Here is a 71,874-nt window from a genome sequence, read left to right as displayed (position 1 = left end):
CCGGTGTCTGTTCCACAGGATGGGTCCCTAGGTGTCTCTGGCCTGTTCGCTGATCCTCTTCCCCATCCACCTGCGCTCAAACCTGGTCTCAACCTGCTGCTCCTCTCTCTGTCCTCTCCACCTCACTGAGGGTCAATTAGAAACAATAATAGTCCAGGTGGAGTCCCCAGGTCAGTTTCCTGAATTCCAGGTCCAGGATGGTTCCACCCAGTCTATCTCAAGGTTAATCTCAGTGAGTATCCCTGGTGTGTCCAAGGGTAAAGCCTACCAACATTGCTTTCACCTGTGACAAAGCTTACAATCCTTCCCACACATTTTAAGTGCAAACCCCACAAAAATCATAGCTTCTATAAAAGCTAGGTGAGAGTCAGACTAACCTTGAAACATTCATTTCTGGCACAGCATAGTTATTTCAGGCATAATATAACAATTATTTTTTTACTTATGCCTTCTTCAGTTAGTTTAGTTTATGCTAATTTGTGTAAACTTAATACATCTGGACCACAGTCAGGGTCATGGACGTCTTTATGTGTTGCCAAGGTTAATATGGCCCCCTGTGAGTCAGTCACACACAGAGTTAGAGGGCTGAGAGCTATCTAAGAAAACACAATGGAGTCAGGACAAGATGGCGTTACCTTGGCCACTTCAACATCAAAGTAGGGCTGTCCCTGAGCATCCTTGTGTGTTGAGGATATATGTCCATTTGTAGCTACCCAGCCACTTAATCACAAGGACACGAGTAGGCAAAATGGCTTAAAGAACGATGAGCACATGCAAGGTGCCTTCTTGCTCTGAGCATAGAATGTGTACCATCTAATGTGACTTACTCTATGAAGAGGACAATGTAGACACAGATCTCTAAGTGGGAAGTTGAATTTTTGTATTTACATATATAATGAATTTAAAAGTCTAGTCTCTTAAGAAGTTTCATTGAAATTTTGTTAGGAGACTTTTGTCTCATCCCCACCCTACCCCCATGTGTGTGTGTGTGTGTGTGTGTGTGTGTGTGTGCGCACGCGCATCATGACTGGATGAATCACTTGGAGAAAGCTTGTTTGAAACTCCAACATGGGCAACGAAAGCCAAGAAAGAGGAAGCAACTGTTGCCTTGTGCAGAAGACCAAAACGGGCTTTGAGGGGAAGCAGAGGGACCCGTGAGGCTGCAGGAAGTGCTTTGGTGACTGCCAAACTTGCTGCTCTATTACTCAGTAGACTAGACTCAAACAAACAAGTGAACAACCAAGAATAAGAGGAACCAGTGAGGGCTTAGAGTATCAGGCCACTAAGATGCCCTCCGTGATTCTAAGACCAGCGTTGACTCCTACAGTGGTTCTGTACTCCAAAGTGAATACTTTCTTTTTTTAAAGCCCTCTCCTTCTCTCTCTAAAGCTTTTGAAGATTGAGTTGTTGGGCTAGGGATATGATTTGTAGGCACAGGTGACCTATGTCTGTCTGATGGCCATGCAGGAGTGGAGCCCTGTGATGCAGCTATGACCATACGTGAACCCCCTTCACTGTATCTGTCACAGGGACCCACTGCCACAGGAACATGAGATCAATGAAGTCTGGGACTTAGTGTTTCAGTGTGCTGTGATGGTTGCACATACATAAGAAAGCTGGATGTGTGGGCTCACTACAGAATGTAAGAGCAACATTCTAGCATGAACTTGGACACTTTAGCAGTGGCTTTTTAGCAGCTAAGTATTGGGGCCAGTAGCCTTGGCCTTCCACAGGTCTGTCTATTCCTCTAGCTTAAAGACTGAGGGCTGTTTGAGTCAGTGGCTGCAGCTCAGGCCAGGAGAAGTTCTGTCTCCTGCGAGGGTGATTAGTCCAGAGGATCAGTAGCTGCCATCAATTCCAGTTCTGAAGACTTCCACAGAAACACTCCTACCTTAGGTACAAGGCTGTCCTCCGCCAACAGATGAGTCAGACACCCTTCTTCTAGGACAGGTGTCTATGCTGCCACTAACCTGCCTAGTCAGAGCTTATGCCCTCATTCAGCCCTCTTCCCCTACCACCTGTTCAAAGAGCTAGTCCAACATGGTGGAGTGCTGGCTGGTATGCACTCGGTCCCTATCATAGCCTCTAAAAAGATGGAAATAAAGGAAGGAAAAGGAAGAGGGCAGAAAAGAAAGAGGGGAAAACTTAGGAGCTTGGCAGTCTAACACTAGTGAAACAACCAGCAAAGTAACAGTGATAGAATCATTCCCATCAGTCCACCAATCAGTTTCTTACTTTGGGAGGATCTGTGGGCAGTTGCCTGCTATACGCTATGCTCTCTCACACAGCATATGTATGTATGTGCCCGCTATATGCTATGCTCTCTCACACAGCCAGCTGTATGTGGGATGTCACACTCATGTAAAAGCAATATGACATAAAAAAATCTCAAGCTCAGCTCTTCTTATTTTGATCAAGTCAAGCTGCAGCTCTCTGGGGTCTAAGGTAGGCATGGGAAGAAAGGCATGAGTGCTCCTCTGTAGGGCAACTCAGCATCAGTCCCAGAGGCCTCTGGCAAGGCCTGAGTCTTGGGTAGCATTTCTGGACTCTGAGGGAGAACAGGACAGGTGAGCTCTATAACACAAGACCTATTAGAACTTCTGCTTCCTCTAACTTTCTATCTGCCCCATCGAGGCAATGCCTACAAATGGGGACCAACTCTGGGGACAGGATGCTGGTCCAGGGCCTGGCATGACAGGTGGATATGCAACAGGATTTCTGACAGACAGGCAGCCTAACAGGACGAAAACCAAGTAAAACTGTCTAAGAGACTTAGATGTGTCCCCTGCCCTAGACATGGTCATTTGTAGGCAATCCTGACAGCTTTCTTAAGTCAGATTTTGAGGGGGATGTGTGAGTCTTCAGGCCACAGAGCTTAATAGCTATTTTAAAAAGCAATACTGGCTCACATCTATAATCCCAGCACATGGGAGGCAGAGGCAGGAGGATTTCCTTGAGCTTACCTAGGCTACAGAGTGAATTACAAACTTGCCTGGACTACAGGGTAAAAACCTTATCAGAGATGGCCCAATGCGTGAGAGCATTTTCTGCTCTTCTTGGGGACCCCAGTTCAGTTTCCAGCACCTATGTTGCTCATAATCACCCGTAACTCTAGCTCCAGGGGATCTGATGACCTCTCTTGCCTCTGTGGCCACCTGCACACATATGGTATAAACTTATTAAGAGACACATACATGGTAAAAATGAATAATAGTAGCAAACAATGTAAAGTCATAGGATGCATAGTTTTATGTAAAAATTAGGTGAGTACAGTGACATATCCCACCTACTCTCTGAACAAACACAGGACACAAAGCTCAACTGCCATGACAAAGTTGACAAAAACCCCAACACCGTGGTCACAGCTTCGGTTTTGTTCAACCCAAAGACTCTTTCTCCTCTTCTGGTGCCACTAGTCACATCTCTCCTCATGTTGTCTCATCAGATGGGCAGCATGGAGCCTGTGGAGAGGAAAGAAGGGACACACCTCTTGGCAATCAGAATACGGCAGATATTACTGTAACAGCAGGCACTTCTGCACTGTGTGACGCCAGAGTATCTGCAGTGCCAGTGTGTCCGTTCCCGGGGCAGATGGGACATATGTGGTGTCTGAGGAGCCCACGCTACCCTCAGACCTGGGCTACAGAAGGAAAGAGCTCGGGTTAGGGCGCTGAGCTTCTTTATGCCTACTATAAAATCCTTGAGCCTCCTCAGGCCTCTACTTTCCTTTCCTGTCAAGTGGTCATAATAGTCTTTGCCTGGTGAAAACTGATGAGTCCCTTGGGGATGTGAAGCTCCAGTTACAAGGGGTCAGGACACTTGGCCTTTGTACTTGCCAGTTTTCCTGTGGCGTCACTGGTCTGAGAACCAGCCGTAAGTTCATCTTCTGGCTTGAGGGATTTCCCTCCCATCACTGTGGGCTAGTGGGTAGTGTCTCCAGTCCCAGGTTTGCCGACGATTCAGCTGAGTCCCTTGCAGGCCTGAGCCTTAGCCTTCTGCTTGCAGGCCACGTGGACTCAAGCTGCTGGCCGCTTGAGTCTATTTCCAGGTCTGGCAATCGACCCAAGTGACCTAGCCTGATCTCGCTGTTTTTCACCAGAGCTTCTGTTTCCCTCAGAGTTCCTAGAATCTGAGGTGGGGGACAGGTTCATGTGAAAACTGTGGGGCTTCAACCTTCACTCTGCAGGCAGGCTCTGGGGAAACTGCTAAGCTCCGTACAGAATTCCCGGAAGCTGGGGGCATTGCTGGGTAATAGTTGTCTGCCTAGCGTGCGTGATTCTGTCTTCACTTCTGAGTTCCCCCGTGGCAGTTGTACTGAATTTCCCTGTGGCAACTGGGCCCCGCCCTAGAATGACCTGTCTTAAGAGACCATGGTGGGAATCTTGTTGTGTTTGTTTGTTTTAGAAATCTGTCTTCTTGGAAGATCTCACTGAGGGACGAAAGTCAAACAGGCACCAAACACCAATTGCAGCTGGCAACCTGAGTTTAATCCTTGGAACCTCTGTTAAAACAAACAGTGACGCACTACACACACCTGTAACCCCAGAATTCCTATGGAGGCATGGAAGGTGGAGACAGGAGGCTTGCCTAAAGCTTCTGGGCCAGCTTCCAGGAGTACACAGCACAGCAATGGAAGCAAGACAGACTCTCCCTGACAGGGTGGAAGGAGAGAGCTAATTCTTGAAAGCTGTGTTCTGGCACTCAGAGGAAGGATAGCAGGCTACCAAAAAGAGACTTGATACCCTATGAGCATATACAGGGGGAGGAAGTCCCCCTTAGTCACAGTCATAGGGGAGGGGAGTAAGGGGAAAATGGGAGGGAGGGAGGTATGGGAGGATACAAGGGATGGAATAACAATTGAGATGTAATATGAATAAATTAATAAAATACATATTAATAAAAATAAAAATAATAAATAAAAGAAAGCTGTGTTCTGAGCTCCACAGGCATGGCATGGCGCCTTTGCACCAGCACACACACACACACACAAATAAAAGTAAATAAACAAATATTTTAAAATCACAGATAGTGGCACGTGCTGTGAAATGAAATCATACCACATGAACTGTAGAGACAGTGCACTCCTCATGGAATTCATGAAAAATAAAGGCCTTTGAAGCCACAACCACCAAAGATTAGTTTAAAATCAAATGTGTGCTGAGTCCCCAGTGTTTCTGGCGTAGGTCAATTGTGGTTACAGGGAAATTCTTCTTTCTTCTTTGTTTTGAACTTCCTGTTAAGGACTGAACCCATCACTCTATCCCTGGGCTATAACTCCAGCCTTGGTTCTGAACACAGGACAGACACATTTTCACCGAGCATGCTGCCGTACCATAAATGCCAGCAGAGACTGGCTGCCTGCACCTCGGCTGCAGGCCCGGGCTGTTACACGTTAGTGTTTGAATACGAATGGCCCCCATAAGCTCACATATTTAAATCCCAGTCATCAGGGAGTGGCACTACTTGAAAAGGGTTAGGAGATGAGACTTGTTGAGGTATTGTGGCCTTGGTGGAGGAAGTGTGTCACTGGGTTTCAAAAGCCCATGCTAGGCCCAGTGTCACCCTTTTTCTGCCGCCTGTGGATCCAGATGTGGAACTCTCAGCTGCTTCTCCAGCACCATGTCTGCCTGCGTGCTGCTGTACTCCCCACCATGATGATAATGGATTAATGGTGAAACTGTAAGCCACCCCCAAATCAAATGCTTTCTTTTATAAGAGTTGCCTTGGTTATGGTGTCTTGGTGTTTTTTCAAATCAGTTGACACTGGTGAAGACCAGTATAAACATAGCATTTTTATTGTGCACTCTAAGATTTCTGTTCTTGTAGAAACAACAGTTTAATTACAGAAATCAAGGACAGTATTTTCCTAGTGCCCTTCTTTAGCATGTAACATATCTTTTGGTTATATTGTGTTTGGATGTTTGATTTTTTTTTAATTCCCATTTTCATTCCTGACCTGAGTTTCATTAAAATATATCTATTAAGCCAGGCATGGTGGAGCACACCTGTAATCCCAGAACTCAGGAAACAGAGGCAGGTGCATCTTTGTGAGTTTGAGGCCAGCTTGGTCTGCAAAGAGAGTCCAGGACAGCCAGGGTTCTGTGTAACAGAGAAATCTTGTCTTGAAAAACCAATAAAGAAAGAAAGAAAGAAAGAAACAAATAAACAAATAAATAATATCAGTTACTGAATTTTGGGTTTGATGGAATTTCCAGCTTGTCAAATGGCCCTAAATGTACTCCCCACCCCATTTTGTGTGATTGTATTTATGTGATGTGGTATTTTCAGCATTGGTCATTCTAAAATCAGAATTCTGATCAACCCTGAAACATGTTACAGTGCTTCGTACCCCACAGGGCCAAATATTCAGTCAAGGTTTGTTTATGTAGAGATAAAAAAGAACATCCGTCTTTTTAGCATGCAAATTTGCTTTTATTTTTAATAAATGGTAAAGTTATATGTATACCAGAGAATTATTTTAGAGAAATTTCTTTAAACATTTTTACTTTATTTATTGTTTGGTGTATGTGAGTGTATGCATGTGTGTGTGTGTGTGAGAGAGAGAGAGAGAGACAGACAGACAGACAGACAGACAGACAGACAGACATGAGTGTAGGTATGATGAATGCAGGTTCCCACACGCCACAGCGAGTATGTTGATATTAGGGGACAACTTGAGGAGCTGATGCTATTTTCCTACTGCAGGTTCTGGGGCTTGAACTCAGATCACTAGGCTTGTGTGGTAACTATGCCTCTACTTGCTGAGCCACCCCAACCACCCCAAAGTAAATGTCTTTCTTTTAAAAATGCTTTTATCATAATTTTATTTTGTGTGTGTGGGTATTTTGTCTGCATGTATGTCTTGGTGTACTATGTGCATGTCTGATGCCCATGGAAGCCAGAAGAGGGCAACAGATCACTGGAACTAGGGTTACAGATAGTTGTGAGCCTCCAGGTCGGTGCTGGGAATTGAACGCTGGTCCTCTGGAAGACTGCTGGGGCTTTTGATTGGCAAGCCATCTTGCTAGTCTTCTCTCTCTCTCTCTCTCTCTCTCTCTCTCTCTCTCTCTCTCTCTCTCTCTCATTCTCTCTCTCTCTCTCTCTCTCTCTCTCGCTTTATTTATTTAATTATTTGTATGTGTGTGTGTTTGTGTTTATGTGTGTGTGTGTGCAGTATGAAAATGAGGGTGGTGTACATGCCACTGTGATCATGTGGCGGTCAGATGACAACGTTGTGGATCCTGTTCTCTCCTTCCATCTTTTATGGGTTCTGGGGATCACGCTCAGGTTACCAGACTTGCAAGCACCTTTGCTCACTAAACACCTTATAAAACACACACACACACACACACACACACACACACACACAGAGAGAGAGAGAGAGAGAGAGAGAGAGAGAGAGAGAGAGAGAGAGAGATGCATTCAACGGACAACCTTTTCTCTATGCAGTGACTTCTTAGAACTGTCCAACTGTCCTTGTCTAAAAATTGCTTTATGGTCCTCAATGACTTCCTGACACTGTGGAATGGAGAAGCTGGGGGTGATGTGGGAAGTGGTTCAGAGAATGTGCAGACTGTTCTAACTAAAGAACATACACTATATCACTAGCCTGGCAGGTAGGGCCCCGATTTTGACTGCAAAAGCAAATACTGTTTGACCTCTGGTGTCTCTCTGCCCCTTGCCCTCTGAGGGTGGAGAGCTAGCCTAGTTGGCTTCCAAGTTTGCATGGCCCTTCAAATCAATGACTTTCCAACTTAGCACACCTAACCTTCACCCTGAATTCTGGCTGCTGAGCTCTGGACAGATAGATGTGCAGCCTTCCCGAGCTTTGGTGGCCACACGCAGGCATCCATCAGGCATCCCTTTCTAGAAGGGCCTTCTAAGGTCTCTGTGCACAGTATCAACTTGTGTTTATATCTCAGTTTCTATTGTGTTCATAAAGATAAGAAGATGAAGATGATGAGTTGACTGGACACTTAGTGCTTTCATTGAATTCTCAAAACAATACTATAAGGTAAGCATTATTTCCTCATTTTTTTTTCTCAGATGAATAAACTATGTCCCTATTACTCATTGAATAAAAATACTCAGACCTACTATGTGGACATTGTTCTGTGATTTCATTTTGTTTGTTTGTTTGGTTGGTTGGTTTTTGAAGCAGGACAGCTCTGGCTGTCCTGGAACTCACTTTGTAATCCAGGCTGGCCTTGAACTCATGGCGATCCATCTGCCTCTGCCTCCCAAATGCTGGGATTAAAGGCGTGCGCCACTAGTGCCCGGCTCATTTTGAATCTACAAAGAAACTCACCGCGTTTCTTTTAGTTCCTTAACTACTAAGGAAGTTAAAGCTACCTTTTAGATCTAATGGAGCTGGAGTAAAATTTCAAAACGTAGGGATTGTTTGAATTAAAAGTAAGAAGAGGGGCTGGAGAAATGTCTCAGTGGTTAAGAGGGCTGCCTGCTCTTCCAAAGGTCCTGAGTTCAATTCCCAGCAACCGCTCACAACCATCTATAATGTGATCTGATACCCTCCTCTGTAGATAAAGCACTGATATACAATAAATACATTAAAAAAAAAAAGTAAGAAGAAATTTTCTGGGTGGGGAGGGAGTCAGGACATATTCATGAATAGATGACAAAACATTTGGAAATGTAAAAATGCTACTACAGAAGGTGTGTGTGACTGCTAGAAAGGTGCACAGGAGGCTGTAGGAGCCAGACTGATGTAACTGGGGTGGGAGCTGGAGATGGGACCTCAGCATATGGGGGAGGAGGGTGGATTCCCCCAGTATAGCACAGACTCGGAGAGATAGGCAGGCATTTTTAGTCATGTTAATTTTGAATCTGATTTAATGTATGATAGAAAATATATAACAACCCTTTCTTTTATTTTGTTTTGTGGTTTTCTTTTTGGAGACAGGGTTTCTCTGTGTAGCCCTGGATGTCCTGGAACTCACTCTGGAGACCAGGGTTGCTTCAAACTCAGAGATCTGCCTGACTCTGCCTCTTGAGTGTTGGGATGTGTGTCACCACCACTAGGCACAAATAATTGTCTTATAAATATCATTATTTAAGGTAAAGTCAAGTGTTTTGTTTGTTTTAGGTAGTAGACATTGAGGCAGGGGCCCCATACTTGCTAGGCAAGCAAATCTACCACTGAGCTTTATCCCACACTCCCCTTTTTGTGGTGCTGGGACTTGAACCTATGACCTTGTACATGCTAGGCAAACACTCTATCTCTGAGCTTTTTCCTTATCCCAAATTTAAAGAGCATCTTAGAAAAAGCTTGAATTTCTTTTTTTCTTCTACTAGAAGTTTCCAGCATAGGTTCATGACATAGATTAGGAATGTAACAATTGATTCTGGTATAGAAAACACATACTAACTAGAAATGGCAAAAGAGCAGATATCACTAAAGTATTTAAAGACCAAAAAGGGGAAGTGGTTTGGTTATTTTAATGCCTGGGATGGAACTCGGGTCTGCCCTGCTTCTATAGGCTTGGAGGTGGCTGGTGCCTGTAGGTGTGGATGCAATCAAATGGTGCCACATTGATTAGGACTTGAGGCATAAAAAGAGAAGTAAAGACAAGGGGCTGAGAGAAACAGGCAAGAACCAGCACAGGGCATGTAAATATAAGACTGAGTCTGGTAACAGGAGATTAGAGCTTGGGAGTGGGTGGGCAGGAGACTTAGGCTGGAGAGTTTCTGCCGTCTTAACAGACCTCTTGGAGATTCATGATAGCATAAGGGGATGGCAGGAGTTGGGTACAACCTCAGCTGCTTCATTTGGTCACCATGGTGGTGTTCATGCCATCTGTTGAGGGGCACAATGGAAAGAAAAGCAGGCAGCCTTCGCTTTCCCTACCTCCCTGGAGCACCTTCCTCTCACTTTGATTCTCTCTATAGATCCGTTTTCTGGCTTGCCCTCTTCTTCAACAATGCTCAGGTTCACATCTTCTCATTCTGGCTGCCCAGGTCATGGGTAAAAGAAAGGTACAAAGATTCTGGTCTCCAACCAGGGGTTTCTATGGTTTATGGTACAAGGACAGGCTCAGTGAATATTTGAGGAAACAGCAACTGTAATGACGTAACGACAACCGTTCCTCACCTTCCTTTAGCCTCTGGGAGATGATTTGTCCACTCTCAGATGTCTTCAAATCCTGAGGGCAAGAGTCAAAGAGTGGCTCACACCTGCCCATAACTCCAGCTCCAGGGGAACTGACACCCTTTCCTGGCTTCTGAGGACACCATCATGTACCTGTAAACATGCACACATAATTGAAAAGAAAGAAAATTCTAGCAGGGTAGTGGTGGCACATGTCTCAGCACTCAGGAGGCAGAGGCAGGAGAATCTCTGAATTCGAGGCCAGCCTGGTCTACAGAGCAAGTTCTAGGATATCCAGGGCTACACAGAAAAGCCCTGTCTTGAAAAAGCAAAAAAAAAAAAAATCTTTAAACAACAAAAATCTGAGAATATCAACCCTAGCATCTATACCAATGGTCCAACAGAAACAGTCAAACAGAGATGAAAATTAGCATTTTTACTTCCCTTCCTTGCTTCACTTCTGTTTTAGGGTTTCTATTGCTGCAATAAAACACCACGACTAAAAAGCAGTGTGAGGAGGAAAGAGTTTATTTGGCTTACACTTTCACATCACTGTTTATCACTGCAGGAAGTCAGGACAGGAACTCAAACACATCAGAGACCTGGACACAGGAGCTGATGCAGAGACCACGCAGGGGTGCTGCTCTCTGACTTGCTCCTCATGGATCGCTCAGTCTGCTTTATTGTAGAAGCCAGGGACACACAAGAGTCACCTAAGACCATCAGAGAACACAGATATTTATATTACAATTCATAAAAGTAGCAACATTGTGTTATGAAGTAGCAATGAAAATAATTTTATGGTTGGGGGTCATCACAACACAAGGAACATAAGTAAAGGGTCACAACACTAGGAAGGTTGAAAACCACTGCACTACAGGCTTACCTACAGCCTGATATTATGGAGGCATTTTCTTAACTGAGGTTCCGTCCCCTCATATGACTTTAGCTTGTGTGAAGGTGTCATAAAACCAGCCAGCATAGCATCCCTCAGCCAGTGAGATTCTGTGGGATCTGAAACGTTTAAATAACAAGGAGGCTTGGAACTGTTCTTTTAAAACCAAGAGGATATAGCTGCTATTCTTTGCTTTTAGCTTATCAATCTTTGATCGGGGAGATTTTAACTTTTGGGAAGTAAACAAAGAATAAGTCACAGGTCCAGCGTGAAACTCGGCAGGGTGGTTTGAGGGTTTGTAATTACATATTTTTAAAATTTCTCTTTGCCTGTGATATCTAAGTTTCTGAGGGGGTTGTGTGCATCTTTCTCTGTGTCTCTAGGGCTTACTGATGCTGTTGAGGAAAGTACTCAGGTCACATATGCACATTGATGCTGACTGGATAGGTTAGAACAAACCAAATACCACATCTTTTCCTTTCAGGAGCCTGCTAGCAGAGTCTTCGATTGCCTATGGGAACAAAAACCTTACAAAGAGTGAAGATGAAAAAGTATTAAGAGATCTATGAGAAGAGGCCTACCGTCTATTCAATGGCATCTTCATAAACGTTTACAGAAGGGCTGGGAATACAGATCACTTGGTAGAGTACTTGCCTGTCATGCAGGAAGACCTAGTTGGTGACCCCAGCACAGCGTGGAACCAGATATGATGGCGCATGTCTATACTTCCAACACCATGGAGGTGGAGGCAAAAGCTTCTGGAATATAAGGTGTCACTCTCTGCTATGCAGTGGGTTCAAGGCTGGGATAGAGACGCTGGGATAGAAACATTTCATGGAAACTTTAACACCCATGACTTTGGTGTGACATGCCCTCAAGAAATAGCTGGGGCAGCACAAGATTCTATGGCATACACAGCACTTACGAAATGTACATTGCCCATTGAGAGTGGTCAGACAGATCACCCCACTCTGGTAGGTGTGTGTATGGAGGATCGTTTTTAATCATGTGGACGGCTCTGGCCCGAATTCCTCAGTTCACTGAAGCTTCTGACAATTCAGTTAAAGTTCAACTACATCTTATTTGACTGAACTATTCCCTGATAACTTGGAGTACGGGGGCTGTCAGCCCTCCCTGGCTTTGCTGATAATAGCACGGAAGGGAGTTAGTTTTCCAAACCAGGCCAAAGGGAAACCTCTATGTCTTGGGCAAGAACAGCAACGCTGATACAAAGAGGATTGCAGACCTTTACTTATGGAGATGTATAGCTCAGGCGGGAACAGCCAGAATGCAATGGTGAACTTTATCCTACAAGGCGTAGCTCACCTGTTTTCACTCAAGCCCACAGGAGCAGCCAGGAAGTGATTAGTCTGATATGCCCAAACTAACCTAGACCCACTCATGTGTAAGCTCATTGCTAAGCACCTGTTGGCAGCAGGGGAGACAGGGCTTCTGAGAGCCATCCCCAGATGCCAATGTCCCCTAACATGCCTTCATTTTGTGGGTTCATCCTAAATGCAGGGCTACATTTGTATGTGCATGAAGAACACTTACCCAGGGTTTGGAGATTTACCTTGGACTTACTATTGCTGCGATGAAACATCATGTGCATAAGATACTTGGGGAGGAAAGGGTTTCTTTGGCTTATACTTCCATACTGTAGTCCATTGCTAAAGGAAATCACGACAGGAACAGTCAGGGTTGGACCTCGGAGGCAGAAACTGATGCAGGAGCCATGGAGGGGGCCTGCTTACTAACTTGCTGCCCATGCCTTGCTCAATCTGCTTTCTCATAGAACCTAGGACCACCAGTACAGGAATGACCCCCTCCCCCATCAACCACTAATGAAGAAAATTCCCTACAGGCTTACCTTCAGCTCAATTTTGTAAAGACATCTTAATGGAGAGCCCCTCCTGTCACATGACACTAACTTGTATCACGTTGACATAAAACTATCTAGCACACTCTTGCTGCATCACTGGGTGTATCTGAGCTATTGCACCATGGCTTTTCCTTCTAGGCATAACATGACTATTCCATAACCATCGTAGAGCAGAGGCTACTGAGACCTGCTAGTCATGCCAATGAAACAAGAACCAGACAGAAATAGTTATATCTATGATAATGGTAATGTGACCATGGCACTCTATGTGAGAGTGTGGGACCCTTACCTGGGACTCCAATAATCACACCCTTCTGCTTCTTACAGGCTGCAAGTGATCTGGGAGACACTGGAATGCACATACAGGAAGTAGAAGGTAACTAAAGGTGAGACTCCAAGATGGGACTATGGAGTGATACAATTGTTTGGGGGTACCCATAAGTAATCCCAATAAATTCACTGGTTCACCAAGCTGGACTTTCCTGGAATTTTTACTCTGGTCTGTTGTTGCTACCCTATCTGGGGGGAAGACGCATTTGTTCACATCTTCCCAAGGAAAAGTAAATTCAGTAAGAACATTGTTGAGTTGTGAATGTTATACCCAGAGGCTTTGAAGCTTTTCCTGTTAGGCCCAGTGAAGTTATGAAGGGGTGGGCTTCATGTGGGTTCTAGGGACTGAACTCAGGTTGTGGGGCTTGCCCAACCAACGCCTTACCTTCCGAGCCATCTAATCAGCCCATCTTTGATATTTTTAAAGAATGCTACAATTAATTGTAAAACAATTAATGTAAAATGTAATTTTGCCTCACTGTTCAAAAAGATCAATCTTAAGTACAATTAAGTGTTATTTGTAGAAAATAAAATTGCAACCTATTAAAAAAAAGAATGCTACAATTAAGACAACATTTTCTTATCAGAACAGTTGCCCAGCCCAGCTACAGCGTTTCTACCAAAGAGCTGATACCAATTTCTGCTGGATTTCTAAGAACAGTAAACCTTATATCCAAATAGCTTACATAAACCTCTATATCTAAACATCTTGCATAAATTTCTCCCTTTTCTTCTTCAAGCTTTCTGCTTCCCAGACTGGCAAGCTAGGTCAACAGGTAAAACCACTGACTGTGGAAGCCTGGTGACCTGAGTTTAATTTCCAAGACTCATGTAAAAAGTAAAACTACATGCAGTGGTGCACATCTGCAATCCCAGAACTCCTTCTGTGAGATGGGGAGCAGGACAAGGAAATGTCTGGCGCTTCCGGGTCAGCTAGCCTGGAGAATGCAGTGCAGCAAGAGGAGCAACTCTGCCTCAGGAGCAAGGTGGAAGGAAAAACCAACTCCTAAAAATTGTCTTCTGATCTCTACACAGGCACGTGGTGCATGTGTGCCTACACACACACACACACACACACACACACACACACACCACACACATCACACATATACACTAATAATAAATACACACTTAAAATGTAAAATGAAATCTTGTCTTGCCTCTTTCTCAAATATGTACACCATTTACTGTGGCATAGTAGTCTGTATTCCCAAGTAGCTGTTTTAGAGCCTTTCTTGGATTACTTAGGTTGACATACATATTTACTGAAGAATAGACGAATGGATGGAAGGGAGCGTGAGACAGTTTCTGTATTTCCTTGGAATCCCCTGTGCTGCACAAGCATCTTTCCCCAGATTTCTTGTTGCGGGTCCTGTCTGAGCAAAGGAAGCTCAGGGAGAGAGGACTCCTAGTCCCCAGGGCCTGGGTCTAACCCGGCCACTAAAATGGAGTCCCAGCCACTAAGATGCCATCCCAGGTCTCACTGGGCTGGTACTCTGAAGTACTGTACCGAGTACTGGGCCCCTGCTCGGCTTCCAGCACTAGCTTCTAAGGCAGAAAGTGCCTTTTGACACTGGTACCGCCTTCATACAGAAGTGACACAAACCTCCCTGCCGTTTCCCGCACACATCACCCTTTCCTCTGTGACCTTCGTGAACAAGTCAGTGGTGTTGTGTAGTCATAGAAAGTGACTTAAATCCACCTTAGAAGGGAACAGGCACAGATCGGCAAGCTTCTTCTGCACTTCCTCAGAACGCATGACCCAAGCCATCCTGGGGATTGCTCTGTGGAAGAGGTTGGAGCTTTGCCGTGAGCATCCTGGGATCTCTCCGGGCAGCTTTTCCCTTTTCCGCAGCCCGTATACTCTGGAGGTTGATCGTTGTCTTTTCCATCCGAGTCTTCATCACCATTCTGTCTTAGGAGACTCCCCTACTCAAGTGAGCATCGCAGGGCTGCCTCTTGTTGCGCCTTCTATTCCCAGACCCAAGCAGCTACATCTTCAGGGACTGTTGAGGGGGATCCCCATTCTCTGCCTCACCTGTACTTCCGTTCTCCTTAACAGACATGTGGGTAGGCCCAGTGAAAAAGTGTAAGGTGAAGGATCGCAGCTCCATTTGCTTATACATCATGGATTCCCGAATGCACAATCCTGGGGGTGCATTGGTCTCCTTCAGGGCCATTTTCCAATTTAGAGAATAAGAAAGCTGCTTTTCCAATAATAGAACAAACATTTACCAAGCATTTAACAAGCAGGTGTGGGATGGGCAGCAATCTTCCCAAAGATTAACTCTTGCTGTTGTCTGAGGCTGTTGGGAGCCTGGATGGGAATCAACAACCGGTATTGTTGTAAAGGACTAAGACCAGGGATCCTAAAGGCTAAAAGCAGCTTCTTTCTCTCAGGGTTTCTGTGCAGAAGTTGAAGATGTTAGAACAGGGAGCTTGAAGAGTGGATAACTCACTCAGCTTTTCCTAAGTCTGGGACCTTAATGCTGAAATGTGCAGCTAAACATATAGAAATCAAGTAGCCTGAGCTTGTATTCATGGATAAGAGACCAAAGACCTTAAAATCACAGTCTCAAAGTTCCGGCAAACTTGTGTGTTGAAACTGATATTTGAACTCTGGGCTCTTTGTCTCCCACTCCAAGCCCGTTTTCCTACACAGGCTTACCAATGCCTCACATGCATGGAGTCACTCTGTAACACATCTGTGCTGAGACAATCCCTGTCTTGTTCCTCAAGCAGCAGAGAAAGAGGTTTCAGTTTTTCTGCATCATGCATGCCAACAGTTGTAGCCGTCCCATCTTTTAAGCGGGTGCTTAGTCCTGCTGTGACTTGAGATGCCAGGGTGGGTTGGTACCCTACGGGGTTTCTTCTTTTCTGAGAAGAAAGAGAAGAGGGAAGAATAGGAGGATGAGGGCCCCGTGAGAGTGGGACTGGGAGGAGAGGAGGGAGGGGGCTAGGATCAGGCTGTAAAGTGATTAAATAAATGAATAAATAAATAAATGGAAAAAATATGGCATCAAGAGGGTGCCATGCTGCCCTGAGATTTTGGTTCATATTTCTACAAAGAAAACTGTCATGGTACATGGAAAACACAGTGGATATACCAGCCGACTTCACATAGGAACGGTACACGCAAGGACACAAGAGCATGTCTTTAAAGAGATGAGAGAAAAACAGCACTGACAACTTAGAATTCTGCAAGAGTGAAAAGATCTCCCAGAAATGAAGGCAAAATACAGATTCTATCAGGCAAACAAATGCTGGAGGAACTCATATATAACAGTTTCATGCTATAGGAAGTAAGAGGTTCCTCTGTGTATTTTTGTTCTGAATATGCTCCTTTAAAAATGTATTTACATTAAATAATAATTTAAAAAATGTATGCACATGTGGGTGCCTGCTTTTCTGTGTGTGTGTTGTGTGCGATGCAGCTACTTTCAGAGGCCAGGAGAGTTTCAGGTAGGTGTACACCTCTAGACACAGGTGCGGGAAACTGAACGAAGTCCTCTGCAAGAGTAGCCCCTGCTCTTAACTGTTGAGGCACCTCTCCACCCCCGTACACACACACACACACACACACACACACACACACACACACACACACACACACACACGGGCGCGGGGGGGGGGGGGAAGGAGCATGCTTTGTTCATATTCATCTCCCAGTCTCCTCTCTTGTTTTCCCATCTTGCCTGTTTCTTCTTCTCAAATTGCTCCTCTTACTCTCCCTTTAAAAAAAACTGTGGGCTGGAGAGATGGGTCAGAGGTTAAGAGCACTGCCTGCTCGTCCAGAGGTCCTGAGTTCAATTCCTGGCAAACACATGGTGGCTCACAAGCATCTATAATGTGATCTGATAGTCTCTTCTGGCCTGCAGGCATACATGCAGGCAGAGCACTGTATAATCAATCAATCAATCAATCAATCAATCAATAAATAAACCTTTAAAAATCTGTACATGCCTGTAATCCCAGCACTCTGGGAGGCATAAGCAGGCAGATCTCTGTTAGTTCAAGGCCAGCCTGGTCTATACATTGAGTCCAGGACAGCCAAGGCTACAAGAAAAACCCTATCTCAGAAAAACTAAAATAAATAAATAAATACATAAATAAATAATCTGTATTCCAGCTGGGAGTGGTTTGGCACACACTTTTAATTCCAGCACTTGGAAGGCAGGCTACAAAGTGAGTCAGGACAGCCAAGACTACACAGAGAAACCTTGTATTGGAAAACAAAACAAAACAAAACAAACAAACAAACAAACAAATCTGTATTCTACACATGAAAGAAAACATGTGGTGTTTATCTTCCTTTCTCTAGCTTACCGCTAGCGTAGCGCCACTGTGCACATGTGTACCTTGTTATCTTTTTCCTTTCCTTTTTTTTTTTTGTTGTTGTTGTTTGAGATGGGGTCTTGTATAGGCCAAGTTCAGCCTTAGACAGCTGACATCCAGTAGCCCTGGATGATACTGAGCTCTGATCCTCCTGCTTCTACCTCCCAGGTTCTGGACCATTTTCTTTATTCATATGCTTTAAATAAAATTGTGTGTGTGTGTGTGTGTGTGTGTGTGTGTGTGTGTGTGTGTGTGTGTAGATATGAGAGTAGTGTTTGTAGAGGCCAGAAGAGGGTGTTGCTGACAGTTGTGAACCACCGGACATGGGTGCTAGGAATTAAATTAAGGTCCTCTGGAAGACCCGGAAGTGCTCTAACAGCTGAGCCATGTCTCCAGCACCAAGTATGTACCCATAGTGATTTCCATAGTGGCTTTAATCATTTCCATTCCCAGTAGCAGGGCACTATGGTCTCTCTTCTCCTGAACCCTGACTAACTTTGCTTATTTTTCTTTGCCCTATTCTTACTGGGTCAAGATCTCAGCATAGTTTGAGTTTGTATTTTTTCAGGTGTTGAACCTCTTTTCATGAATTTTCACTATTAATATGTTTTAAAACTCCTTTATTAGTTGTTTGTGCCTTCATTAAAAACAAAAACAAAAAACTGTCGGGGATGGAGAGATGGCCCAGCGGTTAAGAGCACTGGCTGCTCTTCCAGAGGTCCTGAGTTCAATTCCCAGCAACCACATGGTGGCTCACAACCATCTATAATGAGATTGGGTGCCCTCTTCTGGTGTGCAAGTGTACATGCAGGCAGAACACTGTGTACATACATACACACACACACATACATACACACACACACACATACATACACACACATACATACATACATCTTTTTTTTTTAATGATCTAAATAAGTTGACCACGTGTTGACGAAATTATTTGTTCTTTTGGGGTTTTATTGTTTCAGTTCTTTCAAATCAGAATTTTCCGTCAGATTTTCCCTGTTCTGTGGGCTGCATCTTCACTGGGGCAGGAGCTTCTTTTGCTGTCCTGTAGATTTCAGACCCATTTGCCAATTCTCACTTTTGCTTCCTGAACCATCAGAGCAATGCCCAGGAAGTTACTGAAGTGTTTCCTCTCTGTTTACCTCTAGCTGCTAGAACCTGCTAGGACCTAGCAGTTTCAAAGTTTCAGGCCATGCATTAAGATCTCTTATCTGGGGCTGGAGAGATGGCTCAGCGGTTAAGAGCACTGTCTCCTTTTTCAGAAGGCCCTGAGTTCAATTCCCAGCAACCACATGATGGCTCACAACTATCTATACTGAGATCTGATGTCCTCTTCTGCCATGCAAGTTCACAATACAGGCAGAGCACTGCATAAATAATAAATAAATAAATCTTTTTAAAAATACCTCATCCATTTTGAAAGGAGTGCTGGTTTCCCAGCATCACTTGTTGGAGAGGCCATGTGTCGTCCAGCGTGTGTTTTGTGTCTTTGCTGAGAATCTGACGACTGTAGCTTTGTGGGTTATTCTCTGCTTCTCTTTCTGCCCTGTGTCATAACTTCCACTGCGAAGGTCTTTCATTGCCTTGTTTACACTTACACCTAGGGTTTTGATTTTGTCTGTGGCTACTGCGACTGGAGTTATTTTTTGGTAGCTGATGTTTTCACGTTGACTCTGTGTTATGCTTCTTTGTTGAATGTGTTGATGGTATCTGAAAATTTTCTGGTGGAATCTTTAGAGTCTCTTAGGTTTAAGGCCACATTATCTTCAAATATGGACCAACTTACTTCTTTCTTCCTTTCCTGTTTGTATCCATTTTGAAAGGTGAGTGATTTAAAGATCTCAGCACCCAGCACAGGCTGGCCTTAAACCCATGGTCCTCCCATATCAGCCTCCAAAGTTCTAGGATAGCTGGTGTTCACTACCAAGTCTGGCCTTGTCTCTCCTTTGTATCTCTTTGTTTTAGTTTTTAATTTATTTGTATGGTTGTTTTGCCTGCATGTCTGTGTACCACATGTGTGCCTGGTGCACTTGGAGGCCAGAAGAGGGCGTTGGATTCACTAGAACCGGAGTTGTGAGCTGCCATGTAGGTGCTAAGGAATCGAGCCCGCATCCTCTGGAAGAGCAGCTAGTGAGCCACCGAGCTGCCTCTCCAGTCCCATATCTTATCTCTTGTGTGTGTGTCTGTGTATGTGTGTGTGCACATGTTTTTGTGTGCATGTTGACACATTTATGCTGGTAAAGGTGCATGTAGAGACAGGTCTCTCCCTGAACTGGAACTTGCTGATCTGATAGACTGGCCAACCAGAGAGCCCAGAGCTTCTCCTGAGTCCTTGGTGCTAGGAGCCAAGGCATGTGCCAACACGCCCAGCTTTCATATGGATGCTACAGATTCAACTCAGGTCTTCATGCTTGGGTGGCAAGACCTTTACATACTGAGCCAGAGCCCTATCCCCCCCTGTTTCCTTCTCTGGATTTACTGTTCTAGCTAAGAATCCCAGCACTGAATCTGATAAAAATGGCTCATTCTTTTTTTTTCCTTTTTGATAAAACGCCACATATTCACACCTATGTTTACAACCACATATAATAACATAACTCTAACCTGTAATATATCATAAATAAAGCATGTCTGCTGTCTGACATCTTAAATGTCAACAATTAAAATAAACTAAACTGAAATGAAATACATTAACAACAATCTAAGGAACTGTACACTGTCACATACCCTGTTGCCTTGAAGGGAAAGACACACAAAGCCAGTGGTATTCTAAGAGTTAATACTGGTGACAAGAACATACTGCTAAGTACAAAGGGCTGTTTAAAAACAAATGAACAACAACCTGGAAATGTTACGTTTTCAGAAAATGTAGCTAGAGAAATATGAAAGCTCTCAAAATTTCAGCATTATGCCCATTAACTTGTTTTCTAATAGAGTTGGTGATTTAAAAAAAAAAAACCACAGCTTTAATTTTTGCCCCCCATGTATATAACCTCCCACCTCAAGATTTACATCATCATCTCTGTGAGGAGCTTCCTGTACTCTCGATGGATTTGGGCAAAGATCAAGTCAATCATCTTGAATGTGTGAATCTTCAAAAATAGGCTGTAAATGTGCAGAAGTAAGAACACAGTCTAGACTATGTACACAGGACTCAGCTTGTAGATGGGAACAGGTCTTAAAGTACATGTTCCTGATACAAAGGCACTTTCTGCAAGTGCAGACACATCTCTAATCAGGTCTCTCTTACACAGAAGGTAAGACATCTCCCAAGGTCCTTGTCTTTGTCTCTCTGTCTTTGTCTCTGTCTCTCTGTCTCTATCTCCCTCTTGGTTTTTAAAGACAAGGTTTCTCTGTGTAGCCTTCGCTGTCCTGGACTCAATTTGTAGACCAGGCTGGCTTTGAACTCACAGAGATCCACCTGCCTCTGCCTCCCTGAGTGCTGGGATTAGAGGGGTGTGCCACTGGCCCCCAGAGCTTTGTCTCATTTTAAAGATGAAATTCTTTAAAGATTTTCCTCCACTCAGTTATAATGTTGGCTATTCAGAGTTGGAACACTAGTCTTTGTTAAACTGAAATATAATCTTTGTATTCCTGGTATCTTCCAGGATTGGATCATAGAGAAATATTGAGTTTCATCAAAGGCCTTTTCTGAATGTATTGAGGTGATCATGTAATCTCTTCCCCTGACTCTTACATGATACATGTAGTTCCTTGATTTGCCTGGGTCGAACCATCATGGTGTGCCTGGGATGAAGTCAATTTTATCAAGCTGTGTGTTGTTGAATTCAGAGGGCAAGTATTTTATTAGGGACTTCTTCATCTATATTCATCAAGGAAATTGATCCATGGGGTTTGTTATTTTTGCTATCTCCTTACTGAGTTTTGGCATGAGGGCAATATGAGCTCTATAGGGTGAGTTTGGAAGCATCCCTTACATTTCTAATGTATGGAATGGTTGGAGGAGCAAAGGGGAGACAGTCCTTTACAAGGAAAACGATACCGGGTGGGAGGTTGGATCCACACCAGGGAGGGAGCAGCACAGGAAAGGGCAACGTTGTGATAAGATTTTAATTATTATTTAAATCTCTTTAAAAAAAGATAATTAACCATTTAAACATTAATCACAGTGCAGTGCACACATAAGGGTAAAATGTGACCACAGTTCCATCGAAGCCTAAAAGGAGGAAATGACTTCAAAGCTTTTACGCCGTACATGTGAGGCGCACTGTGATTCAAGGGTAGCATGTGATAAGTTAAGTTATGTACTCTAAACTCCATGGCAATCACAGGGTAATAAAGACGCAGCACTGATATACAAGCAGAGCAGATAAAAGGAAACAAAATGTGTTATCAATTCAAGAGAAAAAAAAAAAAGAGACACAGAAAGGAAGGAAAGGAGGAAATGGTAAATAACTAGAAAGACAGAATATATAAAGCCAATGTGTCAATGAACCCTTTTAAAATTGGTGATCTAAAACTGGCCTCTGAGAGTAGCTGCAACACATGAAACATACAGAAAAGCAGGCGCACACATATGCATACTTTTTTTTTTAAAGGAGCATATTCAGGGCAGAAACACACAGAGGAACCTCTTCTCACAGCATGAAACTGTTATGTATGAGTCCCTCCAGCTTTTGTTTGCCTGGTGCAATCTGTATTTTGCCTTCATGTCATTGGAGATCTTTTTGCTCCTGTAGAATTCTAGGCTGTCAGTGCTGTTTTTCCTCTCATCTCTCTTAAACACGCTCTTGTGTCCATATGTGTACTGTTCCTATGTGAAGTCTGCTGGTATCTTCACTGTTCTTTTCACACAGCATGCCGTCTTCCTGGTTTCTCTAAATATTTCTCTCTTCATCATTACCTTTGGGCAGTTTGATCTATGATGGATCATGGTACACTTTTCTTCTTCTTACTTGTGCTTGGAGTTTGTTAAACTTCTTGCCTGTTAGCAGTTTAAAAAAAAACAAACATAGAGGGGCTGTTGAGATGACTCACTGAGTGAAGATGCTTGCTGCCAAGGCCAAGGACCTGAGTTCAATACCTGAGACCCACGTAACTGAATGGAAAAGTGGACTCATGCAAGTTATCCTTTGCCTGCCATGCACAGGCAAAATATTTTATCCCTGCCTGCCCTTTGAAAGGCCCGCTCACGAGTCTAGCTCACCACTCAAATCTTCTTAGCCCTCCAGTGTCTTATTTTCTAATTACAGTTTTCTCTGTGTCTGTGTTCATGTTTATTTGCTTGTCTCTCAGAACGTTCTTACCTCTATGTGACATGGTGGGCATATGGGACATGAGCAACTGCTTCAACGTCTTTGTCTTCTACCATCTACATCAGGTGTGGGAAGGTAAAATCTGTCGCATTTATCCTTTGTATATGTGTGCTTTTCTGGTAATTTCCGATTGGAAGCATGTAAGTATCAACATTGGGTAGTGGATACATTTTTGTATTCCCATATAACTTCTTGACTTTTATACTGGAATGCAGCATAGTTACTATGGAGACACTTGGACTCTTGTATGTTACTTTTAACTTGATAGGCAGGACTGGGAAAGTGGTTTGACTAGGGCTGATTACTCACCAGTGTTGACTGTTGACTAGAGACAAGACTTCTCATGGTAATGTAGTCTGTGCTGACTGCCCTTCCCAGCCCGTGAAGTGTTCCATGCTGACTGTTGGGGGAAAGCCCTATTCCTGATCTTGTGTGGTCACTGGGGACTGTTACTCTTTAGTTTCTCTGGTTGGTCTTCTGACTATTGGAAGGGCTCCTTCTGGGGGCTTCTACCATGAAGCTCTCTCCTCTCCAGGATAACTCAATTCATCATAGTTTCCACAGGGTTCCTCAAACTGTGCTGTGACCTAGAAGCTTGAGACAATGAGCTAAGCTAAGTCTAAGGCTCACATCACTTTCAGAGGCTATCATGGGCCAGTGTCCTGCATAACATAATGTCTAGTGGCTGGAAATTGCTATGTCATATATTTTGTTAGCTCTTTGTTTTCACGTAGAGCTTTTATCTTGTCCACAAACAGTAGTTATGGTAGCAGTGGTAGCAACAGAAGTGGCAGTAATAGCACAGCAGTAATGGTGATAGTGGTGATGGCACAGCAGTAATGGTGGTAGTGGTGATGGCACAGCAGTAATGGTGGTAGTGGTGATGGCACAGCAGTAATGGTGGTAGTGGTGATGGCACAGCAGTAATGGTGGTAGTGGTGATGGCACAGTAGTAATGGTGGTAGTGGTGATGGCACAGTAGTAATGGTGGTAGTGGTGATGGCACAGCAGTAATGGTGGTAGTGGTGATGGCACAGCAGTAATGGTGGTAGTGGTGATGGCACAGTAGTAATGGTGGTAGTGGTGATGGCACAGTAGTAATGGTGATAGTGGTGATGGCACAGCAGTAATGGTGGTAGTGGTGATGGCACAGCAGTAATGGTGGTAGTGGTGATGGCACAGCAGTAATGGTGGTAGTGGTGATGGCACAGTAGTAATGGTGGTAGTGGTGATGGCACAGTAGTAATGGTGGTAGTGGTGATGGCACAGTAGTAATGGTGGTAGTGGTGATGGCACAGTAGTAATGGTGGTAGTGGTGATGGCACAGTAGTAATGGTGGTAGTGGTGATGGCACAGTAGTAATGGTGGTAGTGGTGATGGCACAGCAGTAATGGTGGTAGTGGTGATGGCACAGCAGTAATGGTGGTAGTGGTGATGGCACAGCAGTAATGGTGGTAGTGGTGACGGCACAGCAGTAATGGTGGTAGTAGTGATGGCACAGTAGATAACTTTAGTTGTAATGGTGGTAGCAGTAATGGCATGGTAGTATCAGTGTTTCCTATCTTTTCCCTCCTCCTTCCCACATTATCTTCAAATGATAGCAGGTTCATCTCTTCCTTTCCAATTTTCCTAGCTTTTTTTCCCCATTATAATTTGCAGATCTCTGACAGTAAGAACAATTAGTAGTGTATTGCTTTGTCTTATTCTTAATGTCAAGTTTCCTTACATTTGAGGTGATCTAGGTTTGCAGTCTTTTTGTTCTGTTTCCTGAGTTCACACGTTCACTGGATTCTTCATGCTCCTCTTCAGCTGGTTTCTAACTCAGCAGATACAACGAAGAGGTTGTAAATATCCATGGCCTTCAAGTGAATGAGAGATTGCAGGTCTACAGGGAAGGGGCAGGGTAATCTGCAGGTGTGAAGTCCGAAGGTCTTTAGCCATGTTGTCCAACCTGAGGTGACCTTACAGGCAGAAGTGGTGGCTTTGGGATCATCAGAGGCTTCTGGTTAAGTGCTGATTTCAGGCTAGCCAGGCCTAATCACAGGAGTCATTGCTCCCGTGGCTCCTCTAATCTCAGGGAGATTAATTAATGATCTGAGGCTCCCAGCCAGGTGACCAATGGTCACAAAGCTACTGAGCCATCCAAAGATAGTAGCCCAACACAGGCGTCCTGGCCACAGTCCATCACTGCTCCAGCTTGGAGGGGATGGCTGTGTGTGCGTGCGTGCATGCGTGCATGTGTGTGTGTGGTCTCCAGGCTGTATGCCCTAACCTTACCCAGGAACCTGGCTACACAGCACATCAGAGCTGGTTTGCCACCTGCTCTGAGGCTCTGCCTGTTGTGTTGTTGTTTATGGTGCAGCATGATCATCTACACCCCTGGGTGTAATATTTATGTTTATCATTTTTACAACGCAAATACTTTGGAAGATAGTAACGATTCAGGAAATTAAGAGCTGTGAGGTTGCTAACCTGGCTGTCTCATCATCCCACCCAGCTCTCCTCATTCCACTACATCTCTGCTGCCACCTTACTGGAAACAGCAAAGGGAACAGACAACAGGTCCCCAAACCTAGATGGAGGCACCCACACACATCTGCTTTTACCTGATTCATCCTTCCGAATGAAAGCTAAATGGTCTTCGGTTCTGTCACATTTTCACCCACATTTGCTTTTCCAGCCTCGCTCCCATCACACACACCCTTTCCTTCCTTTGGCATACACAGTCGCTGGGGCTGTTGGCCTCCCTTCACACCTCTCTGTTTTGCATATGCTTTTCCTTTTGCAAATCCTACTGAAATTTCCCTTCGTCCAGATGGTTAACTCCTATTTGTCCTTCAAGATTAGGCCTGGAGACCACTGCCTCTGTAGACACTCATGACTTCTCGCGTGTCTTTTCCTGCAAGCAGGTCACATGTGTTACCATCCAGTGGCTGCTCAGGGCCTGACACTGGTGACAAGTGTGTTCCTCTGTCACGCTTCACTTTACTTCTTTTGAGATAGGATCTCTCATTGAATGTGCGGTTTACAGTTTCGGCTAGACTGGCTGGCTGTGAGCTCCTGAGCTCCTCCTGTGCCTGCCCTTCCAGCACTAAGGTTATAGGCCGCTAAGGTTATAGGCCACTAAGTTCAGCTTTTAAGTAGTGCTGTTGTCTGACCTTGTAGAGCAAGCACTTTCCCAACCGAGCCACGATCGCTCCCGCCTCAGAAACAACTGAACCCTTTTAAACAGAGCATTGCCATTTTCTTTGACTTCATTCTCTTTGGCCAATAACATTGAATTACAAAGCAAAGACTGTCCCAAAGAAAGGCTAGATCTCAGAGGCTTTCAGGGTTGGTGAGATGGCTCAGTGGGTTAAAGCATTTATTGCCAAGCCTGAGAACCCAAGTGGGATGCCAGGATCCACTGGTAGAGAAAATAACTGATTTTCATGAGTTGCCCTTTGAGTCTCACATATATTTTATGGCACACACATACATGCACACACACACACACACACACACACACACACACACACACACACACACGCATGCACGCAGGATGCTTGCTGGCATTTAACTGTAATCCCAGCACTCAGGAGGCCTAGGTCATATTGGCCTGTGTAGTACATTCCAGCCTGGCTTGGACTCCAGGGTGATACTCTGCCTCAGTTACTCTGTGCAGCCAGACAGCTATCTGGTCACTTTGCATAGACAGAGCTGGTAAATTCTGTGTTCAGTCTTAAATAATTCAAGTGTTTTGGGATGTCACAGCCAACAAAATTTCTAGAAGGCTTTGAAATAGGTTTTTCTGGGTTTTTCTCTGCTGGGTTCATCTCAGGCATCATTTTAGGAACAGTTCTACAAGTCTACAAGGATTTCATTATCTCCAATTTGAATTCCCAGCACCAGTTTCCAGGCAGGCCATAAAAACCCTGTTGCAAGCATTATTGGCCCCATGCTGCCATCTAGTGGCAGTGAGTATAACCACCTTCATTTGTTACAGAACACAAAACAAGAAGGTACAGTCAGAATGTCTGTATCAAGCCATAGGGAAGAGAGCATGCGACACTCCACTTGGTAGGAAGTGCTTGCATTAGGAGCTAAAGCCAGTCAGGGTCCCATGTGTCCCAAGCTGCTTTGAACTCTTCTGTGTAGGCAAGAGTGATCTTAAACTTCTGGCTCTCCCCCTCTAGAGCGTGTTACAGGTGTGCTCAAACACACCTGATTATGATCCGCTGACAAGAACTGTACCCGCCGAGCTGCACCTCAGGCCCCTTCTTCTATTGTAATTCCTTATCCATTGCCTGCAGTTCCAGCAACCTTACTGATTCCTGAAGCAAGGGGAACACTAAGACCTCTGGCAAATGACACCACACTTTCTCTGTAGCCTTGGCTTTCCTGGACTCGCTTTGCGTACCCAGCTGGCCATGGACTTACAGAGATCTGCCTCTCCCTCCCTGAGTCCTGGGTTTACAGGTGTGCACCACTGCTCCCCGCTGAAATTTCTTTTTAATGTAAAAAGTCTGTAACCACCTCTAAGGATCCCACGCCACTCCCCCCCTCCCGCCCCCCAACACACACCAAAACCAAAAGTGGAGTGATACATCTTAGGCTCTCACTGGCACAACCTATGTACCCTCAGTGTAGACAGGACTGAGGAATGGAAAGACCAAAATGAAGACCAAAGTCCAGACAGAGGAGAGAAATAGGGGGTGAACGGGTGCATTCTAAGAACTGCTTCAGAGGCAAGAAATGGGGCAGGGGGAGGGGGACAGTTGACAGGATACTACAACCTCTGCTGTCCACCTCAAAAAGGGGATCCTGAGAGTTGAGGATTTAGTTCAGTGGTAGAGCGCTTGCCTATCAAGCGCAATGCCCTGGATTCGGTCCTCAGCTCTGGAAAAGAAAAAGAAAATAAAAAGACAAAAATAGGGGATCCTGAGATTTTTGGAAGCATCCCTATGACTTCTCAAGGGCAGCACGAGTCATGCCAAATTCCCACGTACGATCCCCGTCTTCCGTTCCTGCCTTTGAAGAAGAGACTTCACCAACATTTCTAAGTGTTGTCCTCTGAGTTGTGAATGTGTACACACACTTTTACACAAACATGCAAATAAATAAATGTAATAAAAAAACTAAAACTAGAACAAAACATTTGTTCATGTCTCTCTAGTCTGAGTGTCACATAACGTAGGGTGACAAAGTAAGAACTTTGAGGGTGTGCTAAGGCTCTCTGAAGTAGCAAAAGAAAGACAGGGGGCAGTCTGGGTACATTTCTTCAGTAGATAGAGTGATTGTCTAGTGTGCAGAGGCCCCTGGGTTTAATCTGCAGCACTGCATAAACTGGGTGCAATGGTAAACACATTTAATCCCAGAACTCAGGAGGTGCAAGTAGGAGACAGAGTCCAAGGGGTCATCTTTGACTGTGTAACGGGTGAAGGCCAGCTTTGGCGCCTGGCACACTGACTCAGAAAGAAAAGGTGTGGCTTATTCTAAAGAGGAAAACGATCAAGGGCTGCTCCTTCATCCCAGCATGTGAGGATGAAGGTGTTTCAAAGTGAGACTGGAGAAAGTGCTCAGGGGGTCAGAAAGGCGTGAGCATTATTGATGAAGTGCCCTTGGCCACTCGGTGCTGGGAATGTGAGGCGAACAGGATGAAGAGGTAGGGAGGTGGAGGTGGGTGGAAATGGAGGTGTGGAAAGTGGACCGTGCATCTTGTGGGCAAACCGGGTGCCACCAAATGGGTTGTTGAGTCGAACTTGGTGATAAGCGTAAACTCAAGAATGGGTACCCAGGGCCTTGAGCAAATGTGTCAAGGACAGTGCCATTCCTGGGATGATGTGAGCAGGACATTTTGCCTTGGCATGCCATCCCCTGTCAGAGTCCACTGTTAGAATGATTGTTTGTACCTCTCATACTTTTCTCATTTTCACTTTTCTTACATCCTGCCTGTCAGTTTCCGAGGAACAGAAATATAGTGTTTAGCGGCCAGTAACATAGCTCTGAGGGTAAACACTTGCCTGATGTTGGATCCATGTGATCACATGGCAGAAGAAAAGAATGGACCCCCGAGCGTCGTCTTCCGATGCATACAAGTGTGCTGTGCTTGCAAACACACAAACACACAAGTGAATGTAGTATAGATTAAGACAAAACAACAGCAACAGAAAAGAAATGTGCATTTTGTTTGATGTTTAGGCAGAGAGAACAGGCTTAGACAGGAGAGTACAGATCTTGTTTAAGGAAGCCATCAACCCTCCCGGCATCTTCTATCTTCTTTTCCTCCATCACTTTCTTCCTCATGGAGGTCACTCTGCCTTCAGGTACTGGGGGGCAAGTCTGCAATAAGATTTCATGTGTGTGTGTGTGTGTGTGTGTGTGTGTGTATGTGTGTGTGTGTGTGTGTGTGCAGTAGTATCCATGTGGCTGTCAAGAGTGATGGGTTGGGTGTGGGTCTCGTCCTCTGCCTTAGTTGAGGCAGGGTCCTGTCAACGATGCATAAGCCAGGCCAGCTACCCAGAGCTTCCAGAGATTCCCTCGTCTCCACCTCACCTTGTCATGGGAGCTTTGGGATTCACACATTCACAATAGTACATCTTGCTTTTTCATAGCTTCCAGGGATTGGAACTCTTCATGCTTGCCTGGCAATTGATTTACTTTTAGATTGCTTTTTAAAGAATAAAGAAAAAAAATTTAAAAATAAAAGGCAGTTGGAAGAGGCTTTGTCTCCAGGGGTTTGGAAACTGCTACTGGTGAATTAGACCATGTTGACATCAAAACCCTTCTCTAACTATTTTGTTCTTTCAGTGGCAGTGATAAGACACAAAGGAAGGAACCAGGGGCATCCCCGCATCTGCATTGAAGAGATACACTTGCACGCTACACTGTAACAGGAATCAGCGCGGGCCTGGTGCTGCTCTGAGTTCTGCACATGCCATTGAAGGTTTGTCGTTGTTTTTCTTCCAGCCCAGACGCCCCTACAAGTGCAAGGTGGATAATCAGCATTCATTGGCTCTGCATTTAAAGACATGTCTGTGCCCAAACACCCACAGAAGGAGGCAGGAGTGAGGGATGATAAGGAGGGAGACTCAGACATCGCTGAGACTGTGTGCTCAACCTTCCTGATGCTGCGGCCCCAACCCAGCTCCTCATGCTCTGGTGCCCTCCAACCGTAGCATTATTTCATTGCTACTTGATAACCATGATCTTGCTGCTCTATGGATCATCATGTAATTATCTGAAATGCAACTCCCGTGGGGGTTGCCACCCACAGGCTGAGAACCACTGCTCTGTGTTCTCTGTCAGCCAGAAATGAGGTTGAAGACAGATTTTGAGGATGTTACTGTAACAGGGTCCCAGCCCTTAGCACAACTGACTCCATGATGGAAGGGCCATTCAGGCTCTATGACTCAAAATGAAAACAAAGACCTAATCCATCAAAGTCCATATAGTTCTGGGGAAGCCTCTAAGTGTACTAGCCTTGCTTTTTAGCTTATGAAGTCCTGCTTCTGCCTAACTGTTCTTGTTAACTCAAGTATGGCAACCCAGAACATGTTTGTTTCTGCTTAAAAGCTAATCCTGAGAAAGGCTCAGGGCGACATCGGGATCCCGAATGCCCAGTGTAATCACTAGCTAATAAAAACTTTTTACTTGATTAGACCCATGTCCGAGCAGTCTTCTTGGGTGGGTACCCTACAACAGCTAACATTAAGCTATCAACCAGTTTAAATCACCCATTCTCTTCTCGGACTGCCAGCACGCCGAAGAAAGAGGTAGTTTTAAATTTCATCTGAAGTTGACAGATAACAAGAAATCCTGGGATTCTGGTCACAGTGCCAACATCCTTCCTTGGGCTCAGTTGACCACTGTCTGAGGAGCATATATACAACATACATACATCTCACAATTTTAATTATAATGTATATGGCATAAGCTTCACTTCCTTAGCACGTACAACCCCACAGTCCTTTATAAATTTACAAATGTGTGAAACTGTTATCAGGAGGGCCAGAAATTCAGGGTTGTCTTCCCCGAGGACACAGTGAGCTGGTGGCCAGCCTAGGTGAGACCTCCCGACACTGGTGGAGTCTGCTTCGGAGCCTGTGCTGGCCTCCTGGGAGCTGTCAGTTCCAGCCCCTCTGTCATAAGAAGGTTGTGGGTCCTTAAGAAAATCATGAAAACATGAGGCTGGAACTTGAATGGCGGGTGTGCTACCCCATGGTGTTCTGAAACTACAGGAGACAATTGATGGCGCTTACATTGAAAACGTTGCCCTGCTCTTCTGCAGTGGCCTCCTGCCACCCATTATGCCCAGGAGAAGACGTGACGTTAGGTCTGTTGGCCGATGACACAAAAAAAGGCTACCATGGCTGATTATAAATTGAAACAGGAGTCCAAGAAACGAACCACAGAGTAGCAGTGAGCCTTGGTCACCGGAGCTTCCTCTTCCTCTTCGGTTCAGTCAGCTGTCCAGCCTCCTCCACGTCAAAGCAGCTCTGGGCTCTGCACAGATTTGCCTTTGATACTGTGAATGCAAGCAAAACACACTGCTTAAGTATTCTGTTTAGTTGGATTATTTTTTTTTAAAGGATTAATTTGTTTGTTTTATGTATGAGTGTTCTACCTACATGTACACCTGCACACCAGAAGAGGGCATCAGAACTCATTATAGATGGTCGTGAGCCACCATGTGGTTGCTGGGAATTGAACTCAGGACCTCTGGAAGAGCAGTGTTCTTAACCACAGAGCCATCCCCCCAGCCCCTGCTTAATTATTCTGAATCCTGTGCTTTCTTTCAGCTCTCTTTTGTTGTCTTGGTGCAGTTAATGTATTTTTTTAAAAATTATAGGTGTGGCCTTGGAACTAAAATAAATATTGACAGCTCATGAAGTGCTACATCTAATTTTACCTGCTCTGCTTGGAGCAAGACTGCCAATAAGAATGCCTTGGTCTGTTTGTTTTATTTTTATTTTTTTATTATTTTGGGTGTATGAGTGTTTTGCCTGCATGCACACATGTGCACCACTTGCATGTCTGGTGTCTCTAGAGCTCAACAGAGGGAGTTAAGTTCCATTTCCTTTCCCCAGCCTAGGATCACAGATGGCTCTGAGCTGCCATGTAGTGCTTGGAACTGAGCTCCAGGTGAGCAGCCAATGCCTTGAACTGCTCCAGTCTTCAGCCCCAGCCTGATTACTTGATGTAACTAATTACTGTATGTCTAAAAGTCTGAATATGTATTAAAATAAAAGACTGCTGAGAAGATGGTAGAAACTCATGTGGATGCAATGTACGTAGCATGTGACCATCACAGTTGACTGTGCTGACTGCCTTCAGAATTCAGCCTTCCCTCTGGGCCTTCCGCTGCTCGTCCTGAATGCCCAGGCAGCAACTGCTAATGATTAATTCAGTTGTTCCTCCAGCCTCTGCTAGGTGAGGAGTCAAAGTACACTTCACAGAAGGACTTCTGGCTGCCCTCTGGGCCCCAGGATCGTGCTGTTCTGTAGCCTGATTGAGCCAGGCAGGGAGCCTGGTGGGAGAGCCCTGTGGCTGGTGCTAGCTGGTGCAACTGCCCTTCGGTTTTACTAATGAAGATTTCTCTGGAAACATTGTAACAAACACGGCTGACTTTTATGCATTTTGTTAATCTCAGTTTCTCTGGCCTCTGTGTGATTAAAACGCACCTCATGGAAAGCACACAAACACTTTGGGTTACCTGTCTGACCTTTGTGTTCAGAAAATTTATTCTATACCCTGATCAGGGGCAGTCTCATAGTACCTCCTACTCAGGAGACTCTGGGATGGACCCAGTGTAGCCAGTGGCAGCTACACAGACCAATGCGAAGAGGATGGCATGTATAGTGGAAGCTTCGAGAGTAGGCAACTTGAGTAAGCAGAGACACACAAGAGGGAGGAGACTGACAACTCCACGGGTCGGTCTCTGCTTTACAAACCCTAGGAACCCAGCTGGGGCAAGGCCCAGGCCAAGCCCAGGGCCAAGAGTAACTCTTAGACTGTGACTGTACCCGTACCCATCCGTCTTCAAACCGATGCTTACCCAGGAGTGTAAATGTGACTTTACACAGGGACATTGGGGCATATTTGGAGTACAGTTCCCCTACATTCTTGCTTTTTTTTCCTCCTTGAAAAATATATTGGAGGCTGGGAATGCAGCTCAGCTGGTAAATGGGCTCCCCTAGGAAGGATCATAGGTCTAAAAAGCCTGAGAAGCGATCAGTGAGCAGGAAGGCTAGTTGCCCTCCTCCCCCTCCCCCCTTCCAAGTCCCTTCTTTCACCCCTCCTCCATGTTCCTCCTCCACGCCCCCTTCTCCGCCCTCGGTAGGAGCTCCTCCCAGCCTTGTCATTAAACTAGAACCTCGGGCTGTGGGAAAGCAGAACCCTGCGCGACTCTCACTGGACACGGGTCCCCAGGCAGCTCTACGCCCCCACGGTAACCTCGCGCGTGTCCCGTGTCCGTCCCCTTCCTCCCCTTGCGTGCTCTCTGCGCGGAGACGTGTCTTGGCCCCTGGAGCTCAGTTTGGCTTCCTGGTCAGCGTCTTAAGGCCAGGCCAGGCTTTGAGATGGCAGCAGTCTGAGCGGGTGGAGGATTTCCCATGTTTTTCACCTGCAGCTAGAGTTCGACCCCGAAACCCTAGGACAGTGTGCCCTGTTCAGAGGCTGGGGTGGGGGCGCCTTAGGCCTCTGCGAACTTGCCTGCCGGTGTCGACTAAACTTCAAATTGAGGGTAGCAATCTGCAGCTCAATCACGAGAGTCTTCATGACAGCGGAATCCCAGAGGCCGATATTACTGTTATTATTATTTATCGCGGTTACTGTCCTCTCTCCCTCCACCCTGGAATAAAGCCCAGAGAAGTTTCAAAAAGTAATTATCACAATAATGTACTGTGGAGGTCTGAGTCCAAAGCCTTTACACAGCAGTTCAAGAAAGGTTCGCCTCATTCTTTTTCTTGAGCTTTGCTAAAAACAAAACAAAACAAAAACAAAAACAAAAACCAACCACCCAAACAAAAAACAATCAGCTGTGTTTCTTGAGGCTGTCTGCTGTCCCTTGAAGTAATTGGTCAGAACCCAGATAGTCCTATTCCTGTGGGGAGCCCAGGCCAGCGTCTTATTCTGGAAAGTTCTGGGTTCAAGCCAGGCTTTAGCCTCTGTTCCTTTTTCATGCGTTTTTGGGGTTGCAGAATCAGAGCGCACCTCCACCCAGTGCACTATGTGGTCCATTCCACTGAAGATGGGGCTTTGGGAAAATGTTCCTTTTAGCTGGTCCTTGTAGCCCCTCCCTGCTTCTTCTGCCCTGTCCCAGCACCTGCAACGCTTTGCTTGGTTAGGATTTTTGGTAAATAGCTCTCTCATAGCATTTCCTTTAGTCTGGTCTGGTAAAGTTGTGCAGTGAGGATTCCAGGGCAGTTTGTACAGGTGCTTACACTGTCCACAGCATCCCAGCATTCCCTGTGGTTACTGAAGGCACTGCTAATCCTTCTGAGGCGAGGTAACAGTGTTGCTTTTCCACTGGGTTGCCTGGATTTTGTTCTTTTCATGGACTCTGTGTGGGCTGACTGTATATTCCAGATTCCTAAAGTCATTTCTGTTTATACCCATTGTCCCAGCATTACATGTCCACCCAGTTCTCTTTAATAATATTCTTGGTTTCAGGCATGTCTAACACATGTGACTGAGGATAGCTATGAATGAGGAGGCCCAAAACAAAATTGTAAACTTATTAAAAACATCATGTGATTTCATTTATTTATTCACTTACTCTTGTAACTTGATGGCACCATTCTGAGGCTTGAAGTGAAGTCATGCTGCGTCATCAAAAGGTCCGATTTAGCACAACCCTGTCTCTAAACTGAATGTGCATGTGTTTGTAGGAAGCAGAGAGGCTCTTGGCAGCTCATGTAGAAGCCACTGTGGACCCACAGGTGTCAGAGCCCTGTAGTAGGAAACCATGCTTTTAGGGCTGGAGGGAGAGCAATTGCCTAGCATAGGCCTGGGATCCGTCTTCAGGGTCAGGGAGAGGCCAAAGGGAAGACAAGGGTCAATGTCCGACTTCTCCTTTACGGGCAGGGGTGCAAGAATACCCAAGTGGTATTGAGAGTTGTGCATAGTCAAATTGACCCTCAGAGTTACTGTGGAGTTTTAACACTGGAAACCCAAAATTCTGCTGTGACCTGTTTTATTCAAAGGACCACAAGACCCTGAGTCTATGCTGGGTAACCAGAGCCAATTAGCCATGGTTAGAGGGTTTCAATGACAGTATGAAAGCTCTGCTCCTAGTCTTCTAGAATTATGCTGTGAGATAGGGTACTGGTTATCGGTGATGATGCCCAACCATGCTGATTTGAATAGGGCCAAGGGGTTTCCTAGGACATGGGACTTGCAGTTTAGAAAAATTAGCATGTGTGTGTGTGTGTGTGTGTGTGTGTGTGTGTGTGTGTGTACACATCTATAGCGTTCATACATGCATATAATGTATTTTGATCAAGTATCTGTCTCCACTCCTTCCCCTCTGACACCTCCTCACCATTTTCCCTCCCAACTTCATGTGCTTTCTCTTTAAACAAACGAACTAACCAACCACTGAGTCCATTTCATACATGGATGTGGGATCAAACACAGGAGTGTGGGCAGCCTCCCAGAGCCGCATCCCTGAAGAAAGCTGTCTCCCAATTAGCCATTCATCTAGGTTGTTTCCATTTCCTGGCTATTGAGACTAGAACAGTAATGACCGTCTTTGTAGTGGGATATAGAGCTCTTTGGAAATGAACCTGGGAGTGGTACATCTGGATCTTCTGCTAGATCTATTTCTAGCTTTTTGAAGAATCGCCACACCAATGTCTATAGTGGCTGAAGCAGTTTCCACCCACCATCTGTGAATAGGTGGCCCCCCCCCACACACACATCAGCATTTGCCAATCAGGTGTTCTGGTCTTTTTCTTACTAAGAGGCCTGTCAAAATGGCACCTCCCTGCTACTGATATGACCTTTCTCCATTCCAAGGTTTTCTTTGTTGCTGGTAAGGCCTGTGATTCCATTTCCCCAGCATACTCCAATACCTACACCTCAAGGTAGTGGGCTCAGTGGAACTGCCTGTTTTGATCAGAAGGATCATGCTTTCCACAAGCCTTGACAAGGCTGAGATGAGACTCAAGTTAGGGTTGGCATTTCAATGTCTGAGATGCATATCCCAGTGAGTGGTGTGGCTCAGAGGTTAAGTCAAAGGATTGGGTGTACTGAGCTTCATTCTGTGGGGTGCTGGGAGCTTGCAGACCAGCTGCCTCTGGGACTTTCCCACTACAGGCCTCCAGGATCATGTGGTACATTAGCACCCGGGGAGTGGCCCCACGGGTCAACTTTGAGGGGGCCCTCTTCTCTGGCTATGCACCGGACGGGGGCCTCTATATGCCAGAGAAGCTCCCACAGCTGGACAGAGAGACCCTACGTCACTGGAGCACGCTTTCCTATCGCAGCCTGGTGAAGGAGCTGTGCGCCCTCTTCATTGGCCTGGAGCTTATCCCAAGACATGACTTAAATGGTGAGGACCCCTGAGCCCCTAGTGCAGCACCACAGATTGGCCTCCTGGGTGTCAACTCATCAGCCAAACACTGGGAAATCCCTAGTTGCCTTTCTCAAATCTTGAAAAGCTTTTTCCTGATTCTGGAGTTTCAGAACTAGAACATGCAGAACACTTCAGTTTCTCTGTTTTGCCTTCAGTGAGATGAATGACAAAATGATCCACTGAAAATTTATTATTATTTTAAAAACATAAAGACTAAGCATTTTCAGTCACCCCAATGCTTGTGTTGATGAGTGTCTCTCATTCATCAGGACACCCACATTACAATTTTGTCTTGCTGAGTGTCCTGGGACAGGCTGTCTCAAGCTGTAATGTGCAATGAATCTCCCTCAAGGACATCCTTTTTCAAAGCAGATTCTGATTCAATAGGTTTCAGTGTGTCTTAGCTGCTTTTCTGTGCTGTGATAAGTCACCTTGACCAAGGCAGCTTATAGCAGAAAGAGTTTACTTGGGGCTTGCTGCTTCGAAGGGTTAGACTCCATGAGCACCACAGAGGGGAGCACAGCACCGAAACGGTAGCTGTGAGCTTACATCTTGATCTGCAAGCATGCGGCAGAGAGGGCTAACTGGGAATAGTGATTTTGATCTCAAAGCCCACCTCCTCCAACAAGGCCACACCTCCCAATCCTTCCCAAGCAGTTACAGCAACTGAGGACCAAACATTCAAACATACAAGTCTATGGGAACCATTCTCCTTTGAAAACCAGAGGGTGGGTTTGAGAATTCTGCCTTTGTTTTAAGTGCTTCAGCTGTTAGAAACTGTTGCTAAGTTTGCATAACAACCATGCCCAAGTCCTGGTGCCACAGATATGAGATTTAGTATGACAAAGAACAAACTAATAAAGCTTCCATCTTTAGGGAAGAAAAATATGAGGTTGAACCTGACTTATTTGTTCTATGATATGATCTTCTATTAAAATACATGCTTATAAGAAGACTCAAATGAGCTGAGAGGTGGCTCAGTGACAAGAGCACTGACTGCTCTTCCAGAGGACCAGGATTCAGTTCCCAGCATCCGTATGGCGGCTCATAACCATCTGTAACTCTAACACCAGAGGATCTGACTCCCCCTTCTGGCATCTTTGGGCACTGCACACACATGTTACACATACAAAGATAAATTAAAATAAAATAAAAAGACTCAATTAAGAAGCATACAGAATGAAAATTAGACATTTTCTAGAGCCAGCTCTGGTTTCTAGAGAATTCTGTAGAGGAATGTATTGGCAGTTTAATACATATCCTCCCAGATTTTTTGAGACCTGTGCAATTCTGTTCCTAAATGTGTCGTTTAAGATCATATTTTTCTGTTGTTCAATCTCTGTCATCACAGATCTGATCGACCAAGCCTTCAGCAGATTCCGCCACAGAGATGTGGTCCATCTGTGCAGGCTGAAGAATGGGCTGAACATATTAGAACTGTGGCATGGGGTCACATACGCCTTTAAGGACCTGTCCTTGTCCTGCACAGGGCAATTCCTGCAGTACTTCCTGCAGAAGAGGAAGAAGCATGTCACCATTGTTGTAGGTGGGTGCTGGCAGGGTGCAGGGTTCTTTAGCACCCAGCTGGAGGGTGCCCACACACACACAAGATGCTCTTGATTGAATCTTTTAGGCTTATGCCAAAAGTTCTTCTGGAGTTGTGGTTCTTAACCTGTGGGGCTGAATGATTCTTTCACAGGGTTGCCTAAGACCACCAGAAAACACAGACATTTACATTATGATTCATAACAGTAGCAAAATTACAGTTATGAAGTAGCAATGAATGTAATTTTATGGTTGGAGGTCACCGTAACATGAGAAATTGTATTAAAGGGTCGCAGCATTAGGAAGATCGAGATTCAGTTTTCAGAGGGCTTTCTGACATGTTTTTAAGCCACAGATTCTGTATTGGTTACTTTTCTCATACTTAATGAAGGAAGGCTTATTGCTCAGAGTTCAGTTCAAGAGTATAGGTCCCCATGGCAGGGGGGTATGATGAGAGGAGCTTCAGGCATCTGGCCTCATTGTCTCTACAGTCAGTGTTGGGTTCAGGGTGGAAGCTGAGAAAACTCACTTCAGATGCAGAAGCTTAAAATGAAAGCTTTGTTTTCTGGCCACTCAGGGAGGTGGCCAGTTTGGGATCTGAACCCTGTCCTTGGGTGGAAGTTGTATTGTATATTTAAAGGGTGAAAACTGTAATTAGCTCATACAAGGGGGGCAGATTGGGGGAACAGAGTGGTCAGCTCTGACTCTAGTTATTTTGCTAGCAAGAAGTTCTAGCTGACCTTGAAAGTGTGCCCGGAAGTTGGGGGACAGCTGGGCTTATGGTTGGGGAATTTCCGGGAACAACAAGACCACAGAGTTTCTCATTGAACATAAACATAGTTTATGGCCAACCTGACCTTGTGTAGAGAGTCTTCTACATCAGCAACGAGCTGAGATGATGTGGCTGGTGGGCCTGAAGTAAAAATGTCTACAGTTATGCCACCCAAAGGGAGCAGGCCTCAACACCAGGAAACAGACAGCATTGATGCTGGTGCTCAGCTTGCTTTCTTAGTTTTATTTTGCCCAGGACCACAGCTCATAGAATGGTGCCACCTACGTTTAGAGCTGGTCTTCCCTTTTCAGTCAATTTTTTCTAGAAATGCCCTTGTAGATATGTCCAGAGGTGCTTTCCATGGTGATTCTAAAGACCATCAAGTTAACAAGAGTAACTGTCACCGTCCCCTTTGTCAGTCTGCTGGAGGCTGTGGACCCTTCTTGGAGTGATATTTTTAAGTGTACAGAATACTCATGACATCCTAAATATTATCAGCATATCTAAGGACCCTGGGCTAAGTACTAAGCACCTATCTTTCAAGTATTTGAAAGCCAGTGTTGCTGCACTGGGAGCCAATACTTTAAGGCCAGTTTCTTTTTTTTTTTTTATCTATTCCCCTTGTTCTTAATGGATGGGTCTCCTTTCTAGGAACTTCTGGGGACACAGGAAGTGCAGCCATTGAGAGTGTTCAAGGATCCAAGAACATGGACATCATTGTTCTGTTGCCCAAAGGCCACTGTACAAAGATTCAGGAGCTCCAGATGACAACGGTGCTGAAAGACAATGTCCATGTGTTTGCAGGTAGGTGCAGGGGCCGTGTGGTGCTGGCTTGACTGGCTGCTTTGTGGGGGTGGGGGTAAGTCATGTACTGAGGTGCCTTGGGCTCACTCTGGGAAGGTTTCTGGTGTCTTCTGCGCTAGCTGGCACATGGTTTTAGATCTGCACTTACTGTGTTGAACTGCTACAGCTGATTCAGGTGTCTGTTAATGCTACCTCCATCCTGGTCCTACCTGCTAATGTCACATGTAGGCAGAGCCATAACTCAAGCCAAGCAACTTGCTCAGTTCTGGGGCACTGAAGTGTTGAGAGGACAAACACGTTTCACAATTGAGTGCGTGTCAGTGCATGTTGGCGGTCCATGCCCTTCCTTAGAGTACCGACAGGTGGACCATGCATGTAGGTCAGGGTCTGCTACCAGGTCCATTATAGCTGGTTGTATAATGAGCCAGCTTTATCATGGGAGCAGTAGCGACCTGTGGTTGGACAAAGGAGGAACCCGTGCCTTTTCATGCTACGCCAGGCACCCAGTCATTAGGAGACTGATAGCAGAGAAGGAAACGGTGCGTGCACAACATTTCAACCCTTTGGACATTGACAGTGGAGAGTATGAGTGGAGTTGTTTTCACTTTTCACCTGCTACTTGACCTCACTGAGCCTCGAGGTCGGGGATAAGAATATGAGCATTAGGCCAGGCATGGTGGTGCACGCCTTTAATCCCAGCACTCCGGAGGCAGAGGCAGGAGGATCTCTGTGAGTTGGAGGCCGGCCTGGTCTACAAAGTGTGTCTAGGACAGCCAGCCAGACCTCTGTTACACAGAGACACCCTGTCTTGGGCAGTGGGGGTGATGGGGAGGGATATGAGCTTTAGAGGTCTTGGTTGGGGTTTTATATGCTTTGTCCATGCAGCCTTACATGGCTTTTTGGTCACTCCCTTGACATAGGAAATGTTCTAGCAATGACAAACAAACAAATGAGTAAATGGACCTGGAGAGATGGTTCAGTGGTTAAGAACACCGCCTATTCTATTCTAGCGGACAGAGTTCAATTCCCAAGGCAGCTTATCACTGTCTATAACAACAGTTCTGGTGGGATTCATCATCCCCTTCTGGCCTTCATGGGTACTGCATGCACATGGTACACAGACATACACGCTGGCATAAGATAAAATACATTTTAAAATAGATAAATTAAGTAAAATTTCTTCTACAACTTGCCTGGGTCCTGGCACAGTCCTGTGGCTGTTTTGAATGAGAATGGCCTCCATAAGCTCATTTCCCCCCGAGACAGGGTCTCTCTGTGTAGCCTTGGCTGTCCTGGACTGCTTTTGTAGACCAGGCTGGCCTCGAACTCACAGCACTCCATCTTCCTCTGCCTCCCTGAGTGCTGGGATTATAAGAGTGTGCCACCACACCCGGCTCTAAATGCTTAGTGGTGGAACCGTATGGAAGGATCGGGAGATAATGGCCTTGTGGAGGAGGTGTGTCACTGGACACAGGTTTGAGGTTTCAAAAGCTCAGGTCAGACCCAATCTCTCTCAATCTCTCTCTCTCTCTCTCTCTCTCTCTCTCTCTCTCTCTCTCTCTCTCCTCTCCCCTCTCTCCTCTCTCTCTCTCCTCCTCTCCTCTCTCTCTCCTCTCTCTCTCTCCCCGTCCCTTCCTCTCCCTCTCTCTCTGTTCGTTGCCCTCTCCCTCCCCCCCTCCCTCCCTCCCTCTTTCTCTCCATCCCTCCCTCTCTGTCCATCCCCTTCTTCCTCTTTCCCTCTCTCTCTCTCTATGTCCATCCCCCCCCCCCACTCTCTCTTTCCTTCTTTTCCTCCCTTCCTCTCCCTCTGCCACCAGATGTAAGCTCTGGGCTACTGCTCCAGTGCCATGTCTGCTACCATGCTTCCTGCCCACGATGATGGAGAACTAGTCCTCTGAAAGTGTAAACAAGCCCCCAGTTTAATGCTTCCTTTTATAAGTTGCCTTGGCCATGGTGTCTCATGACAATATGACAGGAACTAAGACAAAACCCATGGCGAATGTCTTTATGTTAATATATCAACGTTGACAAGGAGCTCAAACCCCTCAAACAAGCCATGAGTGCAGCACGAGCACCCTTTGTCTGTTTGCTCAAGCGCAGAGAAAGGGCCCGCTGCTCTTTTCTTCACAAGTGCATGTACGTTCCAGAGTAAAGTTGTGCATCCATTGTTGGCGAACTCCTACACACCGACATTGGTAATTGCCCCCATCTAGCTGTGAGGCATGAGTGAACGGTGTTGGGGCTTCTGAGGGTCCCTGCTGTTCCCCACAAGCCAAGCTTGCTAATCACAGGTCTGTGGCAGTCTTATCCTACCGTCAAAGCAGAGAACCGCTTTTTGTACTGTAGTCTTTCTCTCTTGCCTTGTATAGATATGTTGGAAGGCTTTTTTCTAAGGACGTGAATGGAATCTTCACTGGGGTAGGGAACTGAAAAACATCACCCACCTGAGAAATAGTGGCAGATTTGTGGTTGGCGACGAATGTAGCATATCATAATTATTGCTAGAGCTAAGGTGTTTCTGTTCTGTATATGGCCTGTGCATCAAGATATAGTTTCGCAGGCTTTATAGACATCGTGTTTGTTTATAAGCAGTGCTGTTCATGTTCTTTTCCTTCTTAGAGGCTTCAGGTTTGACTGTTAAGAAAATGTGTGTAGATCCAGGTGCTAATAGGAAAGATGTGCTTTCCCTTTGTGGGCTCAAGGAGTAGGGTGGACCACATGGACACTGAGTTTAAATTTTATTAATTCATCATCATCATCATCATCATTATTGTGTGTGTGATGAGAGAGGTGCATAGGACATAGTGACACCATGGAGGTCAGAGTACAGCTTTGTGGGGTCATTTCTTTCCTTCTACCATTATTTGCATTGGCACCAGGGAACACAGGCTGTCAAGCTTATGTGTTGTATATTCTGTGCCATGGTATGTAACCTGTATAATAGCAGGTGACAGTTAAGAGATTGCCTTGAGTCTCAGAAGAGATGTTGGACTTTGGATTTTCCACAGTCTTGAGACTGGAAGACTCTGGGGGCTTTTGAAGTTGGATTAAGTGCACATTCTGCACTATGATATGGCCACGAGCCACGAGAGCAGGTAGCTGTTTGGATGAGAGTGGCCCCATAGGCTTAGATACTTGAGTGCTTGGTCCTCACTTGGTAGAGCTGCTAGAGACTGGTTAGGTGTGGCCTTTATAGAGCTGTGTCACTGGACTGGGCTTTGAGATTTCAAGAGCCCACATCCATTCCCAGCTCTCTCTCTCTCTTTCCCTCTCTCCCTCTCTCTCCCTCCTGCTGTAGATGAGGATGTGAGCTCTTAGCCCTTGCTCCAGGGACATGACTGCCTGCCTGCTGCCACATTCATAGCCATAATGGTCATGGACTCTAACCCTCTGAAACTGTAAGCCCCAAATCTCCTTTTAAAACAAGTTGCCTCTGCCATAGTGTTTTATAATAGCAATAGAAAAAAAAATCACAAAAGACACACAAGTGTCTTACCAAGCCACTGGGCTTATGAAAGTAATAATTTCCATGTACATTATATGACTCCTAAGCACCAAATACTTAGTAGACACTAGATGTTAATTGATTATAGTATATGTTTGTTTTAAGCTGGAAGTAACAGAAAATCAGCTCAGACCATCTGAAAGAACAGTTTCCAGCTTCTGTCACTGGATGTCCAGGGATGGAGTCAGCTCTCACTTGGTTAGTTCTGAGGCTCCGCATCACCAGCAGGAACCCAGGTTCTTCCCAGTCTCTGTCATGCCCTTCCCAGTCCTAGGATCTTGAGGTCACAACAGGAAGAGCTGAGGTATCCAAGTCTCCCTTTTCCTGTAGCTATTCCTTAAAAGCAGTGACCACTTCTCTAGCATCCCAGCAAATGTCCTTTTCAGTTTCTGTGGCCCAAATTCCTCGCAGGTCCATTCTGGGCCCAACCCCTGACCCCATGGGTATGCCAGAGACAGACTGGCTTGGCCTTGGCAAAGAAATGGGGCCACCATTGCTGTCAGGGTGCTTGGGGTTCACACAGGGACTCACAGCTGGTCCCCGTCCCTGTCGATGCTACATGGTGATGAGGAGAGAAGGATTTAAACCCTAATGGCTGTCCTGGTATTTCTCCTGGTAGCCATCGCCCCTTCCTTGAGTTATGGATCCAAATGAAGAGTAAGGAAAGGGTCAATACTGGTGCAATTACTGAAGCAGCTGAATTGGGGTGTTGATACATTGTCTGGTGAATAATTCACCCAATAATTCACACCGTAAATTAAACTAATTTACACACTAGCTTCAGGGAGAAGTTCTGCCCATGCAAGTTTACCCAGCACACAGGAGCAGGGATCAGGACACCTACATGGGACAAGTGACCATTTCCCATAGCCCTAATAGAGTTCACACATTTCAGTTGGGTGAATAGTTCCTCTTCTTTCCAGAAGGGTGAAGGCCATCCTCTTTACAGAATACCAAAGGCTAGAATACAAGGGAATTCTTTTCCCAGTATCCCAGAAGGTTGACATTTTGTATCTGATTTTACAAAATGCGAGACCATCGGAAATGGTTGTGCCCACATTTCCTACTCAGGATCACAAGAACAAGAGACCTGGACTGTATCCCTAAGGAGCTTATACAGAATCTGGAAAGCCAGGCCATGAGCAAGTGAAGGGAGCAAAGGCTGAGCCAGATGAGAGAGAAAGGGCTGAGCCTGGGAGGGCCTTGGCAGAGCCTGAGAGCTGCCCTCTTCTCTCTCTCCTGGCAGTGGAAGGAAATAGTGATGAACTTGATGAGCCCATCAAGGCCGTATTTGCTGACATGGCTTTTGTCCAGAGACACAATCTGATGAGCTTGAACTCCATCAACTGGTCTCGGATCCTGGTGCAGATGGCGCACTACTTCTTCGCTTATTTCCAGTGTACTCCCTCCTTGGACGTGGACCCCTTGCCCCCTGTGGAAGTGGTTGTGCCGACAGGGGCTGCAGGGAACCTTGCAGGTAAGGAGACCCTAGGATACAAATGGACTTCCCAGAAAGCATTCAGTCTTTCAAGCTGTCTTCTGTCCACAAACATGGAGCGAAAGATGCTTGTGTTTTGTTCTAAAGAGGACAGAAAACCTCAAGGGATGGACGCCTTCGAACTTGCATTGGCTGGGAGCAGAACATTCCAGGGTCCTGCTGGGGAACCCTGGGACATTTTAGCAGCCTGGGAAACAACAGCTAATAGACAGAAATCAAGCCTCAGCTACCAAACATAGCTCAGTGTCCTCTCCCAGAATTTGCACTTTATTCCCACCTTTGCCCGCTGCCTAACAAGGGGCACCCGCTTTGTGCCGTTACACTGTGTTCTCACTACCCAGGGGCCATGTGAAGCGGGAAGGGTTCTGGCCTCAGGAATCTGGCCTTGGCTCTGCCCTTTATTAGCCGAATGGTTGTTAGAGAGGTTCTGAGACACGACGTCTCAGCCGTAAAAGGAAACTGGCTGCCTGATCACATGCTCAGAGCTGCCTGTGAGGAGCAAGTATGACTATTGCGTGCACATGAGCTTTGGATGGGGAAAATGTTGTCCAGCTGCCTGGCACCAAATACTAGCAAACATTCTCAAGCCTTAGCTTTGCACCAGGTGCTGTTGGTGTAAGCACCTTTTAAAGGTTAATGATGCCATGGGACTAGGGCAACATGATTGTCTCCTATGTACACGGACAACTAGTTCTAGGACCCCTACAGATACCAAAATCTGCAGATATTCAAGTCCCTTATGTAAAATGGCATCGTATTTGCATATAACCTATGCACATATACCTGTGCACTTTATTTTTTTAATTAATTTATTCTTGTTACATCTCAATGTTTATCCCATCCCTTGTATCCTCCCATTCCTCCCCCCCCCCATTTTCCCATTATTCCCCTCCCCTATGACTGTTCCTGAGGGGGATCACCTCCCCCTATATATTCTCATAGGGTATCAAGTCTCTTCTTGGCTACTTGCTGTCCTTCCTCTGAGTGCTACCAGGTCTCCCCCTCCAGGGGACATGGTCAAATGTGAGGCACCAGAGTATGTGAGAAAGTCATATCACACTCTCCACTCAACTATGGAGAATATTCTGACCATTGGCTAGATCTGGGAAAAGGTTTAAAGTTTACCGCCTGTATTGTCCTTGGCTGGTGCCTTAGTTTGAGCGGGACCCCTGGGCCGAAATCTGCCTATCATATTGTTCTACTTGTAGATTTCTAGGACCCTCTGTATCCTTTTATTTTGCTATTCTCCCATGCGTCTCTCATTTATTGGTCCTATACCTGTGCACTTTAAATGGCCTCTAGATGATGTAGAATAGCTAAGCTAATACAATATGCAAATGTTATCTAAATGGCCATTGTACTTTAGGGAGTAAAGGCAAGAAGTAGGCTCTGCATGCTTAATACAGATGCTTTTTTTTTTTTCCCTTGAGATGGGTTTTCACTCAGGCTGCCTTTGAATTCAGTATATCCCAAACCGGCCTTGGAGGTCTCTATCCTCCTGCCTCAGATTCCCAAATGCTGGGAATATAGGGTGTATCACCCATATCCTGCTTTGAATAGTTTTGATTCATGGCCAGTTGATCCTGTAGATGGCAGGAGCCATGTTTCCAGGCCCCACCTGTACTATTCTTAACCTTTTTTGAATGAGGAGCCAGTCATAAGGAGAAGAAGCTAGCTTGCCCCTGTTTACACAGCTGGTTCATAGTGGAGCCAAGTTGACAGCCCAGGCAGGCATCTCTTGACGAGGCAGTGGTGGTAGTGTTTCTGGCAATCAGTCTCTGGCATTGCTTCTCAGGGCACCTGGGATAGATTGAGTGAAAGGACAAAAGTATCTTAGTGGTGATGAGACTCCTTGACTCCTTGTAGGAAGAGAGAGGTGACGGTGGGCTGGCAGTGAGGCAAGGAAGGGGAGATCCTCCTGTACTCAGAGGGCGACACCCAGTGTGCTTCCCTTTCATGTCACCTGCCAGCTAGTGATACCACCTGTAGCTGTGCCCTCCATAGCACTTGGAACAAAACAAACACCCAGGCACTACCCACAGCTGACATGTCCGTGAGATATTTCTCCACAAGGACCCACTCAACCTTAAGCCTTTGGGCCCTCCTAAGCTTTCACTTTCCTTCCTCACTGAAGAGCATTGTCTTCCATGACGGTCAAGTGATATAAGCGGGTCAACGGGCTTTACAAAATTATGTGTGATATCGGCTAAACATTCCTCCCCCCTCAAAAAAGTGAGGGCCTGGAGAGAGAGAGCTCAGTTGGTGAAGTGTTTGCCACACAAGTCTGAGGACCTGAGTTTGGATCTTTATGGTAGCGCCTATCTGTAATCCCCAGCAAGATGACAGAGACAGGAGAAGCCCCAGAAGCATGTGAGTCCTTAGCCTGGTGTGTCATCAGGGACAACTAGACACACCTCCTAAAATAAGATAGAAGGCAAAGACATGGGCTGTGCAGTTTGGTAGGATTTGGGGAAGATATTTCATCCTGTAGTACCGTTATTCCCGCTCCTGCAATAGGTTGACTCACAAAACTTTATGTGTGCGTTAGCCCCTGGCAAGGCACGGTGACCCTCCTCCTCGTCCTCCTCTTCCCCGGTCCTGTGTCTCTCTCCCCGTCTCCCTTCTCATTTTCACACAGCAAAAAGTTTAGTTTTTATTAAGCTCAAAAAAATTTTTTTTGGCCTTTGTCCAAAAGTCCTGTTGTCTTCCTGCCTTGTCCCAAGCTGGGTGCATTGCTCAGAAGATGGGCCTGCCCATTTGCCTGGCTGTGACAGTGAACCGCAATGACATCATTCACAGGACTGTCCAGAGGGGAGACTTCTCTCTGTGCGAGGTTGCCAAGCCAACACTGGCATCTGCTATGGACATTCAGGTGGGCCTGTGGGGGAAGAGCAGGTCTGGCTGGATAAGGGTTGGAATGGGGGTGACCTAGGGTTCCGCCTCTTCCTTCAGATGCCCTACAACATGGAGAGGATCTTCTGGCTGCTCTCTGGCTCTGACAGCCAGGCAACAAGGGCCCTCATGGAACAGTTTGAAAGAACCCTAAGTCTGGATTTACCCAAGGAGCTACATGGCAAGGTTGGTCACTGGCCACACCCTAAGGGTTGGGGGTTCTCTGCGATCTCCACAGCCATCACTGGCCACACCCTAAAGGTTAAGGGTTCTCTGCGATCTCCACAGCCATCAGTGACTTGTGTCTGAGAGAGGTAAGAAGGCAATTCGGCACAACAGGACTCAGCAGACAGTGCTGGTTCAAACCTCTCAAGTCTGACCTCTAGTGTTTTATTTTAGGCATGTTTAAGCACAGCGCAATGTGGGGAACGTTATCCATGTGATGATTAACTCAGTCCCATGTGCACAACAAAACATACATAAATCTTCTTGAGGAACAAAATAAGCTACATACAAATCAGATATAACTACATCAGAACTCATTGTAAGGTCCTTAAAGATTGGTTCTATAGATTGACTGATACGGGTCTGGGGGAGGATCCAGTGCCGGAAAAGTCTCTACCACACAGAGCAAAGGTCACCAGGCAGTAAACAAGCCCACATCCCGTCTCCTGGGTAGATCGCAGTTGTTACTTTCCTTCTCTTGAAGACGCAACACTGTGTGTTTGACATCCAGGTACCCCTAGTGCTGATCTGTGAGCACATGACCTCTGTGCCTCCTACAGCATCTGTGAGCACATGACCTCTGTGCCTCTCACAGCATCCCGTGGAGGAAGGAAAAGATGCAGCCACATGGCAGACTTGGGGTTTGGAAGTCTGGGAGAGGGAAGGAGACATCTGGTTTTTGAGCATTTCCTGTGAACCAGGAACTTTGACAGTTCACACTGATTGAATGAGGAGAGCCAGTTGTGAAATACTAAGGTGGTTTTGTAAATGCAGTGCCTCAGTTTCCTCATCCGTAGAGGAAGAATAAGAAGAATTCCTGCCTCATAAGGTTGCTGTGATATTTGGGTCAAAAGATAAAGAGGAAGCACTTTACATCCTGCTGGAAATATACAGCTCCTTACATATACAATTTATGTTTTCTTTATTATTGTTATTAGTTTTCAATAATAGCAACAACTGTACAACAAAGACAAAGCCATCCTGCCATTCCAGTATTGACAGAGACCATAGATCCTGCAGACTCTTGTCTCTCTCTTTTGTCCTTGTCTCTGTCTCTCTTATAGTTAGGGAGACCTTTTATTTAGTTAATAAATACATAAGTTTTATTTATTTTAGGAATCTAGTTAGAAAGCATTGCTTTTATTTGAATGCCACCTGGTTGTCATTCCCTGGGAACTCAGGGGTGGACCTGGCCAGAGTCCACCTTATTGGCCAGTATTTAATTAAAGTTTGCGCCAAAGGGCAGAGGGTGCTGCTGGAGAGATGGTTCAGTGGTTAAGAGCACTGGCTACTCTTCTGGAAGTCCTGAGTCCAATCCCCAGAAACCAAATGACAGCTTACAGTCATCTATAATGGGATCTGATGCTCTCTTCTGGCACTCAGGCATACATTAAATAAATAGAGCATTTATACATTAAATAAATAGATAGATAAATAGATAGAAAGAATTAATGAATGCAGCCCGATGATAGGTTCTTATTTTATAGGATGTCTTAAATTTCTGTACCTCATTCCCATTCATTGGTCACATGGCCTCTGTATCTCTCTAGTGGGGGACAGCAGCCACACAACTTACTGCAGCTCTAATTGTCACAGATGTGCTCCTTGTAGCTTGCAGTCTGATTTTACCTCAGGGTCTTCCACTTGAAGAGAATCCGTATTTATCAACTTGGCCTTCCCAGTCCCATTAACAGAGTCCCATATGGCATAATTGTCCGTTATTTGTTTTCCTCCTGAACTGTTCTCAAAACCAGGCACAGTTATCTGGTGTGAGCTATACAGAGTGGGGTTTTCCTCTTTTAGAATCTGTACTGCTTAAAAAAAAGTTTTTCATTATTTTTATTTAAATGTATGAGTGTTTGCCTGTGTGTATGTGTGTGTACCTCATGCATGCAGTGCCTGTGGAGGCCAGAAGACGACATCAGATGCCCTGAAGTGGGAGTTACAGATGGTTGTGAGCTACCATGTGGGTGCTGAGAACTGACCCTGGGTCCTCTACAAGAGAAACCCCAGTGCTCTGCGTAGCTGAGCCATCTCTCCAGCCTTCTGCTGCTGTTGACATAATCAAATATTAGTTAGTTGGTGCATGGTTTGTGCAGACATAATTATTTCTTCTCCTTACGTAACTGAGATCCTCCATTAAAACTGTGTTTAACCATCTTGTGTTTTTTCATTTTCTCCCTGGCTGTACTCAGAGGAGACTGCATTTGCTGGGGGGGGGGCAGGGGCAACCATCCATCCATCTGCCCATGCATCTATATATCTATCCATCCATCCATCTACCCATGCACCCATGCACCCATGCATCCATGCATCCATCCAATCTGTCTGCTGTGGTTCAAGAACTATGTTAAGTGATGGAAATACAAAGAAAATACAGCTATAATACTGACTGACGCATCTAAGTGGTAGAGGAAATGTTTAATATGTATTAGGCCCTGCATTCAATCCTCAGAACTGGGAAAAGGAGAAGGAGGAGAAAGAGGAGGAGGAGGAGGAAGAGGAGGAGGAGGAGGAGGAAAAACCGTTGGTTGCCACCTTTGACCCTAACCAGGAAGTAGCTATATAAACAATCTATGAACCATGTGGTCTCTGATACCATTAAGAACATGCAGAGTGTTTGCTGTCTTGTAAGCATACAGAACATCTTCCGAGAATGATCTGGCATAGCAAACATGCTCAGGGAGCACGGAGAAGGGAGTCTTCCTCTGCTCTGAGTACTAGGTTTCCCAGGGGCGCGCTCCTCAGCAGGGTAGGAACTGACAGGGTAGTGTTCACACCATTAATGTTTGAACACCCATGACTTGTCTTGTATCCTGCCATAGAACAAGACTGTGTGTTAATTAGATTCATTTGCTAAATACATTGAGATGTACCCAAAACCTCTCCAAATCCTTCGGCTACGGAGGCTCAAAACTGTAATTGCCTCAACACTCAAAAATTGATTTCACTCTGAGCTGAGTCAGTATTCAGCCTGACCAATCATCTGAGTTCCTGGTTTTGGTGTATGTAGCAGGGTTTTAGTCCTTCATCTGTGATTCACCGATCCCGATCCCGACATCCACCCCTGACCCCTGACCTTTGACCGTTCAGCTTTCAGAGGCAATGACGTCTGAGTCGGTTTCTAATGAGGCCATCACCCAGACCATGGGCCGCTGCTGGGAGGAGAACCAGTACCTAGTGTGCCCCCACTCAGCCACAGCAGTGAACTACCATTACCAGCAGATTGACAGTGGGCAGTCCAGGTACCAGCAGTGTGGTCTGGGGCACGGGGCGGAGGGGGGGGGGGGGGGGGCGGCACACCTCTTCTCCAAGCGGGGCACGCAGGACGAAGGCGAGAGACATTAGTGAGCAGGATGAGCTCTGTGCCCAAGAACTAGAACTGTGCTTAGAAAAGGAGTGAACTATATCCCAGGTCATGAGGGAAAGAGATGGCTGAGCTGGGCTTTACCAGGATACTTTGTTCAAGGTAATTCTCTCACTCTCTCTCTCTCTCTCTCTCTCTCTCTCTCTCTCTCTCTCTCTCTCTCTCTCTCTGCTCTCTGCCTCACCCTGCCCTTACCTTTCCCCTGGTCCTCCTGCCTCTGCCTTCTCCTTACCCATCCTTCTACCTACTCTCTCCTGTCCTGCCCAATACTCAGGAGCATCCCCCGGTGCTGCCTGGCTCCTGCTTCTGCAGCCAAATTCTCAGAAGCTGTCCAGGCTGCTGGGCTGACTCCACAGACTCCCCCAGAAATCCTAGCCCTGGAACACAAGGAGACACGCTGCATGCTGATGCGGAGAGGAGACGACTGGACACGGATGCTGCGGGACACGATTGAGGAACTGTCTCAGCGGTGGAAAGGTTGTGCTGTGAACCCTTCAGAATAGCTAGGCTGGAACTGGTGTGAAGATTCTTGCCCCGGGGCTGGCTGGGGCAAGATGGCTCAGTAGTTACGAATGCTTGATGCTCTTCCAGGGGACCCAAGTTTAGTTCCTAGTACCCATGTCAAGTGGCTCACAACGATGTATGACTCCAGCTTTTGGGGTTCTGACACCTCTGGCCTCTGTAGGCAGTGTACTTGTACACAGATACACATACCTATATATGATTAAAAATAATAAAAATAAATCTTTTAAATGTTTCTTGTCCCATCTGGATGTGGTAACACATGTCTTTAATGCCAGCATTAAGGGGAAGACACAGGCAGGTCTCTGTGAGTTCTAGACCAGCCTGGTCTACATAGAAAGTTCCAGCACAGCCAGATCTATAGTAAGTTTGTGTGTGTGTGTGTGTGTTGCCCTTGAGCAGCTTGTGTCACTGCCCCTGGGGAAAGCTACTACAGACTTTTCCTAGGAATCTGCTGGCTTGCCTTTGTTCTGTGAGGAGTAGAGTGAGCAACCGGTGTAGAGGGTGGCTGATGTTGAAAGGTTCAGCAGTATCATGGTTTAATATGCATGTTTTAGGGTCTTAGCATCATGAACTTTTTGGACATGGGGCCAGTCTCAGCTTGTAGGGGTCAGGATCCCAGGCCTTGACACAAGGCTGCTCACCTACATATAGGCCTGGCTCTTATGGTCTCTGGCTCTCAGCTTATCCAGCCACTAAACCAATTCAGAGCCTTGGCCTTCCTTGCCAGTTGCTTTCAGCCTGTTGAAACATTAGAAAATCCATAGAATAAAAGCTTTGTTAGTTGATGAGGCCTCTGAATGGCTGTTGGGCAGATCAGAGCTGCAGGATTGAAGGAAGACATCCTCGCTGGCTTCCAAGAGGTGATGTTGAGGCACATACCACATCCATCTGCTGTACCACGCTGGCTCAGCAGAGCAAGCAGGTGGCAGGGAAGCCTGTGCTTGTGGTGCGAATAGAAGTTAATCACTAAGTTGAAGGGACAGAAAGTCCTGGTGACATTAGCGTGCTGACCAAGTCTTCTAGCTTCTCGGTTATTTATGTTATTGGGTTCAGATCTTATTCCAACAGGAGAAGGGTTAGCTAAATGCAAGCCCATGAATGGCAGTGGCTGTCATCATGCCTTGGGGTGGTAGCCTTCCCCCCCTCTAAAAGACAGAGGTAGCAGTAAGTAGAGGAAATTTTTTTTCTGGCACTAGAGGATGCTGTTGCCCCACCCACATGGCTGCTTGGGCCTCAGGAACTTCCTCACCCAGAGGTCTGAGGATGCTGGGGACCCAGGACCAGTCTGATTGGTGTGTCCCATCAGAACATGCCAGGTCCACATCTCTGTGGTCCTTGGGTTCCAAGGGAGAGGCTGGAGGGAGCACATTACTGGAAAGGTGGCCACTGAGAACCAGCGTTCAGTAGGGAAGAGTAGGGATGCTGGACCTGTTGGGGGCAGGGATGGTAGGGCTACTCTAAAGGAATGGCCGTAACCCTTTACAGGCTACAGCATATTACAGTTTCTGGAACACTAGCACCCACAGTATCAGACACACAGACCATCTAATGGTTACCTACCTATTGGGTACAACATACTCAATGCTCAGGGGCACCATACTACTTGAGACCCATAAGTACTTCTTAAATTTTGTTTTGCATTTGTGCATATGTGTGTTGTTGGGGACAGTGTCTGTTGTTCACTGCTGCCTGTGGCATACCAGCCAGCCATCACACTTCCTGGGGTCCCCATCTTTGCCTCCCATCTTGCTACAGGAGAGCTGTGTAACTGGGCTTTTTGGCTACTTTATTTGCGTTCCTATATCTACCACACTTCTCCGCTTTAACCCCTTCCAACCCCCAACACTAAGAAGGTGAGAAAGAAAGTTAGAGGGGAAAGGGGCATAGGTCTCTACAGACTGCTTCCTTCTGGTTAGCACTGTTGAATTCTTTGCGGGAAGACCAGTCTTTGTTGTCAGAATATCTCCAATGAGCAACCAATCCAGCAATCCAGAAGTCTAGCAGTCCAGCAGCCCAGCAACCCAGCAGTCCAGCAGCCCAGCAACCCAGCAACCCAGCAATCCAGCGATCCGGTAACCTAGCAACCCAGCAACCCAGCAACCCAGCTACCCAGAAATCCAGCAATCCAGCAATCCAGTGATAGCAAAAGCAGCTGCCTCCTGGAGCTCTCACATTTATACCATCTCAAAAGTCTCCAGATTTCAGCCCAGTGGTGGTGGCACATGCCTTTAATTCCCAGAACTTGAGAGGCAGAGGCAGGGGAATCACTGTGAGTTCGAGGCCAGCCTGGCCTACAAAGTGAGTCTAGGACAGCAAAGGCTACACAGAGAAACACTCTCGAAAAAGAAAAAAAAAAAGTCTCCAGAATTCCAAATGTAAACTATACCCCGCCTAGAGCACGAAACAAATCATAGTTGGTGGCTGTGGACACTCTGAAGCAGCCCCATATCCCACACCTGAGATTAAAACAAACATATTCACATAACATAACTCGGTTTATAAAGAAACTGAAATTCCCACTACAGTGTAGGGCTGGCACACTGCCTCATTTGACTCTTACATGGGATCTGAAGATCCCAATTTAGTTTCTCAGCCTTACCTAGCAAGTACTTTACCCACTGAACTACCTCTCCAGACAGTCAACTTTACTAAAACAAAAAGAAAAAAAACACGGTCCTGACAGTAAAGTTTGTGATCAGGATTTGTACAAGCTATGTCTTATGCCAAACAAGTTTTTTGTTTTGCTTTGTTTTTCAAGACAGGATTTCTCTGTGTAGTCTTGGCTGTCCTAGACTCGCTTTGTAGACCAGGCTGGCCTTGAACTCAGGGAGACTCACCTGCCTCTGCCACCCGAGAGCTGGGATTGTAGGCATATGCCACCATACGTGGTATAGCTTATTAAAAAGTACAGCTTCCAGGGATGGAGAGATGACTCAGCAATTAAGAGCACTCACTGCTCTTCCAGAGGACCTGGGTTCAATTCCCGGAATCTACATGGCAGCTCACAACTGTCTGTAAGTATTTCCAGAGGATCCAACACCCTCACACAGACATACATGCAGGCAACACATCAATGCACAAGAAAGTTAAAAAAAAAAAGAAAGAAAGAAATACAGTGTCCTTTATACCATGTCCAGGGGAGAAATGAGACAGAGTCAACAGAAACTATCACAGAGTGGGACAAAGTAAGCATGGGGCTAACCAAGCACTGTTAGACAAGGGGACACAAGTGCCACAGAAGCATCACAACTGAGCACAGAGCGGTCTTGGGACAGATGACTCCAAGTCTTATCAAGGCAGAAGCCAAGCTAACTCCTCCTCTAAAGCCCAGGTCTCAGCCCCAGACTGATCTTGCCACATCCACTCTTGAGCAAGGATGTCTTTTCATCGGGGCCTCTGAGAAAGCTTTGAATCAGTCAGGCCCTCAACCCAGTTCATCTTGGGTTGCTGAACAATCGATCAGTAGTTTTCAAATACTTATAGAGGGCAAGAGCCCTGTAGGAGCCAGTGAGGTAGTTCAGTAGGCAAAGCCTGTGCTGCAAGTCTGGTGACCTGAATTTGGTCCCCAGAAGCCACATAAGAGCAGAAGGAAAGAATCTACTCTCACATATACACACAACAACAGTAAATACAAATAAATACATTGAAAAAAAGGCATAATGTGTTCCTGATAGTACCTACAATGTGTCGGTTGTTGCTTTATAAAAATTAGTCCACGGGCTCCTGATGACAGCATGGCAAGTGTGTGTTAGCGATGTCCCCACTTACAAAGCAGCTGGCTGGGACTCTGGGAGGTGAGACAGCCTGCTGTGGAGATGGCCGTCACCTCACATGGCTTTGTGGGAAATGTTCATCCTCGCTCCTCTGGGGAGCCACTTGCATTTCTGTGGGGTTCCCTTTCTGCTTTTGGTCTCCTAATTTTCCCTCCTCTTTGCCCTCCCCTACTCTTCCTTGATTTATGTGGGTACCCGACTGTGCTTACCTGGAAGGCCCACCAGTGGCTGCTGCAGCCCTTGTTGCTTAGAGACCTGTCCAGCATGGAGAAGCCACCATAGCTGTGCAGGAGCCTGGAATTATGCCACAGACACCAGCAGCACCAGGTAAGAGATACTTAGGAGACAGATAGAAATCCTGGAACTAGAAGCTGAGAGATCATTTCAAGGTGCACCGTTGCTTGTCTAACAGCGTTCTGGGCTTAATTGTGTCCCCTTCTGGTTCCTCTGCAGATATTGTAAACCACAATGCCTTTGAATGTCACTCATTGGAAGGAAACGAGGTCTTTAAAGTGGCAATTCAGCCTGAGAGTGGTTGCGAATGCCTTTGGTCCGAAGGCAGACGCAGGCTGGTCTCCTGAGCTCTGGGCCAGCCGAGGGCTCCACATTAAGATCCTGTTCCAAGCAAACAAGTAACTGAAAGAATGCCAAGTCAGTTAAATGATGTCTTTGGAGGAAAGTCCTAATTCAATGTGGGGAGTGTCCTTGTAAGACCTGAAAAGGAAGCTGGGTGTGGTGGTACAAGCCTTTAATGTCAACACATGGGAGGCTGAGGCAGGTGGATTAAACTTTGAGGCCAGCCTGGACTACAAAACAAGTCCAGGACACCCAAGGCTAAACAAACAAACAAACAAACAGAAGTGGAAAGGACCCAGACAAAGGAAAGATGATAATGTTTGAGGGGGAAAGATAATTTACAAACCAGAGAGAGGGGCCTTGGAATGAAACCACCTCTGTTGGTACCTTGATCTGAGATTCCACGCCCCCAGATCTGGGGGAAGAGAAACACTAAAGCCACATGTGCCAGCCAGAGCATGTCACGAGGACTTGTGGGCACACACATGTGCATGCGCGCGCGCGCGCACACACGCGCGCGCACACACACACACACGCACACACACACACACACACACACACACACACACACACCCCACATGTACATGTACCACTTAATGGTTAAAGGCAGGAGCCTGTGTTTCAAATGACATTAGGAGCAGGTTGAAGCCTTTAAGTCACGTGTCTGCTAATAGCAGGAATACAAAGCAACCTCCCTCTGCGTGGGCCTCGGTGTCTTCTGCGGCTGCGCAGAAGACTGTTGTGCAGGTTTGCTTTGAGGATTCCAGGAAATAACAGATTGCATTCTGAGTGCCAAGTAAACTCGCAATACCATACAAACCCGGCTTCCTGTTAACACAAAGGGAGCGCTCAACAATCCAGCCCATTTCAGTTATCCTGGGGTTTTTACCAGTTGTTTTGTGAGTTAGTCTTTCCTTGCTTGAGAGTTTGCCTGTCCCTGTGGATAAGTTCTCTCAAGGCTCGGCTCCAGCCCATTGCTGGTACAGCTCTGGAGCTGAGGCTAGAAGGTGACCTGGTCTGGCTGATGTGCCTACTCGCAGGATCTGCTCACATAGTAGTTTTGAGGCAGCGAGGCACAGATTAGTCAGTGGTGTTGCCAGCCCACTCTTCCCTGCTAGTTCGCAAGGATGAGCTGAGCCCTTTATGAAAGTACCTTCCAGATATGCTTTCTCTGATCATTGCAGGGAGTATATGAACAGGTACACACTGCATTTATTCAGTGTGTGCGTGTGTGTGTGTGTGTGTGTGTCTGTCTGTCTGTCTGTCTGTCTGTCTGTCTGTCTGTGTGTGAGTGAGTACAAGTCATAGTGCACACGTGAAGGCTAAAGGACAGCTGGTGGGAGTTCAGTTTTTCTTCCCACCACGTGGGTCCAGTGAAGTGGAAGTGTCTGGTTTCCTGAAGACTCAGTTGTGTCACATGATGCTTTTCTGGAAGAGATCTTGTGAGAAGGTCTGTGATGTTTTGCAGGAAGCAGACATGTGAGATGGCGTGTGATGTTTGGAAGGGTATAGATAGAACCCCACGGACACTGGAAGAAGGCTTTTGCATTGCTACCCTGCCATGCTATGCTTCGCCGGTCTTCACTTCGCCTAAAGAAACATTCCAGAGAACATCCAGAACACTCCTGGCCGCTTCCACTGACTCGTGCTGATTTGGTGGAACCTTGTGGCTTCTTCTGGATCCTGCCACCACTGCAGATTCGTGTGACTGTTTGGGGTTGGCTATTGGACTGGACTGCTGGTATCTTGACAACGCAGAGTAATATTGGCCCAACCTCCTTTTTCCTATTAGCATTCTTTCTCCCCTTCCTCTGGTTGGTGGGTTAGAAGTGAGGTTGGAGTGTTAAGACCCCTAAATAAAGGGCTGGAGAGATGGCTCAGAGGTTAGGAGCACTGGCGCTCTTCCAAGGGTCCTAAGTTCAATTCCCAGCCACCACATGGTGGTTCACAACCATCTATAATGAGATTTTATGCCCTTTTCTGGAGTGCAGTTTTACACGCAGGCAAAGCACTGTATACTTAACAAATAAATCTTAACAAACAGACAAACAAAAGAGCCTTAAATAAAGTAGGTGCAAAAAAATCTAAGTTTACAGTCCAGTGTACTGACTAGTTTTGTGTTTTACTTAACACAAGCTAGAGTCATCATGGATGAAGGATCTTCCATTGAGGAAATGCCTTTGTGAGATCCAGCTGTAAGGCATTTCTCAGTCAGTGATCAATCAGGGAGCAACCCCCCCCCCCCCGAGCTGGTGGTCCTGGCTTCTATAAGAAAGCAGACTGAGCAAGCCATGGGAGCAAGCCAGTAAGCAGCAGCCCTCCATCTGCTTCCAGGATCCTGCCCCGTTTCAGTTCCTGTCCTGACTTCCTTTGGTGATGGACTACAATGTGGAAATGTAAGCCATGTTTCATCATAGCAATAGGAACCCTGACTAAGACAGCCCAGGGAATGTGTAGGGGTTTGGATGGCAATGGTCCTCCTAAGCTCAAAGATTTGAATGCTTGGTCACCAGGGCCGGACACTATTTGAAAGGATTAGGAGGTGTGGCCTTGGTGGAGGAAGTATGTCACTGTGGGTGGGCTGTGAGGCTTCAAGGGCCCAAGCCAGGCCCAGTGGCTCTCTTCCTGCTGCCTCTGATCTCATCTGCTTCTCCAGCACCATGTCTGCTTACATGCCACCATGCGTCCTGCCATGGTGACAATGGACTAAACCTCTGAACTGTAAGCCAGCACTAATTATATGCTTTCCTATATAAGAGTTGCCATGGTAGTGGCATCTCTTCATAGCAACAGAGCACTGGCTAAGACAGAATGGAAGTAATGTAGTCAGGCTTGGTAGTAGGTGCCCTTACGCACTGAGCTGTCTCAACAGCTTAGCAAACTCATTTTAGAGATGAACAAATGAAGTCCAGAAAGTTTTCTCAAAGGTGGGTCTATAAGGAGGTCATGTGAGTTTAACACCAGGAAGGGTTCTTTGGGTCTACAAGCCTCCAGTCCGCTTTGAATGAGGGGTTATGGCAGACTGAAGATCAGAGGAGGTGCCTGAGAATGGGAGAAGAGGTTTGTAATTAGGGGATGGATAGCTGCTCTGCGGACAGACTTTAAAGAATTGTGTCTCCTAGCTCAAGCTTCATGTGGATCTGGCCTCCCATGGTGGGGATGGCTGGGAGCAGGTGTGTGCTCAGTGGATCTGGATTCCCATGGTGGGGATGGCTGGGAGCAGGTGTGTGCTCAGTGGATCTGGTCTCTCCATGGTGGGGATGGCTGGGAGCAGGTGTGTGCTCAGTGGATCTGGTCTCTCCATGGTGGGGATGGCTGAGAGCAGGTGTGTGCTCAGTGGATCTGGTCTCTCCATGGTGGGGATGGCTGGGAGCAGGTGTGTGCTCAGTGGATCTGGTCTCTCCATGGTGGGGATGGCTGGGAGTGGGCGTCTTCTCAGTAAAATGGGTGTTTCTATGAGAAGAGGTGTGTGCTCAGTGGATCTGGTTGCCCCATGGTGGAGATGGCTGGGAGCAGGTGTGTGCTCAGGGGATCTGGTTGCCCATGGTGGGGATGGCTGGGAGTGGGCGTCTTCTCAGTAAAATGGGTGTTTCTATGAGAAGAGGTGACCGTGGTTCCCTGAGAAATTTCTGTTGCAGGTAGGGATGTCCAACTGGTGGGCACCACAAGAAAGGCTGGCTATTGGTTTAAGGAAGAGGTGAATGAGGTGCTGGGAATCTTTGTTGAATTTTCCCAGCTTTAAAAAAAACAAAGGGTGAGAATCCCAGGGGAGATGGGGCCACTTGCCTCCTTGAAAGAGGACAGCCAACCTCTGTGCCTACAGCTTGCTGCTTCTACCCATGAAGTACCCTCCTCCCATACCCATCTTTTGGACACCACTCAATAGCCTGTATTCTCTCCGGTACCAAAGGCTCAGCCAGTACTCAGGAACAAGGGGACGACTTCTTACTACACACTAGGCAGCACTGAATACCTAGGGAGAAGTAGGAAAATATTTAGCTGGAATTGGAGAGAGGGTGAGTGGACGGAGAGAGAGAGAGAGAGAGAGAGAGAGAGAGAGAGAGAGAGAGAGAGAGAGAGAGAGAGAGAGGTGTTCACAGGATCTCATGTAACTCAGGATGGCCTTGAACTTGATGTGTGGCCAAGGATAATCTTGAGCTCCTAATTCTTTTGCCACTGTCCCTTAAGGACTACAGCCTGGTTTATGCAGTGCTGGGAACTCAAATGAGCTTCATGCAAGCGAGGCAAGCATCTATCAACTCTACCAAGAGAACCATGTCTCACCTCCAACTTCGAAGCCTAAAAGCCATATCAATAATGGTCTTTCATCCAAGGCTCACTCCTAATCAGGGATCGTGGAGCTTATGAAACTGATTCAGTTTAGGTATTTCAGGTTCAGGTGGGTTGAGATCCAGTTCCTTGTAATGCTCCTGCAAGCAAAGGTGAGCTGGCTCCCTCAGGGCAAACAAGCCTTCCAAATTCTCTAAAAAGCCCTGCAGATAATTCTCACAGCCAGCAGAGGGCAGCAGAACACACCCAAATTCCTTCCTCCAAAGTAAGTGGGCCTGGCTGGTCCAAACCTGTTACTCCCATCGCTCACAGGCAAACCACCTGTGTGACTTTGTTTTCTGAGGACTGGGGGGCCCTAGAGGTTGGAGGATTGACCCTAGAGCTTTGCACATGCTAGGCAGTTGCTCTACTACTGAGTCACACCTCAGGCTTGGCCCAGAGGACAACCTCAGGTGTTGTTCCTCTGGTGCTCCCTTTATGCTTATTCTTATTTATTTATTTATCTATTTATTTATTCTGACAGGCTCTTTGTTGTTCTGGACCTCTCTATGTAGAGAAGCTGGTTGGTTAAACAAGCCCTGGGTTCTGTCAAAGATAATTAAAAAAGAAAAGCATTACATCTTAAGTTACTATTGTTTCCTCCCTCCTTTTAAAAAGTTCACATGCTTCCAGTGTGTGTGTGTGTGTGTGTGTGTGTGTGTGTGTGTGTGTCTGTGTGTGCAGTGTGTGTATATTGTATGTGTGTGTAGTGTGTGTGTGTGTTGTGTGGTGTGTGTGTGTGTGTGTGTGTGTGTGTGTGTGTGTCAGATGTCCTACTCTGTCACTCTCTGCCTTATTCCCTTGAGGCAGTGTCTCTTGCTGAACCTGGCGCTAGGCTGGCAGCCAGCAAGCCACAGCCATCCCGTCTCCACTGTCACAGAGCTGGGGTTGCAGGTGTTCCGACACAGCCACATGGAGCTTTTCATGTGGATGCTGGGCATTCTAACCCAGGTTCTAATCCTTGGTTGGGCAGTAAGAGCTCTTAACCACTGAGTCATCTCCTCACCCCTCACTCAGTATTGTTTTAAACAGTTTTTAATGTGATGTGATAAAACTACTTTAAACACGTATAAATGTAAAACTTCCTACGAACTCTTTATACTGACAGATTCTTATACTGCTTCAACTAGGAGAAGCAGAGGCAAACATTCGAGTTAATGGTAAGCAAATGTATACATAGAATCAAGAAAATCAAAGTAGGTTTGTTCTGTGTGATACACACGTGTTGGTACCAAGACTGCTGCAGGGGCTCTGGCGCTGTCCTTCAGGGCACGATAGTTGCTGCTGTTTGTTGACATGATTTTCTCCCATTCGTGCTGCAGGGACTTTGCTCTTCTAAGCTTCACCAATTTTAAGGAAAACCCCAGTCACAGCAGCTGGGAGCCACATACCCCAGCTGCCTCTCCTTCCTGTGTGATGTTGCTTATGATCAGTGATGATGGATTCCAACGCAAATGCAGATGCTGAAATTATGTGATGACTTGATTTTGTCATTCAGAGGCATGGTCTAGGAAATTATTTGAAAAATAGTGTACAAACTCACACACAAAGTATACTGTTACTAGAGAAGTGCATGCGTGCATGTGTATGTGTGTGTGCACGTGCGTGCGTGCATGTGTGCATGTATATGTGTGTGTGTGTGTGTGTGTGTGTGTGTGTGTGTGTGTGTGCATGTGTCTTTCATTCACCTGGAGCTCTCTAAGCTGGTTGGTCAGCAAGTCCTGGACTCCCTTTTGGGAAATATTGTCTCTCTCAACCCTTGCTTCTAATAGGTGAGCAAACTGAGGCTCAGGCAGCATCTCTGCCTTAGCACATGGATATTTTGAGGGAACGGCCGTGTCAGTGTGGGAACTAGCCACACTGTGTCTAGTCACCACCTTCCAAATCTGGGGAAATGAGAGAACGTTGATGTGCACAGCCCTTGCCACAGGTGAGAAAAGCTGAGGAACCGCTCTAGATTCAGGTAAGTGCAGCCTGGCTGAAGAAGGCCCTCCACTTGCTGTGTCATCTGGTTCTGGACCTTTCACTACCAAAGAAAACTCACCCCGACTGGCTCTGCCACATACCATAGGAACAAGAGATGGAGAGACATGAAGCAGATGCTATATTCAAGGCCAAGTTAGTTGCATTTAAAGAGGAGGCAACGTGGGAGTCGTCATGAGATAGCTAAGTGGGTACAGACACTTGCCACTGAGAGAGAGAGAGAGAGAGAGAGAGAGAGAGAGAGAGAGAGAGAGAGAGAGAGAGAGAGAGAGAAGGAGTCAGGAGTATATCAGAAAAGACACTGAGGTCATTCTAAGAAGCTGAGGCTGGTCCTATGATGAGATGACAAGACTGAAAAGCTGTGCTTTCAGCACTAGAAAGACGACTTCTGAGGCATTTCAAAGGATGGGAGTCCAAAATGGCAAAGACACAGAGTGGCATGAGAGAGCCGCCCAGGAAGAGGGAACCTCCATGGGGATGGCTTCCCTCCGCCTGGCTTATGAGTAGGTACGCGGGGCGTTTTCTTGATTGATGGTTGGAGTGGAAGGGTCCAGCCCCCTCCCCACCCCCGTCCTTGACAGCTAATCTTGGTTCTTATAAAAATGCAAGTTAAACAGGCTGGGAAGCAAGCTAGTAGTTGGTGTTCCTCATGGCCTTGGTTCCCTCGGGTTCCCTCGGCTTCCCTCGGGATGAACTGTGAGAACAGTGAGCCCTGAGGTAAAATTTTTTCCTCCACAGGTTGCTTTGGGTTGTAGTGTTAGCCATACCAATAGGAAGCACACCAGGGTGCATGATAAGTGAACATATTGGGGCAGGACCTTATGCGGGCCTCAGTTTGATAAGTACAATGAATGGAATAAGTGGATAACTGTGCCACACTTGCAGACTTACTGTGAAACTCAACTTCCAGGCACCCCACAAGCAGACCCAAGGCCACAGGCTGCTCAGGAGCCAGGCAGTGCTGCAGATGCTCAAGTGGGTCCTGATCATCTGTGAGAAAGACCACAGTCTTCATGACACCATTTTAGTACCAGGAATCTACTCTCTCGGTCTCTGCCATTTTCTCCAAACTGGTGATCCTTCTAGGCTTGAAGTGGCTGCTCTTGGCAGTTTTCTAGAATTGAGTGCACGGTTCTTAATTGCGGCCCCTGTGCCGCACTGTAGATCTCTCGAACTTGTTCTTCAAAAGCCCCGTTTTTGGAGGCTGGGAAGATAGCTTAGCAGGAAAAGGTGAGCACTGACAATACTGATGACATGAGTTCAAGTTCCGCGATCCACAAGGTGCAAGGGGATGGAGAAAATCAACTCTACAAAGTTGTCCTCTGACTTCCTCGTGTGTGCTACAGCTCCTGTATAATACATTCATACACACACACACACACACACACACACACACACACACACACACACACACACACACACCTCCCTTGTACAAATAAACAAATAAATGTAAAAATAAAAATTTAAAACAACACCTCATATCCCCCCAAGATAAAGAAAGCTTGCTAGACTGGAAAGATGGCTCAGCAGTTAAGAGCACTTATTGCTCTGAATGGGACCCAGATTCAGTTCCCAGCATCCACCTTAGGTGGCTCACAACCACCTGTAACTCCAGTTCCAGAGGACCCAATGCCCTCTTCTGGCCTCCTTGAGTACCTGTACAAACATAGTACACATGTTTACACAGGCATGCATACATATGCATAAAGTAAATAGATCTTCTAAAAAAGAAATCAAGAGGCCAGGCATGGCGGTTCATGCATTTAATCCTAGCACTTGGGAGGCAGAGGCAGAGGCAGATGGATCTCTGAGTTCGAGGCCAGCCTGGTCTACAAAGTGAGTCCAGGACAGCCAAGACTACACAGAAAGACCCTGTCTCAGGGGTGGGGGTGGGGGTAGGGGTGGAGGAAAGAAAGGAAGAAGAGGAAAGAAGAACAAACACCAGCTTGTTTGTTGTTCTGTGGCTCGAGGTCTATGCTGTCATCAGTCTGCACATTGGCTGAAATCTCTAGAAATTGCAGGCTATTCTGAGGCTAGAGATGTGATCTATGGCAGGCATGTTCTGGGAGTTAGGAAGCCCCATTCCCTCTCCTGATTCTATCTCCATCTCTCTGGGTACTCTCCCACAGGCCCCATCCCCTCTCAGCATTGTCTATGAAATGATGGGGTGAGACCCTGTGCTCTCTGCTTCCCTGCCTGGTTCAATACCTAGCACCACAAAAATTATGCACAGTGGCACGGCCCTGTGATCCTGTGCTCAGGATGTGGAGGCAGGAGGATCAAGAGTTCAAGGTCATTCTCAGCCACAGAGGGAGCTGAGAATATCCTGGGCTATATAAAACTCTGTCTTTAAAAAAAAAAAAATAGGAAAGTATATTTTATCTGGGTGTGGTGGCACAGACTGTAATCTCAGCACTTGGATAACAGAGTCAGGAGGATGTTGAGTTTGAGGCCAGCTTGGCCTGCATATAGAGATCCAGGCCAGCATAACTATATGGTGAGGCCTTGTCTCAAACAATAGCAGAGAGTACCATTTGTTTATTTATTTATTATTTACTTACTTATCAATCAGGATTGTGAAAGTCACAGACATGTTCCATCTCATCTGGGATAGAACCCAGGGCCTCCAATATCTCAGCAAGCACTGTAATATTATTTGAATAAGAGTGCCCCCCATAAGTTAATATTTGAATGCTTAGTCACGAGGGAATGGAGCTCTTTGATAGGATTAGAAGGATTAGGAGGTGTGGCCTTGTTGGAGGAAGTGTGCCACTGGGATTTCAAAAGTCCAACCCAGACCTCCCTCCCCCTCCCCCCTGCCAGCCCCCCCCTTTTATCTCTCTCTTTCTCTCTCTCCCTGCAGATCAGGATGTAGCTCTCTGCTACTTCTCCAGAACCATGTCTGAAGCCATGCTCTCCACCATGATAATGGTCTAAGCTTCTGAAAATCTAAGCAAGCGTTCAATTAAACACTCTCCTTTACAAGGGTTGGTGTGATCCTGGGGTCTCTCACAGCAATAGAGCAGTGGCTAGGATGCACCCTCTCAACTAAGCCACATTTTCATTCCTACATTTTATAGTATGTATACTTTACCACAATTTACAAACCAAGAAAGCCTGTCTTGGTATGGCCTCAGGAAGGGAGGAGTGGACTGGCAGAATGGGCAGCGGGGCTGGATTTCCAGCTCTTCTTTTACATATGGCTCACCCAGAGTTTCGATCAATGACCTTTGTCAACACAGCGCCCTCTACTGCCTTGTACTCAGTAGTCACTTGTTGCTGGGGGAGCTATAGTCTGCCAGCTGCTGGAGCATTGAGATCTGCAGCAGCAGGGCTCCTGCAGGCTCCTTCCTGTAGCCAGGACCAGCTTTGCCTGGGCAAGCCCTTTGGAGGGGAATCACCCACCCTAGAAAAAAAAAGGCGAGAGAGGGAGAAAGCAGTACAATTAAAATCTTAGTGTATGAATAATTACGTTTTAAAAACCCCCAGTTTTTTTTTTTAAACATCAAAAGGAATTCTGCAATCAGAGGTTTAATTTGCAGATTTAGTGGCATTTGGCAGGTTAAAAGTAGGGGCTGTGAAGTGAGTAAGCGTGGGATTTGGGGCTGGAAGAAAAGAATGGGAGGATCTGTTTGGCCAGAAATACATCTTTGAGCTCCCTCAGAGCTCTGGGCCTCACTTCCTCTGCCTACAGCCACCCTGGGACCTGGCTTCTGAGAGGGGGAACTCTTGATTGAAGGCATGGGGAGAGCAGGTTAGGAGCAGAGCCGAGCTCTCTGGTCCTGGGGCCTTACTTCCTTCCTAAAAATAACTTTACCTCCCCTGCACATTATTTGCCTTTTGCAATAAATTATTTAACTTGAAAGTTCTGAAAATACATACACATAGAATAAATAAATAAATGTAAATTTTAAAAGAAGAGAAGGAGGAGAAAGAGGAGGAGGAGGGGGAGAGGAAGAGGAAGAAGAAGAAGAAGAAGAAGAAGAAGAAGAAGAAGAAGAAGAAGAAGAAGAAGACAGCCCAACATATGCATGGGCCAATGAAATGGCTCATGAACAAGGTGCTTGCCACCAACCACCATGACTTGAGTTCCATCCTTGGAACCCACATGGTGGCAGGAGACAGCAAATGTTTATGAATTGTTCTCTGACCATTTATGAGTTGTTCTCTGACCTCCATGTGTGTGCTATCTCATGTATATACTTACACACACACATACACACACACACATGCACACATGCACAGGCACTCCTGCTTGCATATACAAACACAGGTTTATTACTTTTACCCCTCAACTTTTCCTTCTGTCTTCTGGGAGCCTCTTCTTTCACTACCTAAATTTAGGGGGAAGGAAACAAAACACAAAGGTCTGAGGAGAGGATCAGTGTTGCTGAAGACTGGCCTGGAGTAGATGCTCAGAGATATAGTCCTGAGTGCTTGTGGATGAGCACCTTAGACTGAGACAGAGTGTACCTTGCCCCCTGGAGACGAATGAGAAGAAGACAATCATGCCTGGGGTGCTTGCTGGACTCAGCCAAGAGACCCTGGTTTGCTCAGTGAGGCAATTTCCAAAAAGAGATAAGAGAGAAATATCTGTGGCAGGATTTCCAACAGCTACGGCCTCAGTCGTAAGGGTAGGTGTTCAGTACTGGAGATTGAACCTAGGACCTCAAGCAAGCAAGGCCTTAGTCACTTAGTGTGACTTAGTCAGTGTTCTATGGCTGTAAAGAGGCATCGCTACCAAGACAACTCTCATAATGGAAAGCACTTCACTGGGGGTGGCTTACAGTTTAGAGGTTTAGTCCGTTGTCATCATGGCAGGAAGCGTGGCAGCATGCAGGCAGACATGGCACTGGAGAAGGAGCTGAGAGTTCTACATCTGGAGCCATAGACAGCAGGAAGAGACAGTGAGCCACTAGGCCTGGCTTGAGCTTATGAAACCTTAACCCCCATACCCCCAGGGACAAACTATCTCCAGCAAGGGCACACTTACCTCAACAAAGCTATACCCTATGGGCCTATGAGGGCCATTTTTAGACCACCACATACTGTGCCACTGACCTTAACTGCCCCCCAGCTCTTTTTACTCATCTCTTTGAGTTCCTCAAACTGCCTTTGAGCTCACATGTCTCCCATACTGCCTTGAACCTGCTGTCTCTTACCTCAGCCTGCCAAGCAAATGGCATAAGGAGCCTGTACCACCAGCTGTCATAAGGGGAAACTGTGTCAGCTTTCTGTTTTGCTTCTGTGGTCCAATACTTGAAATAACATTATTTATTTTGTCTTGCAGTTTCGGAAGTGACAATCTGTATGATGGGGGGATGAATCATGCACAAGAGCAGTTTGTAGTGTTGAAAACCAAGACTGGAGAGGGCCAAGGAATGATATGGCCAAGGACGCGCCCCAGCAGCCTTCTTCCCGTAACTAGGCTCTACAACCTGTAGTTGCCAGAACTTTTAAAACAAGGCCACTCCTTGGGAATCCAGACTCTAACAGCCTGTGAAAGCTACTTGACACTCAAATCATAATGAAAGCCATTTTTAAGGACAAGGTCTCAGACTCAAACTGCTTTAGCCTCCTTAGTGATGGGATTATGAGTATGTGCCCATCTTGAAGTAATTTTGAAAAAAATTTAATTTAGTCCTCTGACCTCTACATATGCACCCTGCAATAATAAATCATTTTAATTAAAAATTTATTTTTTATTTTTATTTTTTGTATTTGTGCATGTGTGTGTGTGCATGCGTGAGTGTGTGTGTGTGTGTGTGTGTGTGTGTGTGTGTGTGTGTGTGTGTGCTCCTGCATGTGGAAGTCGACACTGGGTCTCTTCTTTAGTTGTTCTCTACCTTACTGGTTTTTTTTAAATATTTATTTTTAAAGTTTATGTATATTAATGTTTTGACTGCATGTATATCTGTGTGAGGGTGTCAGATCCCCTGAAACAGGAGTTATAGACAGTTGTGAGCTGCCATGCGGGTGTTGGGAGTTGAACTTGGGTCCTCTGAAAGAGGCTGAGCCATCTCTCCAGCCCCTATCTTACTGTTTTTTAATTATGTGTATGAGTGGTTTGCCTGCACAGATGTCTGTGTACCACATGTGTGCCTGGTGCCTGAAAAGGCCAGAAAAGGGTGTTGGATACTCTAGAACTGGAGATGGAGATGGTTGTGAGATGCCATGTAGGTGATGGAAATCAAACATGGTTCTTCTGTAAGAGCAGTCAGTACTCTTAACCACTGAGCCACTCCAAGTCATTTTTTTATGTTATGAGCTTTTTAAAAATCATTTGAGAGTATCAAAATACATATAGTGCATTTTAATAATAATTTTATTTTGAATTTATAACATAATCACATTATATCTCCCCTTCCCTTTCCTCTTCTAACCTCTCCCATGCACCACCCCCCCCCCTTGTTCTCTTGAAAACTTATGGCCTCTTTTTCTTTAATTGTTCTTACATATTGTTGTAGGGTCCGCTTAAATCCAACATAACTCAAATACAAGGTCGATGCAGATGACAACATTTTATGTTAATCAAGCCACTACTGATTGATCAGGGCCACAGAACAGACTTGGGGGCTGAACTGCAACCCTGAAGGGATGTTGTACAGAATATTTAAAGCATGCAGCTGTAAAGCAATGAGGAGTGGGGTGGGATGTAGCATTCTTCAGTCATATTTTGACATAAGGGGTTGAGCAAGGGCATTTCCATCAGTCAAAATCGAAGCAGGTTCCTGGGCCCGGGAACATGAGCTTAGTTGACATCGCCAGCAAGATGGAGAAGTTGTCCTTGAAATATCTAGACTCAGACAACTGTCCCCTTACAACAGAAGCTGTTCAGCTATTGGGAAACCACAAAAAGACTCTGAGACCAGACAGAAGCACAAACCAGCCACGCTGCCTTGAAGAGGTTTAGACCATATCACATGGGAAGGACACTCTGACCTGTTGAGCTCCCAGGTTCCCAGCTTTTGTGAGCTGTCACCAGTGCTGGCATGGGCTTCATAAGGCAGCTGTCTCTGAGTCATTCTGCTCTGGTAAATAACCCCTCACCCATACTGCAGTAAGTAACCCCAATAAAACTCATTGGTTCACCAAGCTGAACTTTGGTGGCATTCATTTTTTCGTCTGTTGTGGGATTGCTATCTAGAGTGACTAGATAATATGTTATTAAAATGACTAAATAGCCTGACTGTTAAATATGAAATATAAGCCACACAACAGATATGATATGGGGAAATTTATTTGTAGAAGCGTGGGAGAGCTGGAAAGCAAGAGGGGAACTCAAGGGTGGGGAAGGGGCACACCTAGTGGCAGGCAGGTCATAGGTTGTTAGGCAGACTGGGACAACATGCTAACATTCCTCCCTTTTCCTACAATTAAACAAATGAGGACATTGGATTGCTTTTCATGTAAGGTATGTTACAGTATATAAATGTAGGTTCATTGGAAGCAACTCTTGGGGGAGAAGGGGCGGGGGAGGAAACAAGAACAATAAAATGTCCAGATTATATGGTGAAGGAGAAGAAAAGTCTCTGCCCTGAAAGTTCAGGGTAGAGGGCAGGGTATGTCAGCCATGTCCTGCAGCAGACAGGGACCGAGGGGTGCTGGGAGAATCTGGAGCTGTTTGTCCCGGGTCTGAAGCACATCAATTCAGCCTTTTGTAAATGGATAAGGGATGAAGAAATCAATGTCTTTGATTGATTCCTGCTGACAACAGGGTGGCAACAGGATGTTAAAAAGCTGGAATGTTGGCCAAGTCCAGGAAGAGCAGGTTCCTGTATTAGCTGTCCAGGGTCGGAGAACATCTGTGGCTAGCTAGGAGGGACAATGCAGGTCCAGCTGACATGATCTGTGAGGCTGGACTGGAGCACCTGTGGGTAGCATCGCTTTGGCGATGTCCTGGACGTAGGAAGTCTGGCAGGATACTGGAATATATATGTGGACAGAAAACAGTAGGTTAAGGAGAAAATTCCCTTTTAGCTTACATTTGAAAGTTTTGGGAGAGCAAGCAGAGATGGAAGTTTTGGAGTGAAAAAGAAAAAGAAAGAAAGAAAGAAAGAAAATCTTGAGTGTAGAGAACTTCCTTTTATTTTTAGATGAATATTTGAAAACTTTTGGGAAAGCACAGAGAACAGGCTTGAAAATAAGGAGCCTCCTTGTGTTTTACCTGATTGCTGGCAGTAATTAGAAAGGTCTCATTTTGGATGTGTCCAAGTTTGGTGGCAGAGGTGTGTAAGTTTAGCAGCCCTTAATGCAGTCGTGGGGATTTGAAAATTTCTGGAAGGCATCCCAGAAGAGAGCCTGAAGGAATGGCAAATGGACTGTTCCCGTGGGGAGGTGAAGTCAGTGACCCACTGGGGCATTCCTTGTGCAAGGTTTGACTTGACGAGATGCAATCTGTTCCAGCAGCTCGTCAGCGCTGGTCAGAGACCAAGGGCATGGCCCAAGCATACATGGTCACCCAGCACTGGAATTTTTAACATGAATGAGAGGGTGAGAGAGATGGAACTGTGCTAGTAAAGGAGGTCTCGCCCAAGGGAGAAGGTCCTAGATTAAGGGTTTGGATGTAAGTTGGCAAGAACAGCAGGAGGCTTTTATGTCAAGCAGAAGAAAAGACTCAGCAATCACTCGGTATTGGCTGTAAAAAATGTAGCACTTGGGTAGTTACGGGAGTCCCCAAACCAGGAAAAGGGGGAAGAATCCCACCCTCTGAGATAGGCAATAGGTAGGGAACTTAGGTTGTTGGTTGGCCATACTTAACTGGAATCTGGATTCCGTTTGACATGAGAGGTAGATTTCCTGTAGCTTACAAGAATCCTTTTAAGTAGGCATGCTAGCATCATCATTTCTTGCAATCTGTAGTGAAATGTACATTGTATAAAAAAAGCAGAAGACACATACTTTTGTGTCATAGCAGAGCAGAAGCTTGGAGAAAACATTGGGTTAAAAGCATGAATACTCTTCGAGGCAAACTTAGGAAAAGCAGAAGCAGGAACTTTTTGACATCTGTGGAACAGTAACGTGAGAAGGACAGGAAACTTCTTGCAAAGCGGAAGGGCAAAGGCTCACTCTAGCATCAGTACATATCATGAAAGAGGGGCTGCTTCTCTCTGTTCAGAAGACTGGATGCATGTCATTTAAACACAATGAGAGACATTTCAAGTAAAAGACAAGCCAAGTTCAATCTTTAGCTTGAAACTATGACAGAGAATCGTATAGTGGAATGTTTTACCACAGTTAGATTAATAAATCAGAGCTCCATTGATCAGTGTCAACACTCTGAACAGTCTCAGTGCACTAGTAGCCTGGCAACAGGAGGAAATAAAACATCCTTTTAGACATTTTGGCCTTCATAACGTGCATTTACCAACCTTAAAAAACTTTCTTAGACCTTCTAACATTCATAACTTGTATGTAACAACCTTAAAACATTTTCTTATGCATTCTAACATTTATAAAAACAACTTTTTAGACTCGCTAACATTCACAAAACATCTTCTTGGAAGCCTTAAGACATAGGTGAAACTGCTGTGAGCAGTCACTGTGCTTTTGCTAAAAGAATGGTAAAGGGTTGTATCTGAGACATGTCCATTAAGGCTGGTAGTAAGATAGACTATACTTAGACCTGACAGTAGCTCCAGGAGTGAGTCTTAAAGTCTGGTCTCCTGCTCATGAAGAGGACTGAGAAGG

At 46.0% G+C, this 71,874-nt stretch overlaps 1 protein-coding gene across 1 annotated transcript; it reads left to right on the top strand.

The window, feature by feature from the left end:
- Positions 1 to 36,055: 36,055 nt before the first annotated feature.
- Thnsl2 (threonine synthase like 2) lies at positions 36,056 to 51,501 on the top strand. The gene is made up of 8 exons (XM_051154686.1): positions 36,056 to 36,366; positions 37,742 to 37,936; positions 39,359 to 39,511; positions 44,263 to 44,493; positions 47,238 to 47,386; positions 47,467 to 47,592; positions 50,725 to 50,876; positions 51,276 to 51,501. Exons 1-8 carry the CDS (start codon positions 36,144 to 36,146, stop codon positions 51,499 to 51,501), a joined length of 1,455 nt encoding a protein of 484 aa, XP_051010643.1. The 5' UTR covers positions 36,056 to 36,143.
- Positions 51,502 to 71,874: the final 20,373 nt, after the last annotated feature.

Source organism: Acomys russatus, chromosome 13, assembly GCF_903995435.1.
Source record: "Acomys russatus chromosome 13, mAcoRus1.1, whole genome shotgun sequence".
Taxonomy (NCBI): Eukaryota; Metazoa; Chordata; class Mammalia; order Rodentia; family Muridae; genus Acomys; species Acomys russatus.
The sequence above is the reverse complement of the archived record's forward strand: the minus strand, read 5'-3'. Positions and strand labels throughout refer to the sequence as shown.

Bases quoted from the DNA above. Each gene is read 5' to 3' on its own strand.
- Thnsl2 (XM_051154686.1), top strand. From the start codon at position 36,144: ATGTGGTACATTAGCACCCGGGGAGTGGCCCCACGGGTCAACTTTGAG. The intron at 44,494-47,237 runs GTAAGGAGACCC...CCTTGTCCCAAG, and splicing joins GGCTGCAGGGAACCTTGCAG to CTGGGTGCATTGCTCAGAAG. The intron at 50,877-51,275 runs GTACCAGCAGTG...AATACTCAGGAG, and splicing joins ATTGACAGTGGGCAGTCCAG to CATCCCCCGGTGCTGCCTGG.